The following is a 72,089-nucleotide window of genomic DNA, read 5'->3' as shown; positions in this document are numbered from 1 at the left end:
TCTGCTGCCTAATTGCTGGCCAAGCACTGTTTGAATATTTGTAACCTTACAATATGTTTTAAAATCTGCTGAGTTAAGACTACACTTTTAATCCTACTTTTCCGAAATGTTGTTTGTTACCCTATTGCCTTTATTTTTTTCAGAGTAAGGGAGAGCAACACAGAGAGACAGAAAGAGCAAGAAGGCAAAGAGAACACACTGAAGACAAACTTGGCCATTTAAGTTCCTCCTTAGCCTCATTTTCTCCAGCTGAAGATCTTTAGATTCCATTATCATTTATGGAATGCATTGTAAGTGACCTAAGCACATTCACATAAATTATGTCAGTTTCTTCCCATTTAGTGTCAATATCCAACTTTTAATCAATTACAATTTTTTTACACTTTAATATCCAAAGAGTACAGACAAAGCTTTTATGTGTTCAGAACTACAAAATAAATTTATTAGTGATCATCCTAAGGATTAATATTCCTAGACTTTCCATTCCTTGAGAAGAAAAAAGACTTTAATAAATATCTTATAATCAGGGATTCACATCCAGAAACACACTTTGCTGAAAAGCACCACTTATTTTATGGATATCAAAGTTTTGAAGTTTTATTATGTAATTAAAAATATATATATTTCAAGTAGTAAATCCATTCCCAGAAGAACACAGAAATGCAAATAAATTAAAGTTCTGTAATTCACAGCATTAGGAACAGTTTCTGTGGGGTGGCCAGACGATGGGCTCAAGTATAAAGTAGATGTGTTTTCACAGAAGGGGTAAAGGATATGAAATTTCTCTTTGCTACCTAGATGTAGACTTCCACCTAGATCATTCCAGATAAACCACCTTCCTTCCGCACCCTGGATGATGGTTTCCCTTCCCCACAGCAGCCAAAGAGCAGGCGTTGAACCCAAAAGATCCACCTGCCAAGCTCAGCTCTTCCATTTGCTTTATGACGCTGAGTCAACTGCTTCACTATCTGTGATTCAGTTTCCTTACCTATGAAATCGGTAAAATGATGCCAGGTTTTGGAGTTGTTGTGGGGATTAAAAGAGTAAATGCATGCAAAATGCTCAACATAGAGCATTCACATACTTTTACTGAAGTTTTGAGGTTGTTTTGTTGTTGTTGTTGTTTTAGCTACATCTGCTGGAATAGGACGAGGTTTTGAGTTTTAAAGGAATAATGATTTTTAAATAAATCCTATTTTTAAAAATCATTTTAAGATAATTTTAAAATAAATCATATTTAAAATCAAAGCCCTAGCACATTGTCATCATTGAATAAATGTCAGGCAACAACTTAATAAGGTAATGCCCCTGTGGAGTAAAGAATTTTAAGATTCATGAAAACTTCTAACAATATCAATTCTTAAAAATTCAAACATTTTATATATATACATATACATATATATAAACATATACACATATATATACACATATATATGTGTATATATATATATTTCCCATTCACCAATGTAATGCAAAGGGAAAGAAGCAAAAATAAAAAGTTTCACTTAAAATGGTAAATAAATTTACAATATATGCTTTTCAACCTCAGTTTTGCATTGTACAAGAAATGCTGGCTTGACTATACAACATGTTCTGAAAGATGGGTGTGAATAATACACCACTTTGAACAGACTTCTATTTCCATCCAACTAAAAAGTACTATAAATTCCCAAATGATCCTCATCTTTAATTTTGCCCTTTTCCTTTCTAGTTAACACAAAAGAAGAATTCAACTAGCTTAAACACAGATGGTCCAGCTGAGGTTAAGATTTACCACCTCTTGCCCTATTGTGGTTTCCATCTTTGTCTCAATGGAGTAAAATTTATGAAATAATTATTTCCTATCACTTTAATTTTTCCACCTCCCACTGGTTTTAATAAATATAACCGGCAATATAAAACAGTGATTTTCCAAAGTTTTTAAAGTTGTGGAAATATTTCTTTAAAAAAAAAAATCAGCCGAGCGTGGTGGCTCACGCCTGTAATCCCAGCACTTTGGGAGCCTGAGGGCGGGCGGATCACGAGGTCAGGATATCAAGACCATCCTAGCTAACACGGTGAAACCCCGTCTCTACTAAAAATACAAAAAATTAGCCAGGCGTGGTGGCCGGCGCCTGTAGTCCCAGCTACTGGAGAGGCTGAGGCAGGAGAATCTCTTGAACCCAGGAGGCTGAGGTTGCAGTGAGCCGAGATCGCGCCACTGCACTCCAGCATGGGCGACAGGCGAGACTCCGACTTAAAAAAAAAAAAAAAAAAAAAAAAAAAAAAAAAAAATCCAGAAGCCCAATATGCAAAATAGATCAAGGTGAAGCTGCCCAGATTGAAAGGAGATGGGAAACCTAGAAGCCTTCTAGTAGCAACCAACCCCAGCCCAACAGCTAAGGTCTCTGCCACCACCAAGATCTCTGAAATAAAACAGATCAAATCATGTCACACCTGGCTCAAGACCCTCCAATGGCTTCCCATCACACAGAGATTAAAATCCAAAATCCATGCCTTGCCCAACTTGTTCTGGACTCCTGCTACCTCTCAATCTTTGTTGTCCTAAAGATATTCCTTCCCACCCACTGCCATCCCATTCCTGCCACCATCCTGACACCTCACACTGAGGCAGGAGATAGGGTCTGGAGGCAGGGAACCTAAGGCCATTTCACCCTGACTTTCTAGAACTAAATCAAAAGGAATCCCCCCACCCCCACCAACTTTCCACACGTAAGTAACAAAAGGACCAGAGACTACTCCCTTTGCAAACCTCCTTTTCTGCGTGACACATGGAAAATTGAAAGTACCTCTGATTGGTTGCATAGGAGTGTAACTTTGTAACTTCACTTCAGCCTTTGATTGGTGGCAGACAGCAACCAATCAGACTGATTGCAGGCCAAGTCTTCATCTGCATAAGAGTGCAAGTTTGTAACTTCACTTTAGCATCTGATTGCTTGCTTTCCACAACCAATCAGATGTTTGCATAGGGGTGTAACCTTTGTAACTTCACTTCAACCTCTGATTGGTTGCAAGCAGCAACCAATCAGACTGATTGCAAGCCATCACTTCATTTTCAGGGGATGAACACCAAGTGACCAATGGGAAACTTCTAGGAGGGTATCTGGACCCCAGAAGAATCTGTATCAGGGCCCTTGAGCTGCTGCTCGGCTGGCTCCCACACTATGGAGTGTACTTTAATTTTCAATAAATCTCTGCTTTCATTGCTTCATTCTTTCCTTGCTTTGCTATGCGTTTTGTTCAATTCTTTGAAATGCCAAGAGCCTCAACAACTTGCAGTCAAGACCCTCTACAAGTAACAATACCGCTACTGCTACTGCCCTAATTATACCTTGAACAAGACAAACATTCCTGTTCCTCAGACCCTTTGCATTTGCTGTTACCTCTATCTAACGGCTCTTCCACTGCAAAACCCATGGTTCCTTCCCTTATTTCTTTTATATCTCTAAGAAAATGTTATTTCCTTAGAAAAGTTATCCTGGCTGGCTGCACAGTGCAAAGTAGTACACTCCCATCCCCATTACTCCACCCCTTACCAATTTTTCTTTTTGGCACTATTATTGAAACATTTCTCTATTTACACATACCTACTTTTTCATGGCCTGTTTCTCCCAGTTCCCTGTGAACTCCCTAGGATAGAAAATGTTTGTTCACCACCTACTCAAATACAATACCTGACACATAGTACTGCTCAATAAATAGTGCAGGTTGAATAAACGAATGAGATAGCTATGCATGGTTCTCGAGGCAGTTCTAAATCTCTACAATGAAAACTGTGGTATGTGTGTAAGTGAATGCAGGTACACCTCGTCGCATTGTGATTTGCTTTATTGCACTTTAAAGATAATGCATTTGTTATGAATTGAAGATTTGTGGCAACCCTGCATTAGGCAAGTCTATTAGTCCCATTTTTCCAACGGTTTGTGCTCATTTCATGACTCTGGGTCACATTTTGGTATTCCTGCAATATTTTAAATGTTTTCATTATTATTATATCTATTATAGTGATCTGTGATCAGTGATCTTTGATATTAATATTGTCATTGTTTTGAGGTAACACAAACCATGCCCATATAAGATGACAAACTTAATTGATAAATGTTGTGTTCTGACTGCTCCACTGACTGGCCCATCTCTCTCCCTCTCCTTGGACCTCCCTACTCCCTGAGACACAGTATTTGAAATTAGGCCAATTAATAACCATTCAATGGCCTCTAAGTGCTCAAGTGAAAGGAAGAATCTCATATCTCTCACTTTAAAACAAAAGCTAGAAATGATTAGCTTAATGAGGAAAATATGTCAAAAGCCAAGACAGGCCAAAAGCTAGGCCTCTTGCACCAGTTAGACAAGTTGTGAATGTAAAGAAAAAGTTCTTGAAGGAAATTAAAAGTGCTACTCTAGGGAACACATGATTATAGGGAAGCAAAACAGTCTTATTGCTGCTATGGAGAAAGTTTGAGTTGCCTGGATGGAAGTTCAGACAAGCCACAACATTCTCTAAAGCCAAAGCCTAATCCAGGGCAAGGCCCTAACCCACTTCAATTCCATGAAAGATGAGAGAGGTGAGGAAGCTGCAGAAGAAAAGTGTGAAGCTACCAGAGGTTGGTTTATAAGGTTTAAGAAAAGAAACGATCTCCATAACATAAAAGTACAAGGTAAGGCATTAAGTCCTGATGAAAAAGTTACAGCAAGTTATCCAGAAGATCTAGCGAAGGTCATTGATGAAGGTGGCTGCACTAAACAATGCGTTTTTCAATGTAGATGAAACAGCCTTCTATCAGAAGAAGAAGATACCATCTAGGACTTTCCTAGCTAGAGAGGAGAAGTCAATGACTTCAAAGCTTCAAAGGACAGGCTGACTCTCTGTTAGGGGTGAATTTAAGTTGAAGACAGTGCTCAGTTACTATTGCAAAAATCTTACGGCCCTTAAGAATTACGTTAAATCTACTGTGCCTGTGCTCCAAAAGTGGAACCACAAAGCCTGGATGACAGCACCTCTACTGATAGCTTGGTTTACTAAATATTTTAAGCCCACTGTTGAGACCTACTTCTCAGAAAAAAAAGACTCCTTTCAAAATATTACTGCTCATTGACAATGCACCTAGTTTCCCAAGAGTTCTGATGGAGATGTACAAGGAGATTAATGTTTTCATGCCTGCTAACACAATACCCATTATATAAGCCATGGATCAAGGGGTAATTTTGACTTTTGAGTCTTATTATTTAAGAAACACATTTTGTAAGGCTGTAGCTGCCATAGATAGTGATTCCTCTGATGGATCTTGGCAAACTAAATTGAAAACCTTGTGGAAAGGATTCACCATTCTAGATGCCATTAAGAACATTTGTGATTAATGAAAGGAGGTAAAAATATCAACATTAAGAGAAGTTTGGAAGAAGTTAATTCCAATCCTCAAGGATGACTTTGAGGGGTTCAAGTCTTCAGTGGAGGAAGTTACTGCAAATGTGTAAATAGCAAGAGAACTAGATTTGGAAGACAAGTCTGAAGATGGGACAGAACTGCTGTAATCTCATGATAAAACTGTAAAGCATGAAGTCTTGCTTCTTAAGGAACAGCAAAGAAAGTTTTTTTGTTGTTGTTTTTTTTTTTTTTAGAGACAGGGTCTCGCTATGTTGCTCAGGCTAATCTCAAACTCCTGGGTTCAAGCAGTTCTCCCACCTCGGCCTGCCAAGTAGCTGGGACTACAGGTATGTACCACCATAATCAGCTTGAAAATGGTTTCTTGAGATGGAATCTACTCCTGGTGAAGATACCGTGAACACTGTTGAAATGACAACAAATAATTTAGAATATTATATAAACTTAGTTGAGGCCGGGCGCGGTGGCTCACGCCTGTAATCCCAACACTTTGGGAGGCCGAGGCGGGCGGATCACGAGGTCAGGAGATCGAGACCATCCTGGCTAACACGGTGAAACCTCGTCTCTACTAAAAATACAAAAAATTAGCCGGGCGTGGTAGCGGGCGCCTGTAGTCCCAGCTACTCGGGAGGCTGAGACAGGAGAATGGCGTGAACCCGGGAGGCGGAGCTTGCAGTGAGCCAAGATTGCGCCACTGCACTCCAGCCTGGGCGACACAGCGAGACTCCGTCTCAAAAAAAAAAAAAAAAAAAAAAAAAAAAACTTAGTTGATAAAGCAGTGGCAGGGTTTAAGGGGATTGATTCCACATTTGAAAGAAGCTCTACTGTGGGTAAAATGCTATCAAACAGCATCTCATGCTACAGAGAATCTTTCATGAAAGGAAGAGTCAATTGATGCAGCAAATTTCATTGTCTTACTATAAGATATTACCACAGCCACTCCAACCTTTAGCAACCACCACCCTGATCATTCAGCAGCCATCAACATTGAAGCAAGATCCTCCACCAGCAAAAAGATTATGACTTACTAAAGGCTCAGATGATTGTTAGTATTTTTTAGCAATCAGGTAAAATTTTTTTGAGATGGGGTCTCACTGTGTTGTTCAGGCTGGTCTCAAACTCCTGGGCTCCAGGGATCCTCCTGGTTCAGCTTCCTGAGTAGCTGGGACTACAGACACGTGCCACTGCACCTGGCAGTTTTTTTTTTTTTTTTTTTTTTTTTTTTTTTTTTTTTTGAGACAGAGTCTCACTCTGTTACCCAGGCTGGAGTGCAGTGGCACAATCAGGGCTCACTGCAGCCTCGACCTTCCCAGGTTCAAGTGATTCTCCTGCCTCAGCCTCCCAAGTAGCTGGAACCACAGGTGCACACCACCATGCCCAGCTAATTTTTCTATTTTTGTAGAGATGGGATTTTACCATGTTGCCCAGGCCGTCTCAAACTCCTAGGCTCTTGCAATCCACTCACCTAGGTCTCCCAAAGTACTGGGACTACAGGTGTGAGCCACTGTGTCTGGCCCATATTTTTTAAATTAAGAATGTACATTGCTTTTTTTAGACATAAGGCTATTGCATACTTAATAGACTATAGTGTTAACATGGCTTTTACATGCACTAGGAAACCAAAAAATTCATGTGATTCACTTTATTGCAACATTTGCTTCATTGCAGTGGTCTGAAACTGAACCCAAAATATGAGGTATGCCTGTATTCCATAGACAATTATGGGAACAGTGTCAAAACTGACATAAAAAAGGGTGACTGAAGGTTTCAGATAACACACAAAAGTACAAGTTGTTTGAACATACAAATTTTGTGTCCTAGGCCTAGATTCAGGAGAAGCACAGGTGAGTTTGTGAACGGATTATGAAATTGATCTCATAAATGCAGATTATTTGTAATCACAAGCTTCACAGGGCCTCAAAAAGGACAAAAGAATGACAGATTCGTAGGCTACTGCTAGGTGTGTCTTCCTGGTATCCTCCAAGACTGTGGTCCATGAGGTATGAAAAATCCACCAGGTCCAAAGATCCCCACACAAAGAGGGTCCCTAGCTTCTTGCTTCTACCCCATTCCCTGCCAGATAGGTCATGTGATGCTATGGTCTGCATGGTTGTAATCTCCCAAAATTTATATGTTGAAATCCTAAACCCCAAGGTGATGGCATTAGGAAGTGGGGTCTTGGGGAGGTGATTGGATTATAAGGACAAAGCTCTTATGAATGAGATTAGTGTCATTATAGAAGGAGACCCCAGAGAGCTAGCTAGCCCCTTACACTATATAAGGTCACAGTGAAAAGGCACCATCTATGAACCAGAAAGTGGGCCCTCATCAGACACCAAATTTGCCAGTGCCTTGATCTTGGACTTCCTAGCCTCTAGAGCTATGAGAAATAAACGTTGATTGTTTATAAGCCACCTTGTTTATGGTATTTTGTTATAGCAGCCCAAATAAACTACATGTTAGCTCCCAGAAACAGTTTATATCATGTATAGAACATTAATTATGGTCACCATCAATCTGCATCCCTCAGGCCTGACATACAGAGTCTCCATCCTGAAACTCTTGCTGCATCATTCTCATGCAATATATTTTTTCTTTCCCCTGTGTCTCAGGATCCACGGATCAACCTTATATATACATTTAGGGGCTATCCATTGACTGATCCAGCCCACCAAAGCATGAAGCTGAGGACTACTTTGAAAACACACAGAGATACCAGAAAATGCCATGGCTTAAGCAAAAAACTGCTTCTGGAAATGATTTAAATAAACAAAATTAGATACACAAAAATGGCTCAGCAAAGAAGTCCTGGTGGGCATATTAACATTCACTTAATACAGGTCTTACCAGAGCAGGAATCAGGTCCAAAGAAATGTGGCCAGAGTCACTGGGAATAAGATGGGTTATTTTGGACATTACTACAACTCATGTTTAAATTGAAGTTAACATGCCGGAGTTTACCATTTTGCTATTGATAAATCAAGGTTTTGGGGTTTTTTGGGGACGGAGTCTTGGTCTGTTGCCCAGGCTGGAGTGCACCATCATGAATACTTGTAGAGACCAGCTTTGTTAGAGGAAAAAAAAAAAAAAGAAAGAAACAGGGCCGGGCGCGGTGGCTCACGCCTGTAATCCCAGCACTTTGGGAGGCCGAGGCGGGCAGATCACGAGGTCAGGAGATCGAGACCGTCCTGGTTAACACGATGAAACCCCGTCTCTACTAAAAATACAAAAAATTAGCCTGGCGTGGTGGTGGGCACCTGTAGTCCCAGCTACTCAGAAGAATGGCGTGAACCCGGGAGGTGGAGCAAGCAGAGAGCCAAGATCGCGCCACTGCACTCCAGCCTGGGCGACAGAGCGAGATTCTGACTCACAGAAAAAAAAAAAAAAAAAAGAAAAGAAAAGAAAAAAAAAAAACAGAAACAGAAAAAAACAGTGATCCTTGCAGCAAGATGTGGATCATTTTCTCAAGATTCCCATTCCCAAACCTCCCGCCGGGGAAAATTCCAATCCTTGCAGCAGTAACCCATGGAATCCTCGGCTAGAGTACTAATCAAAACTTGACCTTGAGATTTTTGAAACCTTGGTAGAAATGGTAGAAGTCAACTGTCATTCCAAAGCTTCAGACAGATGATAAACAATCAAAAAGAAAACAAGCAGTGCTGCTCCTCAATGCCCAGAGGACCAAATGCAGCAATGCACTTGGCACTGGGACTTTTGTCCTTCTCTTAGAGTGATGTCTGGAGAACTGGCAGCCTTGGGAGCATCAGGAGATGGCACCCTTAGCCTATACGCTATGGCATGCTCCCAGTAGACAGCCACCACCACTGATAATGATGAGAGCCTTCAGGTGGTGTTTTGGCACTGGGTACCAACTAAGCAGGAGAAAAAGAGCATGGCGGACACCAAATGGTGTCCGTAGGTGACATTCAAGTTGTGGGGCCCTTTGAGGACTCCAAGAAATCTTTGTTAGGTGAGGTATTTTCAGGGCAAGAGATGCTGCAGGGTCTGAGGATAAAACAGGATATCTGCATTTCTAATGTTCTGACTTCATTTGTATTTGTAAGGTGGTGTGCTTTGTAACCTTTTGATAATAGCATTACACATTAGGCACAAGGAGAAGGAAAAGAGAAAGAGGTTCAGAACATTGTTGAGTGTGGAGTAAGGGGATCCTGGCATTTAAAAAAAAAGCCTCCTTGGAAACCAAGATAGGGGCTGCAATGTTACAAAGCAGCAGGAACTGATAGGTGAATGCCAAGGCAGCAAGTATACAGCATGACAATGACGCCCGGAATGTTATAGGTTTGGAAGTTTTCCTAATCCTTGTTTAATCTCCTGGGAGTTTTTTTTTTTTCTTTCACAGAAATGCATCTTTAATTCCATAATGAAAATCAAGAGACAAATAGATTTTATGTTACGGCCAACTTATGAGATATCTATTGCATTAATGAGTGGGCATCTGTACTTAAAAAGAGAAGGAGTTCTAGATGATGATTATTTAGCCTCTGAGGAAATTGCCTTCAATTTATTTATTTGGCAAATATTTATCAAGCCTGGCACTCTTGTCTGCAATGGAGATACTGCAGTGAGCAAAAGTCTCTGCCTCCACAGAATCTACATTCTAGTGAGAGGTAGACAATGAACAAAGGAAACAAGCAGAAGGGATACTGCAAAGTGATGAAGGCTGCAGAAAGTGGAGGGTGTTAGTGAGTGTAAGGGCAGGGCAGGGTAGGAGGGTCTCACTGAGAAGGCAACCTTTGATCTCTCCCTCAGGGCATGCTTGCTCACACTGAGAATTTGATCAGAGACATAAAGGAGCTGAAGGAGCAACCCCATGGATCTGAGGGGAAGAGAGTTCCAGGCAGAGAGAACAGCAAGCTCAGAGACCCTGAAACAAGGCTGCTCCTTAAGGGCTCCAGAAACAGCCAGACTGGTGTGGATGGAGTGGGGTAAGCGCAGGAGGGTGAGGTCACACAGGTGGGGAAAAGAGAGGTGATCATAAGGGCCTCTGCGGTGTGTGTGAGCTTTAGCCTGAGTAAGAGGGGAATCCACTGATGGATTTGAGCAGAGAACTGACAAGAGCTGACTCACTTTTAAAAAGGATCACTCTGGTGGTAGCACTACCAGTGCTGGATATTATTTGACCCGAAGCCACAAAAAAAAAAAAAAAAAAAAAGATTAAGACTTAAACTTCCACAGAGTTCTTATCCATCTACTGACTCACCTTCAACATGGCCACTGAGATTTTCAAAACTGGGCTGAGAGATCATTTTGTGAAAATGCATAAAACAGCATTTCTGTCACTTTAAACATACAACAGAGATGCACAGCAGAGATGCACGAGGAAGTGCGGGATGGGATAAAGTACTGTCTCCCCAAGACAGGTCAGGTTATGCATATTGGCCGAGTCTGCAGCTTCTGGCCCATGCTCCAAACTCAGTTTTCGTCCTATTGGAGGTTTGGGGGTACTGTGGCCAGAGGAACATGAGGGGAGAAGAAAGGAAGAAACAAAAAAACTGTCCTGACCCCAATCCTAAAATTCAGTCTTCATGAAAGAACCTGGAGTTACTGCCCACAGACCCAAGTGTGGGGTCGCCATCAGACATCAGAGTAAGTGTTTAGGTCCTGGTCCAGAGAGGATCTGTCAGGATCTAAACACTTACTCTGATGTCTGATGGTGACCTCTGGCCCTGGAGATTCCAGGACAGTTGTGATTTCATATATTATGTCCCATTGGTCCCACAAACCATCAAAATGTTCATGAAGAACTTCCCATAAGGCTGAAAACAGGAGTCTCTGTCACAGAGAGAAGAAAGAGAAGGGAGGCTGGAAGAAAAGGGTTTCTATCAAGAGGAATCAACCCTCAGGATGATGAGGAGGGGGACAAGAGAAGGTTTGGGTAGTTCCAGGGCATCAAGTTCTGGGCTGGGACCACTATTTCTATGTTTCTGGGTTGGTAATCCTGATTTTAAAAGAGAATTCGTGCACATAATGCTCCCCAGGGCCCAGGCACTCAAAAAGGCCAACTCCCTGGCCTCACCCCTGAGCCATCCATTATCAACTTTTAGGAAGGCAGGAGGAGAAAAGCAGGCTTTAGACAACTCGCATAATATAATTCCATGTTTCAAACACATACAAACATACATGCATATGCTAAACATACACACACACATGCATACACACAAACACACATGCATATACTAAAACACAAACATATACACAAACACACATGCATATACTAAAACACACACACGCATACACACAAACACACATCATGTACTAAAAAAGAACATTAAGAAGAATGTAAGTCAAAGTGTTGACAGTCACTATCTCTGGATATTTTTATTGTTGTTCACCTGTATTTTTTTCCTTTTCAAACAACGAATGTGGATTGCTCGTATTTCTTTCAAGGCAGGGAAGTATGTGTTATATGGTAAAAAGGATATTTGGACCAATATGAATGGTCCAAATGAGAAAGTTTTTCCTGAAAAGCTAATGTTTTGTCACCTAAATGACATGCGTGGAAGCAGTTCTTGAATCTCTAGTCAGACTTGAAGTCTGGTTTCGGTTTTGGAATACATGACCTGCACGGCACCCACCCCTAAACAGACTGGTTTGAGCATGGCATGGGCATCAGGGATGGGAGCATGTCTTCCACATCTTCTTAAGAAAATGTGCTATGTCCGCCCTGTTGTTTCATTATAAGCTTGCCAGTAAAACCACTTCAAATCAAGTGACTAGATTTTTGGAGGAGTTTCACTGCTAGAGAAAGGGCTCTTTGCTATCCCTGTCTAGCAAGATACAGAAAAGTTGATTGCTACATTTTGCTTTCCATCTGCCCCTTTTTCTAACTTTTCTTCCCCCCCGCCCCACCCCGAGACAGGGCCTTGTTCTCTCATCCAGGCTGGAATGCAGTGGTGCAATCACGACTCACTGCCGTCTTGACCTCGTGAGCTCAAGCAATCCTCCCACCTCAGCCTCCTGAGTAGCTGGGATCACAGGCGCATGCCACCACACGTAGCTAAATATTTTGATTTTTAGTAGGTCTCACTATGTTCCCCAGGCATTTAAAAAAAAAAGTGTTTTTTTGAGACAAAGTCTCACTCTGTTGCCCAGGCTGGAGTGCAGTGTGGCGCAATCACTGCCCACTGCAGCCTCGACCTCCTAGGCTCAAGGGATCCTTCCGCTTCATGCTCCCAAGTAGCTAGGACTACAGGCAAGCACCGTCACACTCGGCTATTTTTTGTAGAGATGAGGTCTCACTATGTTGCACAGAGTGGTCTCAAACTCCTGGGCCCAAATGATCCTCCCTCCTCGGCCTCCCAAAGTGCTGGGATTACAGGCATGAGCCACTGCACTGAGGCCTAACTGGGGGATTAATTGCATTTATCCTCCTTTACCTCCATTATTATATGCTGGATATTTTGGAGATAGGTAATTAGGCATAGGTTGGTGGACCATAAAGAGCCACATTTGAACTTGACCAAGAGGAAAAGGCATTGCCCACAAATCCTATCCTTGGAGCTAGATGCAATAACTGGATGTGAAATTAAGTTGTTACTCTGATAGGAAACGGGTGAGTGTGTTTTGGCTGAACATGGGGCAGTTAGAAGAAATGAATCCATTCTTCTGATTGTATGCATATGTGTGTCAGGCAGCCAAGGGATGGACTGCCCTGGTCTCTAATGACAACTATCACATCCCCTCCTTCAGAAATACACCCTCTGCCCTGGCTGTAGTGGTAAACGTTGGACTCAGATCAACCAATCACAATATCCATCCTTTGGCAGCAGAGATTGATTGGTCCCAGGGTAGTCAAATGTCCCAAAGTAAAGCAAATCAGTGTCCTTCCCTAGGATTTATATACAAGCTTGTGATGAAAGAACTCTCTTGTGCTAGGCTACTAAGTTGAAGCTGTGGGCTCTGACGTGTGGACAGGGTCAATCTGCAGTAGGAGAGGCTGAGATGGATTCTCAAAGATAAACTGAGGCAAGCAGGGAGGAAGAGTGGATGCTAGCATCAAGTCTTGGTTCCAGTTGCTACGGCCTTGACTGCTATAGTGATTGTTAGCCACACATTTATCCCAGTTATGTCAGTCAATACATTCCTCTTCTCAAGGTGGTCTGAGTTGGTGTAATGGTTAGTTTTACATGTCGACCTGACTAGGCCACAGGGTGCCCAGATATTTGGTTAAACATTATTCTGGGTGTGTCTGTGAGGATGTTTCTCGCTGAGATTAGCATTTGAGTCAAGAGACTGAGTAAAGCAGGTTGTTCTCCCTAACATGGGTGGGCCCCATCCAATCCATTGGAGGTCTCAATAGAATAAAAATGGGGAGTAAGGAAGAATTCACTCTCTGCCTGTTTTTGGGCTCTGACACTCGTCTTCTTTTGCACTTGAACTGGAACTTACACCATTGGTTTTCCTGGTTCTCAAGCCTATGGACTTATATTGGAACTACACCACCAGCTTTCCTGAGTCTTCAGCTTACAGACAGCAGATCACAAAACTACTCAATTTCATTATCATGTGAGCCCATTGCTTATAATAGATGTATCTATCTAACTATCTATGTTCTATTTCTCTAGAAAGCCTAGAAAGCTCTGACTAATGCAGTTGGGTTCACTGATGACACTTGTACCCAACGATTCAGCTACAATAAACATTACCAAAGAGTCAATGGATCCCAACTCATGTTTCTTTGTCATAAAAGAAGCCTAACAAGTTTATTTTTCATTCAACTCCATGCTGATCTTCCATGGTCGCCTGTTCTTTTTTTTTTTTCTTTTTTTGAGACAGTCTTGCTCTGTCGCCCAGACTGGAGTGCAGTGGCGCTATCTCGGCTCACTGCAAGCTCTGCCTCCCAGGTTCACGCCATTCTCCTGCCTCAGCCTCCTGAGTAGCTGGGACTACAGGTGCCCGCCACCACGCCCGGCTAATTTTTTTGTATTTTTTAGTAGAGACAAGGTTTCGCCATGTTAGCCAGGATGGTCTCCATCTCCTGACCTTGTGATCTGCCCACTTCGGCCTCCCAAAGTGCTGGGATTACAGGCGTGAGCCACCACGCCCGGCCGGCTGCCTGTTCTTAATTTACCTTTGATTGGTGTTGAAAGGCCTCAGGATTACAATGGGGTGTCAAATAAAGAATGTAAACATTTTGCCATTGGGCCCCCCACTTGAACAACATTTCTCAAAGCAACAACTGTTGTTAAGATAGACTCATGTTTCCCCTGTGGAATTCCCTGGCAACTTAACATAAATAAAGAAATCAGCCATAGGAATGGGATGTCCTGGGGCAACTGAGGTGGGGAGAAATGGAATTCAAGGCTCAGATGAGAACGGCATTTCCTGCGCTACCTCAAAGACCCCAGCACCTGAGAGAAGTGCAACCGTGACAAATATGCAGAGTGTAGTCTCTCACCACAGGAATTACCAAAGAAACTAAAAACAGAAACATGCACTGCATAATCTCTAACCTCAGGGGACAACAAAACAGAGAATTGCTGTGTCAATCTCATTTCCTTGTTAGGTGCATTATCATAAGTGGGGAACTTTCGTTTTGAATGCCACACTTCAGTAACATTTACCCGGCTCCGGCTTCTGAAATATTGAATTCCATAGTAATTTTATTTTTTGCTTTTGATCTTTAATGTTTTGCTCATTTATCCATAAACATGAGCTACTGAGCCAACTTCAAATTAAACAGCTAAAGTCTGAGGCCATCCAGCTAGGACTAAACCAGTAGCCCAAGGAGGACCTTACGTTGGTGTGCGTAATAATAAATTTTAAATGTCTATTTTTGGATACCTCCATGTAAGATTCTTCGGTGATGATCCACGTCTTGATTTATCTTTCTGCTCTGGTTTAGGAAGAAAGATGTATACAACATTGGGATCTTCCTGGATATGGATGGTAAAAGTCGTTCTCATAATGTGAATTTTAGAAATCCTCCCATTTTGTCAAAACATTCTATTATAGGACGGTTCTGAGGAGGGGAATTGCTAGAACCACTGTGCAAAGCAGTACTTTGTATCAGTTGATTAATTTTAAAAGTAGCTCATTCAACCAGTTTTGGCAACCAAACTATTTCTGAAATCCAGAATAGCAAAAACCTGAGAATGAGACAGGGAAAAAAACAGGCGAGTTAAGAATAAGTCACAGTGAATTTACTGAATCATTGTCAGCGGGGGGAAAGAGAGACTGGGGTGCATCCGAGCCACTCCTCGGCTAGTTCACCTTCCCTGTGCTTCCCCATCAATGCCAAGCTCGGGCCTGGGGCAGCTGGCAAACCTGGCCTGCCTGATCTGCCCACCTGGCAGAGGAGTGAGTTAGTCGTGATTATCCTGTTTTTACAGCTGGGGAAAATGGGACTCAGAGGTCACAGCTTGCCTAGGGTCTCATACATAACAGTGGAACAAAAATTTGGATCCAGGGAGCTGGGTGCAGTGGCTCACGCCTGTAATCCCAGCACTTTGGGAGGCCGAGGAGGGCAGATCACGAGGTCAGGAGATGGAGACCATCCTGGCTAACACGGTGAAACCCTGTCTCAACTAAAAATACAAAAAATTAGCCGGGCATGGTGGCAGGTGCCTGTAGTCCCAGCTACCCAAGAGGCTGAGGCAGGAGAATGGCGTGAACCCGGGAGGTGGAGCTTGTAGTGAGCCAAGATTGCACCACTGCACTCCAGCCTGGGCAACAGAGTGAGACTCTGTCTCCAAAAAAAAAAAAAAAAAAAATTTGGATCCAGGGTTCCAAGGTCCGTGCTCTTCATGTGGCTTGGGGAGAGGCCAACAGAGAACACTAAGCTCTGAAGATCCCTCTGGTGGGTAGTTGCTAATTTTGGATTAAGATATATACAGAGGGGCCAGGCACGGTGGCTCACGTTTGTAATCCCAGCATTTTGGGAGGCTGAGCTGGGTGAATCACTTGAGGTCAGGAGTTCCAGACCAGCCTGGCCAATGTGGCAAAACCCTGTCTCTACTAAAAATACAAAAATCAGTTGGGCATGATGGTGTGCGTCTGTAATCTCAGCTACTTGGGAGGCTGACACATGAGAATTGCTTGAACCAGGGAGGTGGAGGTTGCAGTGAGCCGAGATCGCACCACTGGACTCCAGCCCGGGTGACACAGCAAGTCTCTCTCTGGAAAAGAAAAAAAAGATATATACAGAGGACTTAATCTGATTCTATCTAATGATGATGGTAAAAGCCAATCTTTACCAAGTGTTTCCTGTGCGCCAGGCATGGTTTGTATACACACATTAATCCTTTTATTTCTCAGAGCAATGCTGCTAAGTGGGCACTATTATTATCCCCATTCTTTAGATGGGGAAGCCCACTTACTGACACAGGGATACACAAATGGTAGGTGAAAGAGTCAACATAAAACCCAACAACTAGGCTATAATTACAGCACTTTGGTTAGAACCGAGGTGGGAAAATCACTTGAGCCTAGGAGTTTGAGACCAGCCTGGGCAACATAGGAGAACCACCATCTCTATAAAAATAAAAAAATTAGCTGGACACAGTGGCATGTGCCTGTGGTCCTAGCTACTCAGGAGGCTGGAGCAGGAGGATTGCTTGAGACCAGGAGGTCAAGGCTGCCGTGAGCTATGATCGCACCACTGCACTCCAGCCTGGGTGACAGAATGAGACTCTGCCTCAAAAAAAAAAAAAAAACCATCAAAAATCCAAGCAACTGGCTCCAGAGCCCATGCCCTTAACCTCTAAGTCTTCCTGTTTCTCAGGCACATCTATAATTAGTAGTTAACACAGTCCACAACCTTGTAATTCTAGATTGCACGACCTGGACTTTCATTCAGAAAAACATTCATGTTGCCCTCCTATTGGCAATAACGAGACACTTGGGACATAAGCAGCTTACAAGTTTCTAAAAAAAAAAAAAAAAAAGGGATCTTTCTCAACTTTACTCAATTGAAAAAAATCTATATTTGAAACCAGATCTGTGTTCTTAGACATCCAGAATAGTTGTGATTATTTCAATAGGCTGAAAATACAAGCCCTCATAGGTTCAAGGAGTGGGCTCCCCATGGAAAGGGTCATACCCATGGGTCTGTCCTTATCTCCCAAATTCATGGATGACCATCCTTGGAAAGCCTGGAGTCCACTTGGGAAAAAAATAAAAACTAGATCTTTCATTAAAGGGAAAGTAACCTAAGTAAAGCTATTGTCATACATATTATAGAAAATACATGACTTGATTCATAGAGCACGGTGTGTCTCAAGTCACTGTTGCAGGTAAGTCTGTCCAGAGCAATCCTTCTAAATTTTGCCAAATAGAAAAGAGAGATAGCAAAGCATAAAGTCATCTATCACTTTTGATATTCAAGATTGTGTGTCTGACTTTGTCCTTTCATTTTTCCCTTCCAATTTCACAGAAGGTTTTATAGTTAACTTAGGAATATTTTTATCCCACAAAAATGGCTTTTATTAAAAGGTTGAAAGAGGAGCTATTAGTTAACTCACTCTTAAAGATGCAAAAGAGAGCAGTTGCTCTTGTCTACTCAGCATCCCTTCCTTAGAGAACCATTTCCTCCTATATGCGGTTCTGGAGGTGTCTTATGGCCCAAGCGTAGCTCATAACAGGACCTACTCTCCCAGGCAATGATGCCTGGTCCAAGGATAGCATGTGAGAGTCATCTTTCTGTTGTGAGTTTTAAGCTGGGAAGATGACACTTTATGGCTGCTGGAGGCCATCTTTTTTGCAACATGGAGAGGTGAGAATTGGATGGAGAGAGAGAAAATTCTGGAATCAGTGAACCCATTTTTCATCCCAAAAACTCTAATTCCTGCAGTCCTCCTTTCCTGTGAGAAACCTTGGCATTCTTCCAAGTTGAATGAGCCAATAAATTTCCCTTTGTACTTAATCTGGTTTGAGTTGGATTTCTGTCTCTTGCAACCAAGAGTCAGAATGTAAAAGACTAAAACTTTAAATCTCTTCCTTAACCTCTCACAGAAGGTGTCTGCATAAGTTAAATGTATTTCCCTCCCTTAAAAAGGACTATTTCTTGTATACCCAGTAAACTTGTCATCTTGCTAGCCTCAGTCCTCTTCACATTAAATCCATTTCTTTCGTTTTCACTTCCCACTTAGCCCAGACTTCAAGCAGATGTGATTGCTTTCTAACTGCAGTAACTTACTTTGTCTTTGGGGAGACAGGAAGATACTCAGTTTGCTCATAAATAGCAAAATGCTCAGGCATCCCAATGTGTACTTGTTTTCCATGTGGTAACCTTCATACCATGATGTGTTTATTCTAGTGACATTGCCAGTGCTTCAAGCAATCGTTTTCAAGATAGTTGTATATTAAAATCACCTGAAGATATATGTTTAAATCACCAACAACAAGGTCTCACCTCAGAAATTCTGTGTTAATTGCTCAAGAGAGGGGACCAAGTATCAGTATTTTTCAAAATTCTTCCAGCCAAGGTTAAGTCAGCCAAGGTTAAGATTGGCTGACTAAAAATATGTTCATATATGTCTTTAAAAATTTTTATGAGTGATTCAACTAGAATAACTTGTTCTCTGTCCATGCTTTTTGTGGTAGTGTCAGAAAAAGCTTGGAGGCATTAGCCCTATGTAACTGTCCTTCACCATTTCCTGGGATGTGCTTGAATTCATTAAGGCATATTGGACATTTCCAGAGATGTGATGGAAATGAGCAAGGGACCCTGTTCTTTTTTTTCTGAGACAGGGTCTCACTCTGTTTCCCAGGCTGGTGTGCAGTGGAGTGATCACAAGTCACTGTAGCCTCGAACTCCTGGGCTCAAGTGATCCTCCCATCTCAGTCTGCGAGTAGCCAGGACCAAGGTGCATGTCACCATGCCCAGCTAACTTTTTTTACTTTTTGTAGAGGCAGTGTTTTGCCATGTTGCCCAGGCTAGCTGAGCTCCTGAGCTCAAGCAATCTGCCCACCTCAGCCTCCCAAAGTGCAGACCCTGTTCTTAATAGCCACACATTGGCCCTTTGTTCTGTGGCCTCCTAAGAACTCACTGTTCATGCCCAAGTGTACATATCTGTTGTGTATATTTAAGTCTTCTGTCAATATGTATGAAATCATACAAGTTCTGATAGACTTGCAAAAAAATCAAATACTTGACCTTTTTGGCATAACTCATTCTGATAGACAGAGATTATCATATAATCTACATATGGTACATGATTATCATATATGTATATATACCATACACCTACATATATGGCATATGTATTAGCTTGCTAATGCCGTAATAAGTACCACGTATATGCATTAGTTTGCTAATGCTGCAATAAGTACCATGTATATGTATTAGTTTGCTAATGCTGCAATAAGTACCACGCTGGGCATGGTGGCTCATGTCCAAAGTCCTATAATCCTAGCACTTTGGGAGGCCGAGGCAGGTGGATCACCTAAAGTCAGGAGTTCGAGGCCAGCCAGGCCAACATGGTGAAACCCCATCTCTACTAAAAATACAAAAATTAGCCAGGAGTGGTGGCGGGCACTTGTAATCCCAGCTACTCGGGAGGCTGAGGCAGAAGAATCACTTGAACCCAGGAGGTGGAGGTTGCAGTGAGATAAGATCATGCCACTGCACTCCAGCCTCGGCAGCAAGAGTGAAACTCCATCTAAAAAAAAAAAAGAAGTACCACAAACTGGGTGGCTGAAACAACAGAAATTTGAACAGAGACAGGGACGTAGGGAGAATGTCATGGAAGATGAAGATGGAGATTGAAGTGGTATTTCTACAAACTGAGGAACACCAGAGATTGCTAGCCAACCAACACCAGAGGGTAAGAAAGAGTCATGGAATGGATTCCTTCTCATGGCCCTCAGAAGGAACCAATCCTGCTGACACCATTTGGTTGAATCTTGGTTGGATCTTGGATTTGTAGCCTCTAGAACTCTGAGGCAATAAATTTCTGGGTAAGCCATTCCGTTTGTGATATGGCAGCCTTTTCTTTTCTCTTATGGAAAAGAAAAATCTGACTTTGCAGTCATTCACTTTTGATGCTGGAGTGGTGGGGAGAAAGACCCACAAGTTTGAATTACCTGAAAACAAAAGTTAAAGGATCACTGTTGGTCTTCACGCAATATATAAAGTCTGTTACCAGCTACTTTTTGGAGACCAAAGAAGAGGTTAAAAAAAAATAAAAGTCCTTGTTCTTTCCTAGCCTAGAAAACAGATCCAAAAAGTCCAGCTGCCTGGACATTTCTTATATAAGTCAGTTAGACACTTATCACAATTTTAGAAGCGAAATCATATTTCTATTGGTTTCCAAAAACTAGTGCTTACAGAAGCTTTGTTAGTAAACCATGAAATACTCCAGACAACCAGAACATCAGACAAATCCAGCTGCTTTCTTGGCTGGGGGCAAATGGCATGCATTAATTTATAAAAATTCTAATAAAGTGTATAATGTGTGACGTTACAAAACTGCAAGTTGCCAATATTTAAGATTATATTTCAGTGGCTCATTTCAAAAGCTTCTCTGTGGAAGTGGCCCTCCTGTGATGGTATGGAATAAAACCTTGACTTAAACACCAATAACCATTATGAACTGATCATTTCCTGTCGTAGCACAGTACCCAGAGAAAGTTAAGAGTGGCCAGGATGGAAATGGATCTTGCTGGAAAAGACTGCAAACTCTTCTTAGAAATTAAATCCCCAACAGTTTGACTTGCTGTTGTCGTATATTCTCAACTTTCTCTTCCTAACTCTTTTCTCCTTTTTTCTTCCTGGCTTTAGTATCCAATTTTATTCTCTTAAATATCTCAAGTGGCTGGGTGCAGTGGCTCATGCCTGTAATTCCAGCACTTTGGGAGGCCAAAGCAGGAAGATCACTTGAGCCCAGGAGTTCAAGACCACGCTGGGCAATGAAGTGAGACCCTCTCTCTCCAAAAACAAACAAACAAACAAACAAGAAAAAAAGCTGAGCATGGTGGCTGAAACCTGTGATCCCAGCTATATGTAAGGCTGAAGCAGGAGGACTGCCTGAGCCCAGGAGGTCAAGGCTTCAGTGAGCCAGGTTTGCACCACTGCACTCCAGCCTGGGTGACAGAGCGAGACCCTGTCTCCAATAATAATAATAATAATGAAATAAAAAAAAATTAAATATCTTAAGCTCATACTTATGTCCATGGTGCTTTCAGCTCTTTGGGAGGAATGTTTCTTTAGGAGTTGGAAGAAAGTGAAGAATAGAGAATAAAAGGTTAAATTTATGAAACTTGACAAGGTACATTTGCTACACTGATAAAGAGAAGAATATTGGGCTAACTTCTTCAATGATTTGCTTGGTGACTTTGGGGAAATTTCTTCAGTTCTCTGAAGGGAAATAGCCACAACGTCATAATATTGGAAGGGTCAATGGACAAATAAACTAATCCATTATCAAGACCCAATTAGCCAATAGTCAATTCTGGAGCTGATGGGAAAGAGATAATCTCTTGCACACAGTTGACAACTGCTGGTGGCCAGATAGACACTGTAAAGGAAAGACCTGCCAGAGAATGAATCAACACAAAGAAAACTGGAGGCAAGAATGGACAGGGGTAGATTACTAATAACACCATGTGAGCACCCATGCCTGCAGATATATCTCTGCATTATTCAAGCTATAAACATATTTGCTTAAGTCCATTTGAGTGGATTTCTGTCACTTGCTACTAAAAGAGTCTTAATGATTCTAGGATTCTATTAGTGAAAAAAAAATAGTAATTAGATCAAAGATGACTGTCCTCTTCTACTCTTTAAAAGGATTCCAAAAACGTCTTAGAAACCATCATAGAAAGGTGTAGTGTTACGATATATATTGGTTTTCATCCACTGTTCCTGGCTCACAACTCTCATAGCCCTTGTTACAATCTTTTGTTACAATGTTGAGTATGTTAGGCCTCAGGTGCAAGCCTGAGGAAACGCAAACTCTGCCCCGCCCTCCTCTCACCTGCCCCAAGGCTGAACTTTAATCTTCCCCCCAGCTTTCTGACTGTGGGTCTTTTTTTTTTTTTTTTTTTCTTTAAAATCTCCTATTCTGAGAAGCAGGACTGTGGGTCTTAATACCCTTGCCAGAGAGGGCCCCACTCTATACACTGGGAGAAGGAATGCTGACATCATGAAGCTTCTATAAAAACCCAAAAGGAACTGGGTTCCAAAGTCTTCTGGATAGCTGAGCACGTGGAGGTTCCTGGAGGGTGGCATGCCCAGGCAGGGCATGGAAGCCCTGAGCCTTTTCCCTTATATCTCACCCTACACGTTTCTTCATCTATACCTTTTGGAATATCCTTTATAGTAAACTGGCAAAGGTAAGTAACTGTTCCCCTGAGTTCTGTGAGCTGCTCCAGCAAATTAATTGAACCCAAAGAGGGGGTCATAGGAACCCCAACGTGAAGCCAGTAGGTCTGAAGTTCCGGAGGCCCGGACTTGCGACTGGTGTCTGTGGAGGGGGCAGTCTTGGGGACTGAGCCTTCATCCTGTGTGATCTGATGCTATCTCCAGGTAGATGGTGTCAGAACTGAAGTGGCACCAGCTGGTGTCCACTGCTTGGTGGTGGAGAAAACCCCCATGTTTGGTCACAGAAGTCTTCTATGTTGATGAGTGTTGTGGTGTGACAGCAGAGGAAAAATGCAGTTAGAGTTTTTCCCAACCCAGAAGGAAAGATAAAACTGTTGTAGATTTCATTCCAAAGAGAGGATGGAGGGGATTAAGCTTCCTCTGAATAGCCGCAAGGGCCAACAGTTCTGAGAAGCAAAGACGTAAATTTGTGTTCAACACAAGGAAAAAATTTCCACTGTTGAGAGCTATATAAAGCAGAACAGGTTGCTTCTTAAATGCATTCCGGATCTGCCCACTTCCTTCCATCGTCACTGCCGCTACACTGGTCCAAGCAGTCTTGGCTCTCATTTAGACTGCTGCCAGGGCTTCATCATGTCACTCAGTCAGCAAATATTTATTGAGCCTCTTTTATGTGCTAAGCATTATTTTAGATGCTGTGGACTCCGTAGAGAACAAAATAGATAAAATCTCTGCCCTGAGGGAGTTTGCATTCTAGTCAATGGAAGCAAATAATAAACAAGTAAATATACAGCATGACAGATGGTGATAGGTGCCAGACAGGAAAGGATATGGGGGGGGGGCAGGGAGGGGCAGGTAAGTCAGCTGTAAATAGGTGATCAATGCAGGCCTCACTGAGAAAGGGATACAAGAGCAAAGACCCAAAGGAGATGAGGGCGAGAGCTATACAGGTATCTGGGGAAACAGTATTTCAAGAAGAAGGAGTACTGACAGCAAGAATCCTGCATGAGACAGGACATTTTTAGCCTGTTCAAGACCAGTAGGGCTGGAGAGGAGTGAGGAGGGAAGGAGTGAGAGACAAGACTAGCTGGATTTCCTAGGCCAACTAAGAATCCCTAAGCCTAGCTGGGAAGGTGACCACTTCCACCTTTAAACATGGGGCTTGCAACTTAGCTCGCACCCGACCAATCAGATAGTAAAGAGAGCTCACTAAAATGCTAATTAGGCAAAAACAGGAGGTAAAGAAATAGCCAATCATCTATTGCCTGAGAGCACAGCTGGAGGGACAACTATCAGGATATAAACCCAGGCATTCGAGCTGGCAATGGCTACCCTCTTTGGGTCCCCTCCCTTTGTACGGGGGCTCTGTTTTCACTCTATTAAATCTTGCAACCGCACTCTCTTCTGGTCCGTGTTTGTTACAGCTCGAGCTGAGCTTTCGCTTGCCGTCCACCACTGCTGTTTGCCGCCGTCGCAGACCTGCCACTGACTTCCATCCCTCTGGATCTGGCAGGGTGTCTACTGTGCTCCTGATCCAGCAAGGCGCCCATTGCCACTCCCGATCGGACTAAAGGCTTGCCATTGTTCCTGCATGGCTAAGTGCCCAGGTTCGTCCTAATCGAGCTGAACGCTAGTCACTGGGTTCCACAGTTCTATTCCGTGACCCACGGCTTCTAATAGAGCTATAACACTCACCACATGGCCCAAGATTCCATTCCTTGGAATCCATGAGGCCAAGAACCCCAGGTCAGAGAATCCAAGGCTTGCTACCATCTTGGAAATGGCCTGCCACCATCTTGGGAGCTCTGGGAGCAAGGACCCAACCACTCCCACCACCTTAACAGGAGTACAAGAAATGAGGTCCCAGAGGCAAGGGGTAGTGACAGATCATGAGAGGCCTTAAGCTGTCAGTTTTAAGGACTGCATTTTACTCTAAGGAGGAAGACAAGAAAAGGCAGAGTGGAGACTACATTTTACACACACACACACACACACACACACATATATATATATATTTTTGAGACGGAATCTCGCTCTGTCACCCAGACTGGAGTGCAATGGTGTGATCTCGGCTCACTGCAAGCTCCGCCTCCCGGGTTCCAGTGATTCTTCTGCCTCAGCCTGCTGAGCAGCTGGGACCACAGGTGCGTGCCACCACACCCGGCTAATTTTTGTATTTTTAGTAGAGATGGGGTTTCACCATATTGGCCAGGCTGGTCTTGAACTCCTGACCTCGTGATCTGCCCGCCTCGGCCTCCCAAAGTGCTGGGATTACAGGCATGAGCCACCACGCCCGGCCCATGATTATATTTTAAAAGGATCTCTCAGCCGCTGTTTTGAAAATAAATTGTCTCCCTGCTGCCAATCTGATCCTCTAAAGTTCATTGTCCACAAAGCAGAATGAATCTTTTAAAATACTATGAAATGACCCAGCAATCCACTCCCAGACATTTATTCCCCCAAAAATAAAACTCATGTCCACATAAAAACCTGTGTTTGTTCAGAGCAGCAAGAGTTGTTAACAGTTCAACACTGAAAGCAACCAAAATGTCTTCCAATAGGTGAATGGTTAAAGAGCCTGTGGTACATCCATACCATGGAATCTACTCAGTAATTAAAAGGAACAAACTACCGATGCACACAACAACACAGGTGGATCTCAAGGGCATTCAATTAAGTGAAAAATTTCAAAGGATCACATAATTGCATGATTCCATTCACATAACTCTAGTGACATAAGATGTACCCAACGGAGGATACAGATGAAGGGTACCTGGGACCTCTCTGCAACTTCCTGTGAATCTGTACTTACTTCAAAATAGAAAGTTGTTTTAAAGAAAGCACTGTAGAAAATAAATTGTGTTTCATTGGAAAACTGCACTGCCTACAAGCAACACACCCTTCCCAGTTATCTGATTCTACTCTTTCATTGTCTTTGAACTATTTTTACAAGTTCTAAACTCTGCAAGTTTAGGCAACTGACAGACATGCAAACTGTCCCATCTGGTATAGGTTCCCTTTCCTCCACCTGCATGCCTCCATGGAAAAACCATTTACACATTCAATTCAACATTCCTTTATTCCATACCAATCTGTGCTTCCCTTTGAACACTGTAAGGGCCCTGAATAATTATGTTTAATACAATCTTTAACACGTGCTCATTTTTATGTCCGTATGAGAGTCATGATTTTACCTTTTCTGAAAACATCATTTTTTAAGAACATGAATCTGGTCATGTTGTTACCTCTGTGTAACTACCTCCAAGACTTCCCGCTGCCTTTAGAATAAATCCCCCAAGTGTCCCGTGATGTACAAGGACCTGCACAGCCTGGGCCCAGCCCGCCTCTCTCCTCTCCTCCTTGCTCTGCCCCTTGCCAGGGCAATTCCCATGGCTTCCCCTCTTTCAGATCCCTGAGAACATCAAGCTTGTTCCCATCTTATGGCTCTTGCACCTATTGTCCCTTAGCCTGGACTGCTCTTCTCATGGGTGGCTTTTTCTCATGAGTGAACTCTCAGCTCTATTGTTCCACCTCAGAGAGATCCTCTCAGTCACATTCTATCAAAAGTAACAGCCTCACCCTATTTTTTTTTTTTTTTTTTTTTTTTGAGAAAGGGTCTCACTCTGTTGCTCAGGCTGAGTGCAGTGGCACGATCTTGGCTCACTGCAGCCTCAACCTCCTAGGCTCAAGTGATCTTCCGGCCTCAGCCTCCTGAGGAGCTGAGACTACAGGTGCTATTAGCCACCATACCTGGCTAATTTTTTATTTTCTGTACAGATAGGGTGTGACTATGCTGCCCAGGCTGGTCTCAAACTCCTGGATGCAAGGAATTCTCCCACCTTGGCCTTCCAAAGTGCTGGGATTACAGGCATGAGCCACTGTGCCCAGTCTCCCACCCTGGTTTTTCATCATAGTTTGTTTAGAGACGGGCCTGGCTCTGTCCTCCAGGTTGGAGTACAATGGCACAGTCACAGTTCACTACAGCCTTGGACTCCTGGGCTCAAGTGATCCTCCTGTCTTAGCCTCCCAAGAAGCTAGAAGCACAGATGCACAACACCATGCTCAGTTATTATTATTTTTTTGTAGAGACGGGCTCTCACTATGTTGCTCAGGCTGGTCTCAAACTCCTGGGCTCAAGTGATCCTCCCCATTCAGCCTCCCAAAGTGCTGAGATTACCAGCATGAACCACTGTGCCTGTCCCTCATCATAGTTATTTCTATTTGAAATAATATTTTTCAGTTAGTTACTGGTTTATTTGTTTACCTGCTCCCCCCAAATCCATAATAGTAGGACCTTGTGATCTGGGTAACATTATATCCCCCAGTGCTTAGAAAGGTACCTAGCACATGGTAGACACTCAATAAATATTTGTGGAATAAATACCTGGGGGAATAAAGTCCCTGAAGGTAGCAAGATCCCCATCAGTGGAGGCATTTAAACATGGTTTGCACAACCACTTGCCAGGGCCATCGAAAACTATGGGCAGAGGCTTAGTCACAAGAATAAAAGACTGCATAGGTCCCTTCTAGTCCTATGTACCTACGATTATATGGCCACCACACTTTTTTGCTATGCAATGGGAAAAGCAAAGGAGTATTCCTCAGTCATTTTGTACCAAATGATAGTATGCATACTCCTGTTCCTGCTGCAATATCATCTTGGCATTAAAATGTTGAAGCTAATCAGACATTTAATTTCAAAGTGGAAGGTCATTATCTTGTCACAAAATTTTATTCCAATTACTTTTTTTTCTATTATACGAAATGAATTAAAAGTAGCACAAAACATTGGGAGATCAAACAGTCAATCAGAAGCTCATTAAATATCATTGAAATTGGTGCAATAAAAAGCACTTCCCATGGCTGAGCTATTATTTAAAAGCTATATTCTGGATGGCTCAAGGAATTGACATGCTGCCAATCAAAAAATCACCCTGTCCATAAATAGCCACTTGGCTTTTGAAAGTTCACTCTCACTCTCTCTCTCTTTTTTTTTTTGAGATAAGAGTAAATATCTAAAAAGATTTAAAGCATGGGTATAATTACTATTCTATCAGCTCCTATGAGACCCCCAAGAGAAGATATCAGCAAAGTCACTATCTGATGATTTAGGCCACAATTTAGAGCAAGATGCTCACAGAGTGCTACCAGTAATTTTATGAACACTTAAATACATTACATCTATGTACAATACTCAGTTAAATACAATCTCAGGCAGGGGTTAGTGGTCAGTTATAATTTTAAAATTGCCTTCAACTCCACACTTAGAGTAAATGCTCATTTTATTTTTAAAAGGGTGATTCTTAAGTACTTCATTTTTCTATGAACTCAGGACGCAGACATAGGTGACTGCCCACATGAAAATCTGAAAGCTGATCATTTAAAACTTTTAAATATTTTTCCTCTGGGCACCTTCCCCTCCCCCCTCCCCCCACTTTCAAAAGCTAAATGACTAATTTGATTATTTCAGTTTTATAGAAATGATCACTTTTTGATGTAAAGGACAGCATGTCCTTTTCAATAGAAAATATACAATAGAAGTATTGTTCCCAGTCTCTTAAGGTGTTTAAGTGGTGAGGAGGACATACATTTAAAACTACATAGAAGAGGAAGCCCCCAGGTACAGGAAATTACTTCTTCAGAAGAACTAAAAGATTTCTCTCCTCTTAACTCCCCACACTGCCACCACCCCAATTTCTTTTCAAAAGCCAGGACTTATTGGCAAATTATCTGGGAGTAAAGTGGGAGGAAAACATTTCAATGCAAAATTCAGAACTGCTTTATAGAAAGGAAAGTGTGGGGAGGTTTGTTATCATTTATTTCCTCCAGTATATCATTCAATTCAGCTGTCTCACGTCTCAGAAGTAGCTCCCCCATTTCTCACTTACGAGCCTAAGAAACATCTCCCTGGCATCTCATTCTCTTTCTCTGTCTTTCACCAGCATTTCATTATTTCTTAACTGTCCCTCTCATGCTTGTCTCCTTTTCCTAGTGATCCACGTGTCCTCATTTAGCAGTTTTCAGAAGCCAGGGAGAAACATTGCAAATAATGTTAAATATGATTAATATCTTGAATTCCTTGAAATATGACATGCATGAGTTACAATGAAACCTCTTTTATTTCCCCATGAAATGCTTTTGCATAATGAGAAAGAAAATGTCCTCTATGCCCTAATCAGCCCTGACAGTTCCTGGACTCCCAAATACTTATATTTATGGCATTATTTATTTCATCTCTAATAAATGGATTGGGGGGGGACACAGCACCATCTGAGGAAGCTGCAGGAGAGAGGGAGACAATCTAGGGTGGAATAATACAGAAGCTGAACCAGCAAGGCAGAGAGAAAAAGCTTCCAAAGGGAAGGAGACCAGGGAAGGAGAGGCCAAAAGATGTGAACCCCCAGAAGAAAATGGGTCACCTTCTTAAGAATAAAAGGAAGGCTCTGAAAAGGAAACAAACTTCAGAGTGCCGAGATGAGGGTCCTACATCAAGGAGCATCCAGAACTCTGACCTGGAGAACGAAAAAGGAAGGCTGAAAAGCAAACCTGGGGCAGGGTATGCTGGTTGGCCTAGAAGAGGAGTGATTTGAGATAGGGCGCAATGGACCCTCTGCCCCAAAAAGTGGCTGGGAGAGACCAGGACATCTGCACCCCATGGAGGATCTTCCTCCCAACCACTGAGATCTCTCATTCAAACGGCTACTGAAATTGGGCACCCTCCAGACCCTCGCCGGATGGCGCCAGTTGCAGTGAGTAAGACAATGCAAGGAGTGAGTTCTCGTGTTTCCCTGGGCTTGCAAGTACATATACATATATTAAAAATGACACTGTTGAAAGTAATCATCACCTCAAAGGGAGGTATCAGGTCATTTCCCCACTCAACTGCACAGAGGATACTGGCTATGGGAAGTGAGGAGTTGACTTCAAATAACCCGGATGCATCAGTGCAACACAGCCGCACACTGCCGAGTGTCTGACTTTGGGCAATTCCGTTCAACCTCTCAGAGCCTCGGTTTTCTCATCTTTATAATGGGGGGGAAATGATGGTGTCATGCACGTTCTCGGGGCCCCTACGGGAAACAAATGAAAACGTGAAAAAGTTCTACGCCTTGCGAGCTTTTATGTTCCGCATGAGCTCAGAGGCCGCGAGGCTCGGGGAAAGCAGGACCCCAAAGCCCCGTAAACACCGCGCGACCACCCGGGACAAGATCTTCAAGAGGTTCTTTTCAGAAGGATCGGAGAGCAATTCCCGATTGGTAGAAGAACTTGCTGTAACACACACGTACTCTGACGACCCCGCCCCAACGACTAGCCCCTCCTCTGTGCAACCCCGAGAGTTTGGGGTCATGCAGGGGGCGCCACGAGCTCGTTTCGGAAGCCGGACCCCGCCCGCAGCCGCAGAAGCCTCGAGTCCACATCTGGGTCTCTAAAGTCTCGCCGTAGCCAGATCCCGGATCCCCACCTTCTTCACCAGTTCCCGGGCGTCCTCCAGGTCCTCGCTTTCCCCCTTCCCCCCCTTCCCCGTCGGAGGCGCGGAGCCGCCAGGCAGACCCCGCGGGCGGCTGCGGCGCCAGGCCCCGCCCCGCCCCCATTATCATTAGCAGATATTACCCTAAACACTTGCTCTTTACCTCCTTTCTCCCTCCAGGCATTGGCGAGGCGGCCTGTCAATCAGGAGCTCGGGCGGCAGCCCCCCGCGCGGGGGCTCGGCGATGCCAGCCTCAGCGACAGGCGGCGGCGGCGGCGGCGGCCACGGCACAGACACACACCCTCCCACACGCGCGCACCAGGGCAGAGCCGGCGGGCAGGCGGCGGAGGCACCCTCGGAGCCCGGCGCCCGGCGGGGAGGGGACGTGCTCCGAGGGACCGGCCCTGAGGCGCCGGATGGAGGAAGAGATGCAGCCGGCAGAGGAGGGGCCCAGCGTCCCCAAAATCTACAAGCAGCGCAGCCCCTACAGCGTCCTCAAGACGTTCCCCAGCAAGAGACCGGCGCTGGCCAAGCGCTACGAGCGACCCACCCTGGTGGAGCTGCCGCACGTGCGGGCGCCCCCGCCGCCCTTCGCGCCGCACGCCGCCGTCTCCATCAGCAGCAGCGAGCCGCCGCCGCAGCAGTTCCAGGCGCAGAGCTCCTACACCCCCGGGCCCGGCCGGGCCGCCGCCGCCGCTTCGTCGTCGTCGCCGTCCTGCACGCCCGCCACATCCCAGGGCCATTTGAGGACTCCGGCGCAGCCGCCGCCCGCGTCCCCCGCCGCCTCCTCGTCGTCTTCGTTCGCCGCTGTCGTCAGGTATGGTCCAGGCGCGGCGGCGGCCGCCGGCACCGGCGGCACGGGTAGCGACAGCGCCAGCCTGGAGCTCAGCGCAGGTACCAACTCTCCGCACAACTTTCCTTCCCGCCACGGCCGGGGGCAGCGGGAGGGGACCCGGGAAAGAGAAGCAGGGGGCCGCCGACACTCTCCCGTGCTGGGCCGAGTCGGGACGTCGGGGCGCACCCTGGGGCCTCCCCGCGCGCCCGGAAATTTCGAGAGGATTCTCCAGCGCCGCCGCGCCTGGGCTTCCGACGGCGCGCGCCTAACAGGTGGCTCCGCGGCTTGGATCCCGCGCCGGGAAGCACGGCTGTGGCGGTCGGCGGCCGGGATCGCTCGGGCGTGGGCCGGAGTGGGGCCAGACGCCCCGGGGGATAGCGGCGGCCGCTCGGGAAGAAGCTGGAGCTTCTCGGGCCGCCCCGCTGGGACGCCCTCGTACTACTTCACTTTTTCCGTCTCCTTTTCCCCTTTCTCCTTCTTCCTCCATTTGTTTCTTCTCTCCACTTCTCCTTTGCCTTCTAGTGCTTTCTTCGCCACCTCTTTGATGCACTCTCACGCTGTCGCAGTCCATGCTGGCTGGCTCTCAGTTCCGTTTTTCCTTCTTTTTCTGTGCGCCTGTGTTTCTCGGGGGCGCTCTGTCTCGCTCTGTCCCTTTTCCCTCCCACCCCTTGGTTGTGAGACTCGGGACTCCTCCGCGTCCGCCACGCCGTGGATTTCGGGCGCGGGGAACCATCCCGCCTCTCCTTCCTGCCTCGGGAGTCGCAGGCACTCTGCTCCCACCGCCCACGTCGTCGTCCCCCCCATCCCCTCGTCCCCGTCCGTGGGACGCTGCCGCGCCGCGGGGTCCTGCCCCTCCCGAGCATCTCGGCCCGAGCCTTACAGAAACGCCTCGTGGGAGGCACCCACTCTGGGGTCCGCGACTCCTCTCCTTTATCTCGAGTCTGCGGGCGCTGCCGGGGCAAAGCAGCCCACTGCCTGCCTGCAGGGAGCGAGATGGGCTGGTTGCGAGGCCACAGCCTGAGGCCTGCGCCCAAGGGACCTCTCCACCAGCTCCCAGTGGGTGCAGCCACGTTTATCCACTCATTAGAACTAAAAGTTCCTGCCAAGGCCTTTTACGGCACTTTGAAGCCCCCCAAATCCTGCATGTCAGTGAATCTTGAGACTTATTTTTTTCCCCTGTGGAAAATAGAAGAGTGTCGTGTCTAAATGAGTTATAGATGCCTCCAGTAATAATTCTGTTGTTTGTCAATATTTTGACACATGAAGGATTGGTTTTGGAAAAGAAAACCTAATTACAGGTTATAGTGAAGACTTGATCTGTCGCATCTCTCACTGATTTGAAGATGTTTGATTGCTTTCAGTGGGGTTCTTAGGTGGACTTCCTTATTGTTTGTGGGGTATGTTTTTTTTTCAGTTGCTCTTGCCCCAATATTCCATTGTGTTTTTATATTCTTTGTTAGGCAGTTGGCTCACTTGATTTTCCTCCTTACTTTTTTTCTTTTTCCCCCCTTCTTAAGGAGGTTCATTTTCTTTCTTTCTGGTTTGGGATCTTATTTTCTCCTAAACTACTTCTTGTTCAGGCATATGTTTATTTCTAGGCTCAGTTTTATCATCCTGTATTTTTATGTTGTTTGCCAGCAATTTGGGTCCTTTTCCCATTTTCTGTGTTTTGATTTTACTCTTTTGCGTAGCCTCAGTTCCATCATTTTCATTGAGGTTTTCCCTTCTTTATCTGCCCGGGTCAGTCTTTGATCTCCTCTTGCTTCTCCTTCCAGCCTTTGTTGACTGTCTTTCCATGTTTTACTTCCTGTTATACACTGTAAATTTACCCCCTTCTCATTTCCATTTTCATCCATAGTTTTAGCCGGCTATATATTTCCTGTATTGCTTCTTTTTTTCTGCACCAGTCACTTGCTGTTCTTTCCTTGGTTACTTCTACCCTGGCAGTTTCCTTGCTGTCCTTCATTCATGTGGGTTTTTTTTTCCTTCCTTTTCTCACCTTGTTCTAAATGTTCTTTTTCAGTGTTCCTTCTAATGTCCTGTTTAGTTTATTTTGTCTCTGTTCCCAGATGGAAATTATAACATCACTAAATCTAAAGGAGTGAAGAGGGGCTTTTTTGATGCCCTTCGAATTTCTCCATATTTCCTTTTATTCTCACGGTTGCTTTTGTTGTTTTTCAGGGAGGTCATAGAGAGGGGTAAGCTTGATAGCACCAAGGGCTGGATCCCTCGTGCTTGTTGGAAAGATGGGAATTGGATGGTAGGCTTCTTCCATGCAGTGAGGAAAATAGTCTGGGGGGAAGAAAGCCATAGAACTAGACATCATGAATTGTGGTCATAATATTAATCTCTGATGGACAAAGCCATCTCTTAACAGGCACAGTGATGTGAGTGGCCATCAGAGAACAGCCACCTGAGGAGCTGATTGGTTCTTTGAGAAACTAGTCGTTCCACTTTGAACCAATAAGCATGTGTGCACAGACCCGTGGCCATTTAAGCATACTGGGTGGGGTGGGGGGTGGGAGTGGCGCTTTGCCTGTTGCACCCTCGCAGAAGTGTAATTGCAGTGTCTCAGGCTACCTAGTAAACTGAAAATAGTCAAAACATTCATGTTACGAAATGAGTCAAGGACAGAAGAAGAGACATAACTGAGTGTCCAGAGTAAATGCAGTGAAAAGATGAAAGGGTTGAAGTGAATCTTATTTGCCATTAAGGGCTATAACTAAGAAGAGAAATATGTGATTAAAAATAGATTTTTTCAACATTCTTATAAAATCTCATGAAGAGTATAATTTTCCTTAAAAGGGGTAATACACCATGGTTTTAAAAGCATATTTTTCCTCTGTGGGAGGCTTAGAGTTAAAACCCACGTAGATCTTGATATGCAGCCTAAATTTGGCATCAGGAAATGGGAAATTGCATCTTTAAGCAGAGTACAATCAAAAATGAATTACAATAAATCCTATATAATTGCATAGGTCATTCTCTTTAATGAGATTTTATTAACCTGACTGTCAAGCTTTTGAGTCAGGCAGATATTTTATCTTCTTCAACTGATAAAAGTGTCAGCTATAAACCACCATATAAATATTCATAAATCTACACATCTGTGGCAGCCTATCAGCATCATTCTTTTGGACATTAAAAGCATTCTAATTACTTTCTGTCTAGCAGAGCTGAAATGCTGCCTGTTATAGTATGTGCTTGGCAGGCATGATTGCTTTTGTTTGCCATCACAAATAGCAGCATCCTATTTTATATACCGATGGTCCAGAAAATATTCAGGGATTGACTGAGCAGGATGAATATTAGGAAGCACCATCTGGTTTTGATAGCACCGAGTATATTAACTCATCTGTTAATTTTTGACACATCATTGATTTATTTATTTAGAAAAATTGCATCCTGTTTTGCTGTGTTGATGTTTGCCATTATGAAAAAAATTGGATGGCATTTTTTAAAAAAGACATAGTTCATTGATTTAAGACAAGGTGGTGCTTCCAAAGATGCTTTCATTTTCTAACTTCTATTTTCTATGCCATGAAGTCCTCTCTTAAAAATAAGTTAAATTAATGTTTTAAGGAAATCATCTATTTTGAACTAGTTAGAAATCCTTGGGTAGATATAACATGAATACATGATAGTAGGTCACTAAAAAAAATTTCTGCTTCTGCATTTTTAATGTTAATATATTTCACCCTTCGCTGGGCTAAAATCAAAAGGTTACCACTAATCTTGACTACTGTGATCTCCTTCATAGAAACAGAATTCTCTTGGGGATCTGCTGTGATGGGCAAATTCCATTCAAGGCTTTACTTACAAAGAGGGGCGGTAAAGTAGGGAGACTATTTGATTGCCTACTTCCCATCCCTCTTCTTATTCACTTATCAGATATAGGATGGATTAAACCTCTTAAATTCAGACGAATTTCCCAAAATGAATTTTTTAATTAAAAAAATAATCATGGGTTCAGATTTTGGAATCGGACAAGGCACAATTTGCAGCATGATATTATCTCCCAGTAGGCTGCACAATAAAGCAAAATAAATTAGAGAGAAGTGGGCATTTTAGAGGGCTTTGTGATTGTGATTTATTAACATTTTATGGTGTTTAATTTTAGGGAAGTTAGGGATAAAGTAGCCGTTCTGTAAACTGTTGACTTTCTTTTTCCCTGCCATCACTTGAGTGGAGCATTCTATGACTTAACAAAACAAACAAACAAAAAAAAGTTAAATCATAATACGTGTTCACAGTTTGCTGAATTAAGAATCATAGATCAGTAGCCATTCAATTGTGTTTGTATGAAAACAGAACTTCATTTCTTAGTGATAATGGGCATCACACAGTACTTGGATTTATAATTATATTCTGTCTAGAAGGCTAAACTATTGCTGCATGCAATGTGTATTAAGTGGAAAGATTTGCTGTTTTCCACCGAATGTAATGGTAATATTTTTCATCACACTCTTCCATGTATCAATGTTAAAATAATATTCAAATAATTCAAGGTAATGAAAAGAGAAAAAATTCTACTCTAAGGGTGACAATAGCCATTTTTGTACATACCATTTCTGAAAGCGAATTCAGAATGAAGCATTTAAAAAACTGCAGGCAGAACTACTTTATGATTGTAACTGTTCTCTCATATTCTGAGTGCACTTTAATAGATTATCTTCATAATGTAGTATATTACATAATGATTTTTTCTCAGCATGTTACAAGTTTATCCTTCAATTAAGAAAACAAATCATGCTTGTCCCTAAGTCGGATTTTTTTCCCTTAAAATCTATACTCTAATGTGATTTATCAATATGATTAAAACTACTGAGTGTGTTGTAGGACACTGAACAAATACATTCAAGCAGTTCTTACTAGCCAGTTCTGTTTTAGACTTTCATATTTTGTCCCTTTCATCAAGGTTATGTTAAAGGTGTATAGGGGAAATCAGTTGGGACTATGCTGATTAAAATGCAAACAGTAAATACAACTTCAGGTCTAGAATGGGATTATAGGATTAAAATGAATGAAAACTGCTGTTGTGCTAGAATTGAAAATTCCCAATCAATATCATCCTTTGATTTTACTAATAAAAGAACAGAAACCAGGAAGTAAAAAAATGAGTGTAGCATCTTAAACCTCATACTTGTATAGTTCAGCTGTTGGCTTTCTTATTATTTGGTTTTGGCCATTGTAAATAAATGGCACCCAAATATTTTTGTGAGACTCCGGATAAGAGTACAAATAGTGCCTCACAGAGCATATATCAGATAATTACAAAGTATAAATCAAGCTAACAAATTGTTTAACAAAATATGTTCTGTCCACCTACCTTGACAAATACACCTTCACAGCAACCAGGTTTGGAATTTACAGCCAACCCATGTCTTTCTCTCTCCACTCCTAGCTTTATCTTCCACTAGGAGGGACCTCACATACACATATGTGGAGGTCCCAGTCCACACTTCCAGGATCTGACACCATGGTCTCTGTCTTTGGAATGATGGCTCAGAGAAGATGGCAGCATAGATCCTAAAAGCAGTTTGAGTGGGGAATTCTTGGATCTTGGGGTACTTGGCCATGTGGACAGGATTGGCTGGAGAAGGAGGGTCAGATGGCGGTCCTGCTGCCAAGGTCTGAGGGTAATACTGCTCCTAAGAGTAAGAAAGTACTATTCTAAGAAGAAAATAGTCCTGTGGACTCTCAACCAGCCTAGGGTGGACTTGCTACCCCTACCTCAGTCAAGTAAATCTGAAAATGCTATAAACTAAGATGCTCTTATGTATGTACAGGAGTACCTGCTGTGTGTTCAGTAACTATTTCTCAAGGTGTTGTGCTGGCCTCTGACACTCCAGTGCAGTTTATGATCCTCTACTGAGTAGAAGAGATCTGGTCTCTGTTCTGACTTGCAGTTTTTCAGCGGGATTCAGGATTTGGGAGATGTAAGGGATGCTTCCTATGTGCCAAACACTGTGCTATATGGGCTTTACATATATATTCTTTTTTTTTTTTTTTTTTTGAGATGGAGTCTTCACTGTCGCCAGGTTGGAGTGCAGCGGCACCATCGTGGCTCACTGCAACCTCCGTCTTCTGGGTTCAAGCGATTCTCCTGCCTCAGCCCCCCGAGTAGCTGGGACTACAGGTGCGCGCCACCATGTCCAGCTAATTTTTGTATTCGTAGTAGAGACGGGGTTTCACCGTGTTGGCCAGGATGGTCTCGATCTCCCACCTCGTGATCTGCCCACCTTGGCCTCCCAAAGTGCTGAGATTACAGGTGTGAGCCACTGCACCCGGCTGTTTTACATGTATATTCTTATTAAAAAGTTGGAAAAGAGCACTTGGACCCCTCTCCTCTGACTATCTTAGTTATTTCATGAAAGAATAATAAGAAAAAAGAACACAGTGGAACGTTGAGCACTGCATGGAGTTCTCCTGTAGTGTGGTTTCCTTGGTCTTACATCCTGGGTGTGTTCTAGGGGATTTCTTATTGAAGCTGTTCTAGCTTATTTTTCCCATAGCAGCCCTTGAACATCTCACCATTTTTTATTCTGAAAGTTTTCTTTCCTCCAGAAAAAAACGCAGCTAGTCAACATTTTCAGAGAGAGCTAGTGCTAGTTGCATTTTTATCTTAAACAATAGTTATAGGCATCTACAATCTAGAATATTTTGTTTATTGCCATTATTCTGGGAAAGGGGAGAGGAAATAAGAGACATCCTCATGCTTCTGTGTCAGCTCTGAAAAGTGCCCCTCTCTGTATTTATAATAGCCCATTCTAGGTGGCAATCAGGAAAGAAGCGAATCTACCCTGTGACATTTATATTTAGGGTAAATTTTCAAGACCCTTCGATATCATTAAATTACATTTTCTTTTTACAGTGGGTTGATTGCTTTTGTTTGCTTTTTGCTTTCAATGGTTGACAATATGCTTTAGAATTCATGTACATGGGCTAACAGGCACCCATGCCTCGTGCCATTTTAGGATATTTGGCAATCTACTGGAAGAGGTTCTAAGAAGTGATACTACTGATTTTCAAATGATACACATCAGCCTAAACATTGGCCTTGACGAGAAGTCCAAGTTAGCAAATAAATGAAAAGAAGGAATAGCGAACACTGATGTTAGAAGACACATACAGTTTTGTGCTCATCCTGTGCCCATAGGCCTACTCTTTGTTTTACCTTAGATTTCTAGTGAGCTCTTCAAAAAGACTTATCTTTCTTCCCCAGTTTGCATCTGGGAGCTATGTACTCTCTGCAGGGATTGTATCAGCTGATTAATAGCAAGGGCATGAGGGCACTCCAGAAATAGAAGTAATGATTGCTTTAAGCCCTCCTATCAATGAGGAATTGAGTCTGCAGTGGCTGGCTCGATTCCTTAGAGTAAGGATATTAATGAAACCAAAGGTGTGAGTTCAGACCTGTGCAGCCAGTTAATGCCACAGAGAGGGAAATCTCTATATGGTGCCCAAAGTCACAGTCCAGCCCTTTCCTAGAGCAAGAGACTGGGTGTGACTCAGCAAGCATCCCGCAGTCGCAGAACAACAGGAAGCTGTGCGTTCTATTCACAGTGGATTTACTGTGTCATCTTGGTTTATGACAGACAGTAGAAATACATATTTTTAACATGTTTGAATGTTAAGCTGAAAATTGAGGACTTTATTTATCTTTTGCCATTGGCTGTTGGTCACTGATGTGTCCTTTCATTTGTTTCAGAGAGTCGAATGATCTTGGATGCCTTTGCCCAGCAGTGCAGTCGAGTTCTTAGCCTCTTAAATTGTGGAGGAAAACTCCTGGACTCCAACCATTCTCAGCCCATGATTTCTTGCGTAAAGCAGGAAGGCTTAAGTTACAACGAAAGACAGGAGCACTGTCACATTGGGAAAGGGGTCCACAGTCAGACCTCAGACAATGTAGACATAGAGATGCAGTATATGCAAAGGAAACAACAAACTTCTGCCTTTTTGAGGGTTTTCACTGACTCTCTACAAAATTACCTGCTCTCGGGAAGCTTTCCGACTCCAAACCCCTCGTCAGCCAGTGAATATGGCCACCTGGCCGACGTGGATCCTCTGTCAACCTCTCCTGTGCATACATTAGGTGGCTGGACTTCCCCAGCAACGTCCGAATCCCATGGCCACCCATCTTCATCTACACTGCCAGAAGAGGAGGAGGAGGAGGAGGAAGAGGAAGGCTATTGTCCTCGATGCCAAGAGCTGGAGCAGGAGGTTATTTCACTGCAACAAGAAAATGAAGAGCTCAGAAGGAAATTAGAGAGCATCCCAGGTATCCTGCCATATTCCTTGCAAGACAACTGCAACCCTTCTTTCTTTCACTTGTCTCATCTGTCTGTGTATTTCTGTACTCATGTTATGTGTATGTGTATATGTATGTGTGGGCTTTTTTTGTTTTTTGGCCAGTGATGTAGAAAAGTTGGAAAAAACAGACATGCTCAAGAGCTTCTTAGCCTGTCCAGTGCCAAACAGAAATTTTAGGAGGAGCCACTAGCCTGTTTACTTCCAGCCACCGTGTTCTTGTGTATAGGCCTGGACACCATAGTCCTATTAAAAGGTGTGTCTATCAATATAAAAATAATTTCTTGATGTGCTGCTTTGACATTGAAATAGGTCAAGTGCTATAAGCCTGTTTTCTTAAAAGGTGGTCCTCTTCCTTTAAAATGGGTTTTGAATTTTTAAAAACTTTGATCCTATGCATTTTATTAGTCAATGATAGAAATTAAAGTGAAATACTTTGAGAGGCAGGACTCAAGTAGTACTGAACAAATGAAATGGTCTCTTCTATTTCATTAATTTTCCCTGCCTTTCCTTTTAAGTTTCAACAAGCATAACGTCTTTAGCATATACACTGTCCTAATAGGTCAAAGATAGACCAGTAATTAAGCCGGCCCCAAACCGTTTCTTGGCCCTGACTAAACATGAGGCATTTCCTGCCTGTTAGAGACACTAGATTTTCAGAGTAGTAAAATCATCTTTCTGGCAAGACATTCTCTGGGTTGAAAAGTCTTTTTTTTTTTTTTTAAACTGGTAAGGTACTGATTTTACTTTTTTTTTTTTTTTTGAGACGGAGTCTCTCTCACTCTTGTCACTGAGTCTGGAGTACAGTGGCACTGTGTTGGCTCACTGCAACCTCCGTCTCCTGGATACAAGCAATTCTTGTGCCTCAGCCTCCCGAGTAGCTGGGATTACAGGCACCCACCACCACGCCTGGCAAGTTTGTATATATATATATATTTTTAGTAGAGATAGGGTTTCACCATGTTGGCCAGACTGGTCTCAAACTCCTGACCTCAGGTGATCCACCCATCTCGGCCTCCCAAAGTGCTGGGATTACAGGCATGAGCCACTGCGCCAGCCCTGATTTTACTTTTATCTTTGAATTCATTCCTGTACGTCTGTAGCTTACAGAAGACATTAAGATCATTAACAGGAACAGTCTCTTCAAACCTTTTTAATTGCGCGGTCATTGCTAAAAAGTGTTTAAGCTTGAGGCCGGGTGCAGTGGCTCACGCCTGTAATCCCAGCACTTTGGGAGGCTGAGGGGGGCGGATCACAAGGTCAGGTGATCGAGACCATCCTGGCTAACATGGTGAAACCCCGTCTCTACTAAAAAAATACACAAAAGTAGCCAGGCATGGTGGCAGGTGCCTGTAGTCCCAGCTACTCGGGAGGCTGAGGCAGGAGAATGACGTGAACCCAGGAGGTGGAGGTTCGGTGAGCTGAGATTGTGCCTCTGCACTCCAGCCTGGGTGACAGAGGGAGACTGGGTCTCAAAAAAAAAAATGTTTAAGCTTGTGCCCACAAATCTACACATTTATTGGCTAACTGCATACATGTACTACTATTCTAATATATCGGGGTTCAAAATAAATCATACATAAGAAATTTTAAAATTTTAATGCGATACATATGCATAAATATAAGTTATATCCTTTTTTTTTGTTTAATTGAGACGGAGTCTTGCTCTGCTGCCCAGGCTGGTGTGCAGTGGTGCCATCTTGGCTCACTGCAGCTTCTGCTGCCTGAGTTCAAGCGATTCTCCTGCCTCAGCCTCCTGAGTAGCTAGGAGTACAGGCATGCACCACCACGCCTGGCTAATTTTTTTTTTTAATTGTATTTTTAGTAGAGACAGCGTTTCGCCACATTGGCCAGGCTGGTCTCGAACTCCTGACTTCAGGTGATCCGCCAGCCTTGGCCCCCCAAAGTGCTGGGACTACAGGCATGAGCCACAGCACCCGGCCAATATAAGCTATATTCTTTGCCTAGTACAGTATCTTTGTATCACTCAATTTGGCAGCTGATCTAGAAAGAAGGAAATGTTAAAGAAAGCTACCCACTTGTTTATTAGTAGACAAAGGAAACAAAAAGAAGGTTTATCATTTAAAATAATTCTCCAAATAGAGCTGAGGCTTGGTTCAGAACATTTTGGAATTAGATTAAGTGCAATTGTCCTGTGGAGGGGAGGGAGTAAGAGGTGCAGCAAATCCGTTTTCTCCTTTTGCATTGGAGCCCTGGGGTTAGATGCAGACGAGTAGTGTTTTCCCATGCCAGGCAGGCACCGACTACAAGACAGACACTGGGTAGAACCCAGAAGAATGTAATGGAACCAGATCATTCCTGGTTTCCCCAAGTCCGAGACATGGTTGCAGCTAGCACACTGTGGGATTTTACAAGTCTCACAGCTGTGTAACCAGTGCTTAGTTCACTGTGGGTTTATCTCATAGGGGTATTTCTGTTGTCACCCCCACTGCCCTCTTTAGCTGGGGCAGAAAATCGTGTCGTAGAGATCATCCAGCTACAGAGACTTTCATCAGCCACTCAGAACCATAACCAAAGGAGCCTTCCTAGCTTCTGAAGTGCTTAGTGACACTCCTTGATCTCATCTTGGGAAAGAGTTTCAGAGTGCAAGGACAGGTGACACAAATGTCCCAAGTATTATTGTCTAATTCCTGATCCTAAATATTTGGCAAGCTGTATGTCCTTGATGTGCCCTAAGCAAACTTGGGGTTCAATCTGCCTCTCACTCACCGAACCCATAGCAGGTCAGGTTCCTGTGGTAGGAGTTAACTCAGTGTTGGCCTGCCACTAATCATTGTCTTTTGTACTTCCCAGAAAGTTGGAGATGCTGCCATTTCTTGAGCCTTCTTGACGATCAAACATTGAATTGACACTGGTTGAAATTAGGCTAATCATCAGTTCTATTACTGTAAACATTCAACCCTGTTGACAATCCCCTCCCCGAACTTGAACCAGCAACCATTTCACATGGATAACCATGATTATGTTAAGAAATACATCCAACAATATGGATGAAAAGCCAGTTTATTAATTATGCATTGTAAAAATAGTATACAATGAAGAAAATATTAGCTTATTTGTGATTACTTATTACGTGTTCATGACCTAGGGACACCTTAATATTGGAAAACAGGTTAAAGTGTCACTTGGAGATGAAAACTTGATCAAAGGAAAATATTAGCTTATTTGTGATTACTTACCATGTGTTCATGACCTAGGGACACCTTAATATTGGAAAACAGGTTAAAGTGTCACTTGGAGATGAAAACTTGATCAAAGGGAGAAGCCACTGCCCTCTTACCCTTACCTCTCAATGCCCATTTTTACCTAAACAATAAACTAGCCTGTGAGTGACACCCAAGAATCCACTTTTTACTTGATTAGCTGTGCATTTTGGGTGGAGGGGTATCTGTTATCATTTGAAGAAAAGTGCAGTACATGGTACACTGGTTTTGCATAGAATAAAAATGTTTTGTCATACTGTAATCCTCCTACATAATTTGGGATGGATTTTCCCTAAGCAGTGGTCTCAACAGGACCCCATCGTTCTAGAGGCTAGTACATTTCTGTGGAAGGACCTGGGGCTTTCTTCTAGTAGAATCTACCTGTGTTGTGGGAGTCACTTTTTTACAGCCAAGCAGGATGGATGAATACAAAGGAGAATAATAGCTCAGCAGTTAGCACAGAAAATAAGGTTGAAAAGGAGATGGGTCAGCTACTGCAGGTCCGAGCCCAGGCAGCGTTCCTCGGTCATTTGTCTGCCTTTCCGGAGGAGTGCTGTTGAGGATTTTTTTTCTTTTTTTCTGAAATAAAGCCTTTATACCTGGGAGCAGTTCTTGAAATGAGAGTTAAAAATAAACAAGCCTATCAGTCTACAAGAAAAAATGATTTCACTTGGGCACCTGTCAAGGAAAAAGGTGAAAGACCATACCAAAAAAAAAAGAAGTTGTGGGCAGGCACTATTTCTGGCACTACTCTGAGAGGGGCAGTGTTATGGTATTATTCATAAAATATCCAACACGGTCTTTTGATGATCAGCTACATGCAAGGCAGGGGCTTCTGGAAAATTCTAACTTTTCAGAGTCAGTTGCAGGTGTAGGGAATTCAAATTTTATCCCAATGAAATAGCATTAGCACATTTTCTTTTGTATTAGATCACCACACTAGAAAATTAGAAAGTCTGTTTAGAAGTTAAATTTTTTGAAAAGAGTGAAATTTTATAAGAAAAAAACCACAAAAGCAGAAGACTTTTGGATCAGGAATGTGAAGGTATGAGAGGTTTTTAAAAGAAGGAAAATAGTGCATAGAACTTCTCATTGGAGAGAGTGTCAGCTTAGAGTAGTCACATTTACTTAGGAAGCTTAGTCAACACTAAGGAGAACTCATAAAAGAGGGCAAATATAAAATACCATATTTCATCTAATCTAAGACACCGGTGGATGTAAGCTACACCAATCTTTATGTTCCACTAAGAAGAAATCATAATTGTACATAATAATTATCTTTGAACACAAAGTCCATAGATACTAAATGTGAAAAACTCTGGGTCTTAGAATCATAAAATATAGTAATTTTTGCTAAGAAAAGTCCAAAGTAAAATAATTATAACACATTAAAAATACCTTGAAATTTTCTAAGTGTCAAATATAGGGAGGATCTGTTTATTGTTGATATTTTAAATAAACTTTGTTTTGTAAAGTTTAAGTATACAAAATGAAGTTAGAGAATATATAGTTAAAAGGTTACTGTAGTGAAGCTGTATCTATCATCTCACATAGTTACACATTTTTTTGTTGTTGTTCTTGTGGCAAGAGCTGCTAAAATCTGCTCGATAGCCTTAATCTCAAGTACGGTACAAATTTGTCACGTGTATTCCTCATGTTGTGTTGAATCTCTAGACCTATTCATCCTACATAGTGCTACTTCATAACCTCTGAGCTATATCCCTCCATTTCCACTCCCACTCCCCACCCCTTGTAGCTACTATTTTGTTCTCTAGCTCTGTATATTTGAATTTTTCTTTATTTTAGGTTACACATGTAGGTGAGACCTTACAATATTTTTCTTTCTGTGTCTGGCTTAACATAATGCCTTCTGGACTCACCCAAGTTGCGACAGTGGCAAAATCTTGTTCTTTTTTAGGTCAGGATAATACTCTATCCAATAATATACCACAGTTTCTTTATCCACTTGTCTGTTGACAGACAAGGTCGTTTCCATGTCTTGGCTATTGGGAATAATGCTGCAATGAACGTGGAAGTGCAGACATCTTTACAAGATGTTGATTTCATTTCCTTTGGGTATATGTCCAGGAGAAGGTTTGCTGGGTCATATTTTTAACTTTCTAGGAAAATTCCAGTACTGTTTTCCATAATGTCTGTACCATTCTACGTTCCCACCAATGGTGTACAAGGGTTTCCTTTTTCCCGTACACTCACCAACACTTGTTATTTTTTGATCTTTTGCTAACAGCCATCCTAACTGGTGTCAAGTGGTGTCTTATAGTGGTTTTGATTTGCATTTCCCTGATGATTAATGATGTTGAGTACATTTTTATATACGTGTTGGTATTCTTTGGAGAAGTATCTTTTCAGGTCTTTTGCGCATTTTGTAATTGGGTTATTTGTTTTTCCACTGTGGAGGAGTATGAGTTCTTAGATATTAACCCCATGGTTTGCAAAATTTTTTTTTCAGACCATAGATTGCTGTTTCATTTTGTTGATTGCTATGCAGAGACTTTTTAGTGTGATGCAGTTCCATGTTTAAAATTTTTGCTTTTGTGGCCTGAAAATTTTGTGGTGGTTCTTGTAGTACGAGCTGCTAAAATCGACTCAATATCCTTAATCTAAAGAACAGTACAAATTTGTTACATTGAGTTATTTGTTTTTGCTTTTGTGGCGTGAGCTTTTATGATACCTAAAAAATTATTTCCAAGGCCAGTGTCCAGGAGCATTCCCCTGTATTCTTTGTCTTCCAGGACTTTTATAGTTTCTGGTCTTGTATTTGGGTCTTTTATCCATTCTGAGTTTATTTTTGTGTATGCTGTAAGGCAAGGGTCTAATTTCATTCTTTTGCATGTAGAAATCCAGTTTATCCACACCCTTAGTTGAAGAGTATTGTTAATATTTTTGTAGGACCCTCTACTTTCTAAAAAGTGCATTTTTTTATTATCTCATTTTATCCTCATAACTCCATGGGGCCACAGCAAATATTAATATCATTCCTATTTTATAGATAAGGAGGTTGAGACCTGGACAGTGAGGTCAGTTGGAAACTTAGGATTATAATCCAAGCCTCTGACTCCAGATCTAGTTTGTTACCCCTCGCCACCCTCAAAACAGCTGATTCTCATTATTCACCATCGTTATGTTCTATAAAGTCACTGTGAGTACCACATAGAGAATATTAAAGCATTCCTCCTAGGGGAAATACAGAGCTAGGTTCCTAAGAGCCTCTGCTCACAACAGTTTCATCAGCTGATCAATATATAACTTGTTTTATGTGCATGTTTATTTAAAGAGATCTTATTTAATAATTAACGCTGGTTGAGTAACAGCACTACAACTCATGCCCGAATGAGGCGTATCTAACATGCTTGTTTTCTCTATAAGGCACATCACAGTCTTCTTGTGCTTAGGAACAGTAGACAGCACTTCAGTGCTACAGCTGGGGCCATTTGAAACAGTGAGATCACCAACAAAAGTCACAAAAATACAAAAACTGTAGCACTAAATAATAGACCATGGTGAGGACACTTGTTTACAGTTACGAGAGCTGAAACAAGAATGCAAAGCATCCCGTTGTTAAGCTTCAGCTGGGAATGTATGCATGTCAGGATTTCAGTGCTCTGCATATGTCTGTGAATGACTGCAAAAGCACCACAAGTTCTGATTTGGGGGTTACAAATACATTTTGGTAAGTAAAGCAAATTTGCAAATACCGAATCCATGAATGATGAGGACCCACTGTACCAACTCCAGAGGCTACAAACTAGAGAACTAACCTTGGATTCTGCAGTTCTGATCATGTTAGTCCACTGTTGACATTTTCTAATTAAGAAGGTTTTAAAATGATCAATCATGTCAGTTTTTGGATAACAGGAATTTTGCAAGAACAAAACGCCCTTAGAGTAGATGCAGTGTAGACGTGTGCTAGTATGCTCCAGTGCCCTCACCAACCTCCAAACTTGAAAATACCTACAAGGGCCTGTGGGAGGGAAAATGCTTAGGTCGGTTTCTGATCCTGAGAAGCTCACGGATCATATGTAAAGTGGGGGCTCTGAGGTGGATGAAAAGACCTTAATACATTCTGAGTATTACAGCGAATGATAGGGACAGAGGAATAAAGAACTGAGTTCTTTCACTGAGAATTTGGTGAACATCATCATGGCTCTTGGTTACAACTATCAGTGACACTGAGGGAGACAGAGCAACAGAAGGTAAAGAGAATGGATTCGGAGTCAAAGCCATGTTTGAATCTCTTCTCCTGCTACTTGGTATCTGTGATTGTTTTGGCAAATCGCTTTAATCATGCCAAATCTGTTTCCCTTTCTCTAAAGTGAGGTTAATAATACTCTAGGAATGTTTTTTTGTATGTTTGTTTGGTTGGTTTTTTTAGACGGAGTCTTGCTCTGTCGCCCAGGCTGGAGTGCAGTGGCACAATCTCGGCTCACTGCAAGCTCTGCCTCCCGGGTTCACGCCATTCTCCTGCCTCAGCCTCCCAAGTAGCTGGGGGTACAGGCGCCCCTCACCATGCCCAGCTAATTTTTTGTATTTTTTTTTAGTAGAGACGGGGTTTCACTGTGTTAGCCAGGATGGTCTCGATCTCCTGACCTCATGATCTGCCTGCCTCGGCCTCCCAAAGTCATGGGATTACAGGTGTGAGCCACCGTGCCCAGCCATAATACTGTAGGAATGTTGAAAGTACCAAATACAATAAGGCATGGTTGGGATACCTACTGATCTTCCAGTAAGCACTCAATAAGTGGAAACTTTAAGAAAAAGAGGAAATTATTCTGTGCCTAGTGCTCCAGAAATCATAAGTTGTTTTCCTTATGATAAGTGGTATTCTTATCTTACAAAGGTGTCACCATTCAATTAGTTGGCCAGGTGGGGGACCTCAGATCCATCCAGAGCTCATCTCTCCTTCCGACTCCCAGTCAGCCTCTGTTCTTCTGGGTGCCACCTCTTACACACCCATCAGTGGGACCTCTGCTTTCTCTCCACTGGTGTCAGCCAGGCTCATCTCATAACTGGAGCTGCTGCAAGCGTCACTAAGCTTCCCTCCCAGACTCCAGTCCCTCCCATACCAGACTCTGGTCTCTCCCCCAAACAGCCCCAGGTCACCCATTGCCAAAGAGCCTCTAAGGGCTTCAAATAGTCTATGGAGTAAATTCTAGCATCCTCAGTGTGACACACAAGGTTCTTCAATTCCTGGATCTTTTCCTGTCTGTCTGTGGAGACTGAGCCCTCAGTGCCCACCAGACACCAAGTGTTCCAACCCCGTTGGACAGTTTGTGAATCCCTGAACAGTCAAACACTTCCATACTTCTGGCCTTCCTTTACTCCAGCTATTCCTTTCAACCTAAGAACATACTCCTTTTCTCTCCACTTGAGAAACTCCTATTCATCCTTTAGTACCCAGCTCAGGTGACACTGTAACAAATGCTTCCCACAGTTCGCAAGCAAGCACTTTTCATAGCACGTCATGCAGATTCTGTTATCGTTACCGTGGGAAATTGTTACTCTATATGCGTCTGTGTCTCCTGATGTCCTGATATGAAGAGAGGCCATGGAGGTCTTTGAGGACAGAGACGCAAAGTCATCTTTGTGTCCCCTCTTTCCTAGCCCACTGTTAGGCATGTTGTAATATCTGCATGTCAATTGAATTGAATTAATGGAATGAGGATATTGACATGAACAAAAATATAACAATGCATCTGTAGGCTGACTAATACTTAAAGCTCATTGTTTATTTGTAGATATTTACAATTCAGGAGCTTATACTTTACAGAGATGATGTGAATAGGGCACGTAAAGATGATTAAACACACAGATGGCCATGGTTGTCAGAGGACAGTAAATAATTCAGTTGCCCTATGAAAGTGTATGTGGAGTATTTTGAGATGTTTTAAGTCCTTGAAAACAACTACATAGCAAGATAGATTAAGTAGTGCTTGAAGGGTGAAGAGAGAAACTCTCATCAAGATTTTAATGCAATGAAAATTACGAACTAGAGACCCAAGCACCCTTAAGATGGGCAAAACCAGAATCTGAGCAGTTTCCCCCAAGGAAAACTATTTACAAAGACCATTTCAGTAGTCTTATTTACCAGCTGCTCATACAAGACAGCACAGTCAACAGAGTCAATTAAGTGGCCTCAATGAAAAATTCACTAGACTCCCAATCTTAAAATGACAGTAGCTTACAATAGGCAATATTTATTGGATGCCCGTTGCTTTACATGTATTATTTTAAGTAATCCTCACAATAACTGTATACAGTAGGTCATTTTCCCAGTTTGTTTGTTTGTTTGTTTTTTGAGACGAAGTCTCGCTCTGTTGCCCAGGCTGGAGTGCAGTGGCACTATCTCGGCTCACTGTAAGCTCCGCCTCCCGGGTCATGCCATTCTCCTGCCTCAGCCTCCCAAGTAGCTGGGACTACAGGCGCCCGCCACCACACCCAGCTAATTTTTTGTATTTTTAGTAGAGACGGGGTTTCACCATGTTAGCCCAGGATGGTCTCTATCTCCTGACCTCGTGATCTACCCGCCTCAGCATCCCAAAGTGCTGGGATTACGGGCATGAGCCACGGCGCCTGGCCCATTTTCCCAGTTGTACAGGTGAGATCATAGAGGCTGGGAGAGGTTAAGTAACCTGCCCAGGATCACATGGTTAATAAGTGTCAGAGTCAGTACACTGAAAAATAATAGTATCCAAGAGTTACTTTAGGACTAATATCCAAGGCTTTTTTGTCAGTTAATTGGTGTCTACTAGTGTTACCATAGAATGTCTTAAAGACCCTATGTGTGTGGCTTTAAATAACATCCCTGGGGGTTTCGTTTTCTTGAGCAGGACATCCATCTAGATATCCTGCATACCCAGTGGAACATTTGTAACCCATCCCTCTCCATGTTTACTTTGCTTAGACAATATTGTCTATTGCTGCTTAGACAGTACAGCTGCCAAGGTGGCACAGTCAACAGAATCATGTAAGTGGCCTCTGTGGATAATTCATAGACAGCCAATCTTAAAATGACAATAGTTTACACTAGGCAGTATTATTGGGTGCCTTTGGCTTTACATGTATTATTTACACAAAAGACCTTTCTTCCTCTTAAGTATTTTACTGTTTCCAGGATTATACAAGATGCATTTTGAAATTTTGTTACATAGAGGAGAAAAAAATTATAAATATCAATATCAGGATAGGTAGTAGGTACGTTTTAGCTGCCTTTATAGCCATTCTTCCTTGTAATAGAAGTTTCATTTTTGGTTCCTCATGTATTTTCTCATTACACCTACTAGATTCATCAGACTTTGTTCTGTAGAATGGACAAATCAATGAGTAAAACATGCCCAATGGGTCTGAAGTAGTAGTTTCACCGTGAGAGTGACTTGTTTAAAATTCCTAATTTAGGCTGGGTGCGGTGGCTCATACCTGTAATCCTAGCACTTTGGGAGGCTGAGGCGGGTGGATCACTCAGGTAAGGAGTTCCAGACCCCCCTGGTCAACATGGTAAAACTCCCTCTCTACTAAAATAGAAAAAATTAGTGGGGCATGGTGGCGGATGCCTGTAATCCCAGCTACTTGGGAAGCTGAGGCAAGAGAATCTCTTGAACCTGGGAGGCGGAGGTTGCAGTGAGCCGAGGTCACACCATTGCACTCCAGCTTTGGCAACAGCACTGAAACTCCATCTCAATAAATAAATAAATAATAAAATAAAAAATTTCTAATTTGCACGAGGAGGCAGTTGGCTGTGAAGGCCTCTGGGGGCATCAGCAGCTCCTCAACGATCCCCTGACCTCTTGCTGCTGAAAGCCAAGACTCACTCTCTTCCCTTGGGGGCCAAGGGAGTGGTGTGGTGGCCTGGACTCCACACAGCTACACCTGCAGTACTGGCTGCTTACCCCACCTGTGAAGGCCAGTCCTCACTCGGAAACTCCACAGTCCCCCACAGAACCTTAGGTTAACAGAACCGAGGGACATGAGGACAGGAGGTTTTCCACAATTTTCTTTTCAGTGCCCATGCACCTCCAGGCAGGCAGTGTGGTGTAGCTGTGGGTCAGGATCATAAATTTCACTCCCACTTTTCTAGACGCACCTATCTCCGTTTTCCAGATTGACTTTTTTTTTTCACGGAAAATATTTCACTTGATTCCACAGCTTCCCTGTGTAAATCTAGGCATCTGTCCAGAGAGCCCCCAGTCAAGAGTGATTTTCCAAATCCTTTGCAGCAGGCCTTGGCTGGGGGTGCTTCAAGGTCCCTGCCTTGTAGGACCAGGAGTGGGAGGATGGGAGGACATTTCGTGAAGGGAGGCACTCAGAACACCTGGGGCAGTTTTGGTTTTTTTTTTTTTTTTTAACAATTGACCAAATATGAGCCTTGTCTTCAGTCTTACTGGTCCTTAGCCTGTGCCCAGGTATCAGTGTACAGGACCCATTTGCCTTAAATAGAGCCACCTGTGGCCAGTAAATACGCATAACACTGCATTTCCTTCCAACCTGTGTGCATCCACCGGCTTGGGTCATAGCTTAGCACTGCTGCCTAAATGTTGTGCATGGAAAGAAAGAAAGAGCCAGCCTGTAAGCCCTTCCAGGACTGTCCCCTCCACACTGAAGTAATAGCAAGGAAGGGGAGACGACGGTGATGTAGACATTTTTCAAACAACTTTTAAATTAGTATAAAACTATTATACCCACTGTAAACACTTTTTACAATTGAGTTTTTAAAAGGTCTTAACTACCCTAATCCCACAATTAAAATGTAATCATTGTTAACTATTATCGTTAACACTTTGGCTTATATTCTTTCCTATCTCTTTTCTATGCATATAATTATATTTAACATGGTCAAGGTCATGGTGAACAGTTTTATATGCTGCCTTGTAAACATTTTGGGACTTAATGTAAATTTATTTTATTTTATATATTTTAAGTTCCGGGATACATGTGCAGGATGTGCAGGTTTGTTACATAGGTAAACATGTGCCATTGTGGTTTGCTGCACCTGTCAACCCATCACCTACGCAATAAGCTCAGCCTGCATTAGCTGTTTTCCCTGATGCTCTCACCCACTGCCCCCCCCAAATAGGCCCCAGTGTGTATTGTTTCCCTCCATGTGTCCACGTATTCTCATTGTTTAGCTCACACTTATGAGTGAGAACATGCAGTGTTTGGTTTTCTGTTCCTGCATTAGTTTGCTGAGGATAATGGCTTCCAGCTCCATCCATGTCCCTGCAAAGGCCATGATCTCGTTTCCTTTTTGTGGCTGCATAGTATTCTATGGTGTTTGTGCACCACATTTTCTTTATCCAGTCTATCATTGATGGGCATTTGGGTTGATTCCATGTCTTTGCTATTGTGAATAGTGCTGCAGTGAACATACACGTGCATGTATCTTTGTAATAGAATGATTTATATTCCTTTGCATATATACCCAGTAATGGGATTGCTGGGTCAAATGGTATTTCTCGTTCTAGGTCTTTGAGGAGTTGCCAGATTGTCTTCCATAATGGTTGAACTAATTTGCATTCCCACCAACAGTGTAAAAACGTTTCTGTTTCTCCACAGCCTCGCCAGCATCTGTTGTTTCTTGACTTTTTAATAATTGCCATTCTGATTATCATGAGATGGTATCTCATTGTGGTATTTTTTTTTTTTTTTTTTTGAGACGGAGTCTTGCTCTGTCGCCCAGACTGGAGTGCAGTGGCGTGATCTCGGCTCACTGCAAGCTCCGCCTCCCAGGTTCATGCCATTTTCTTGCCTCAGCCTCCCGAGTAGCTGGGACCATAGGTGTCCGCCACCACACCTGGCTAATTTTTTGTATTTTTAGTAGAGATGGGGTTTCACCGTGTTAGCTGGGATGGTCTCGATCTCCTGACCTTGTGATCCACCCGCCTCGGCCTCCCAAAGTGCTGGGATTACAGGCGTGAACCACTGCGCCCGGCCTCATCGTGGTTTTGATTTGCATTTCTCTAATGATCAGTGTTGTTGAACTTTTTTTCATATGTTTGTTGGCCACATAAATGTCTTCTTTTGAGAAGTGTCTGTTCATGTCCTTTGCCCACTTTTTAATGGGGTTGTTTGTTTTTCTCTTATGAATTTGTTTAAGTTCCTTGTAGATTCTGGATATTAGACCTTTGTCAGATGGATAGATTGCAGAAATTTTCTCCCATTCTGTAGATTGTCTGTTGACTCTGATAATAGTTTCTTTTGCTGTGCAGAAGCTTTTACTTGGATCCTATTTGTCAATTTTTGCTTTTGTGGCAATTGCTTTTGACATTTTCATCATGAAATCTTTGCTTGTGCCTATGTCCTGAATGGTATTGCCTAGATTTTCTTCTAGGATTTTCATAGTTTTGGGTTTTACATTTAAGTCTTTCATCCATCCTGAGTTAATTTAAGTCTTTAATCCACCTTGAGTTACTTTTTGTATAAGGTATAAGGAAGGGGTATAGTTTCAATTTTCTGCATATGGCTAGCCAGTTCTCCCAGGATTCCCTATTCTTTCCCCATTGCTTGTTCTTGTCAGGCTTTTTTAAGATCAGATGGTTGTAGATGTGCACTCTTATTTGAGTTCTCTGTTCTGTTCCATTGGTCTGTGTGTCTGTTTTTGTACCAGTAGCATGCTGTTTTGCCTACTGTAGCCTCCAGTTGTGTTCTTTTTGCTTAGATTGTCATGGCTATATGGGCTTTTTTTTTTTGTTCCATAAGAATTTGAAAGTAGTTTTTTCTAATTCTGTGAAGAATGTCAATGGTAGGTTAATGGGAATAGTATTGAATCTGTAAATTACTTTGGGCAGTATGGCCATTCTCATGATATTGATTCTTCCTATCCATGAGCATGGAATAGTTTTTCCATTTGTTTGTGTCCTCTCTGATTTTCTTAAGCAGTGGTTTGTAGTTCTCCTTGAAGAGGTCCTTCACTTCCCTTGTTAGTTGTTTTCCTCGGTATTTTATTCTCTTTGTGGCAGTTGTGAATGGGAGTTCACTCATGATTTGGCTGTCTATTATTGGTGTATAGGAATGCTTGTTTGATTTTTGCACATTGATTTTGTGTCCTGAGACTTTGCTGAAGTTTCTTATCAGCTTAAGAAGCTTTTGGGCTGAGACAATGGGATTTTCTAAATACAGGATCATGTTATCTGCAGAGACAGTTTGGCTTCCTCTCTTCCTATTTGAATAAGCTTTTTTTTTTCTTTTTTTTGGGAGATGGAGTCTCATTCTGTCGCCCAAGCTGGAGTGCGGTGGTACAATCTCGGCTCACTGCAAGCTCCGCCTCCCGAGTTCACGCCGTTTTCCTGTCTCAGCCTCCCGAGTAGCTGGGACTACAGGCGCCCACCACCACGCCCGGCTGATTTTTTTTTTTTTTTTGTATTTTTAGTAGAGACAGGGTTTCATCCCAAAGTGCTGGGATTACGGGCATGAGCCACCACACCCGGCCTTGAATACCCATTATTTCTTTCTCTTGCTTGATCGCCCTGGCCAGAACTTTCTTTTTTTTCTTTTCTTTTTTTTTTGAGACGGAGTCTTGCTCTGTCGCCCAGGCTGGAGTGCAGTGGTGCGATCTTGGCTCACTGCAAGCTCCGCCTCCCGGGTTCACGCCATTCTTCTGCCTCAGCCTCCTGAGTAGCTGGGACTACAGGCGCCTGCCACCACACCTGGCTAATTTTTTGTGTTTTTAAATAGAAATGGGGTTTCACTGTGTTAGCCAGGATGGTCTTGATCTCCTGACCTCGTGATCGGCCTGCCTTGGGCTCCCAGAGTGCTGGGATAACAGGCGTGAGCCACTGTGCCTGGCCCAGAACTTTCAATACTGTGTTGAATAGGAGTGGTGAGAGAGGACATCCTTGTTTCGTGCCAGTTTTCAAGGGGAACGCTTCCAGCTTTTGCACATTCAGTATGATATTGGCTGTGGATTTGTCGTGAATGACTCTTAATTATAAAAATTTTTTCATATGCATCTTTTTGTTTGTTTGTTTTAGAGAGCGAGTGTTGCTTTGTTGCCCAGGCTTGAGTGCAGTGGCACAGTCATGGCTTGTTGCAGCCCTGAAATGCTGGACTCAAGTGATCCTCCCAGCTTATTCTGGGTAGCTGGGATTACAGGCACAGGTCACCGCACCCAGCTAATGGTTTGATTTTTTTGTAAAGATATGTTCTTGCTATGTTTCCGAGGCTAGTCTCAATCTCCTGGGCTCAGGCGATCCTCCCACCTTTGCCTCTCAAATTTTGGGATTAGAGGCATGAGCCACCATGCCTGGCAACATCTTAATGACTCTAAAATATGGGTGAGGGATCAAAAAAAAGTTCATTCAAATCCTGGTCAATGAGTCTTTACAATTTCTCTAAAACTTCCAAGCAAAATCCAAGGTAGTACCTTGCACATGTCACTTGACAAAGCAGTGACATATGTACCCTTGCATTTTATTCTAACCATAAACTGTGAAGAACAGAATGCTGCTTTGGAGCCTCATACTCAGCACTGTGTAGAAGGGATCCATACGTAGAAAGTAAATGAAGTCCCCAAGGTCACACAATCAGTGAAAAACCCGGAACTAAAATGCAGACCTGTTTCCTGTCTCCATTTGTTTCTCGAGACTTAGGGTTTTTTCCAGCAATTAATGCTCAGTGTCAGGAGACACATTCTTCCTCACTGTGGCATCAGTAAAAAGGGTTGGACTTTTAAGAAGCTGGTGAAATTAGGGCCATTTGACAGGTTTATTGAACTTTGGTTTAATAACAGGCCTACTTCTGATACACGTGACTTATTTTGGTTGACCTCTTATTGTTCAGCAAGTGCTTCGTCAATTTGGAGAATATGTCCATATAACTGTTCACAAGTGGCCACAGCCCAGGTCTGTAAGGATGATGACTGTTTAAGAAAATACTTCTTTGGCAAGAAGAAAAATTTTCTAACCTTCTCCTACTTCCTGTTATTCAAATTCTTCAAAAGGATGTTGAAGTAGTTTTTGATCTATTATGTTACATTGTGATGTCACCTAAAAAATCCAAAGCTATTATATTAGCATTGCGTAAAATGATAATTCCTGTTTGCTATCTTAAAAAAATGAGTGAGAAAAACGAAATTTAGAAAGCTTGGTGGTGATACTTTAAAATTAGGGCTTAGGTTAAATATTTATTATTTTCTTGAACGTGACAAGAACATCTTAAGAAAACACACAGCTAAGAAATACAGTGGAAACAATTCATATAAATTAGGTTATTAACTAAGCTACCAAGACCTTTATCTTTTGTTTTTTTTTGTTTTTGTTTTGTTTTGTTTTGTTTTTCCTTTTTCTGGAGAACAGGGTCTCGCTATATTGCCCAGGCAGGTCTCGAACTCCTGGGCTTAAGCTATCCTCCCGCCTTTTGCCTCCCTGAGCTGGGATTACAGGTGTGAGCCACCGCGCCCGGCCTAAGCTACCAAGACCTTTAAAGGCAATTAGTTACTACTCCTGAAAGGACTGTAATGTAAATCTTCAGATGTAGGCATTATTTATGTAGTGGTACGAAAAAATGTCATGCTCTATGTTAGGTTAGTATCTATTCACTTTTTTTGTGATTATTCAATGAGTCTATAAGACTAAGCCTCAAAAAATAGTGTAATAGTTAGTGAAATGTATAACCAAAGGGATCAAATCAATTGAGCTGCTTTTTGGGACACTTAGGGAAGAACTGTGTGGCCAAGTGTGTATGCATTGAGAAGCAAGTCTAATTGTATGGAATTCTGCTTACTGAAGAACTAGGAATGAATCCATCATTAGAAACACTTATATTATTGATTAATAATTAGCAAAACCTTACTTTTCAGTACCTTAATTTTTAAAAGCATCATTGGGTGCTACTGCTGCAACCTGAGTCAAATAAGTCAAGACATGTCTCTTCTGTGAGTTCTTTGTGATCATGATTGTTGACCCAAATTCATCTTGGAGTAAGTTTGACTTGAAAGTTCTCAGTGAATTGTGCTGAGCCTAAAAATTCTTTCCAAACTATAGCATCTGTTCTGTATTTACAAACTGAAATAACTACGGATGTCAAATGAAAGAAGATTCTATTTCCTTTAGAAAATATTTTTTTTTTTGGAAGTTTGCATCAAAAATCTTTTTAGAGGCCGGGTGCGGTGGCTTGCGCCTGTGAACCCAGCACTTTGGGAGGCCAAAGCAGGAGGATCACTTGAGGCCAGGAGCTCAAGACCATCCTGGGCAACATAGCAAGACCCTATCTCTGCAAAAAAATTAACATAATTAGCTGGGTGCAGTGGTGCGCACCTGTAGTCCCAGCTACTGGGGAGGCTGAAGTGAGAGAATCACTTGATCCCAGGAGTTCAAGGTTGCAGTGAGCTGAGATCACCATACTACACTCCAGTATGGGTGCCAGTAAGACCTCTGTTTAAAAAAAAAAAAACTTTAAAAAATTTATTTATTTTCATGTTACGGGATAGCCAATGTGTAATTGTTGCCATTTCTTCCACCCAGTGCCCTGCCAGACCGTTTTAGATTACTTGAAGACGGTTCTGCAGCACCACAACCAACTCCTGATACCACAGCCAGCTGACCAGCCGACAGAGGTAGGTCTCTGGTAAAAAGGTGAATGTTCCATTTGGAATTCTCTTAAGATTAAGTATCTTGATTAACTTATCAATGTATACCAGAACAGACTGGCTAGCAAAATAGTTTTTGACTGAGGTTTATGGGTCTGTTGTCTGTAAGTATGTAATTTGTGGAGAAAGATCACGCATGTATTTAACTACAGAGATTCAGCTGCATGTACTGAGTGGGGAAAGACAGAGCTAATGACAATTTAAATAGCATGGGCAATTTTTCCACCATTCTGTTTGCACAGAGATGCCTGAAATGAGAGACACCAACTTGTCATTCCCTCAGACAGAGCCTGTGTTCCACATGCCCCTCACTCTGGGCACCTCACACACTGGGCATGATTCTCCGGTGTGCAGATAGGCATTTTCCAGATGTCAGGGCCCCTGGACATGGGTTATTTTTTTCACCTGGACTTAAATGGAAGAAACCACAGTCTCTCCCAATCTGTAGAAGAAATGGTGTGTTTTAATAGTAATAAAGATGGTACATACTTATAAGATGTTCAAGACTCAGTTTTGAATATATGACTTTCATACGAGACTTGAGAACCATGGACAATCCCCATGAGAATCCCCTGGGGAAGCTGTCAGGTTTCCCCCAGCCTAAAAGTAAGCCTTCCTTGGATTCTCCTTCTCTTCTGCTGTCATTGCCCTCCTTTCTACTTCCATCTCCTTCCAGGCTCCCAAAGTATCCTGGGTCAGCACCTTCATTCTACACTACAGCACATCTTGCTTCTTGAAAGTTGGGCCCGGGTCTCATCTCTAGTGTCATAGAAGACACTCAATTCATGATTGCTGAATGGTGACCTTATTTTTTTCTAATGATTAAACATTTGAAAAGCTGGTCTATATTCGTTATCTTCTCTCTTTTAATTTCCATTTGCTCTTCCACCCTGTAATCTGGCTTCACTTCCACCGCTACCAGAGTTTTCTGCAAGAGGCCCCTGGTGACTCTCCAGTTGTCTTGTCCAGTGACCCTTTTTCCACTCTGGTCACCCCAGGCCCTCACCTGTCCTCCTCCGTGCTCTCTCTTGTCCTTAGCCTTAGTGTCAGTACTTTCTCCTGGTTCCTTGCCCCTCTTCCTATGACGCCTTCATGAGTTTTTCCATCTACTGTTCTCCAGAGTTCATGCTTTGTCTTTTTCTCTCACTCTCTACTGCCTTTTCTCATCAGTTATGTTTCCTATTTATTTGTTTACTTATTTTTGAGACAGGGTCTCGCTTTCTTGCCCAGGCTTGAGTATAGTGGCATGATCATGGCTCACTGCATCTTCGACCTCCCAGGCTCAGGTGATATCCTCCCACCTCAGCCCCGCAAATAGCCGAGACTACAGGTGTGCACCACCACGCCCAGCTAACTTTTAGTTTTTATAGAGACGGGGTGTCACTATGTTGCCCAGGCTGGTCTTGAACTCCTGAGCTCAAGTGATTGTCCTGCCTCAGCCTCCCAAAGTGTTGGGATTACAGGCATGAGCCTGTGCCCAGTTATGTTTCTTATAACATTGACTACATGTGTGTTAACAAGTCCCACATGCATACCTAGAGCATCAGTCCCTGTGGCTTCATTGTAGACCACCGTGCCAAATGCCTGGCCCACAGTGGTTTGCCCATACATTGCTTGATCTCACCACACCTATTCTGAATACCCATCTGCAATTCCTCCTGTTTTCAGTAAAGGCCACACCAACCCCAGGTAGAAGTTTCTGACATATCACTGACCCCCTTACTTCGTACGTCTAAGAATTCTACAGCCATGTTGAACTGCCTCTCTTTTCCTAGGTTGACTCTCTCACCTGACTATTGCAGCAGCTTCTTTCTTCTCTATTCTCCACACTGGAAAGTTGGGTTTTTTTGGGGGTGTTTTTTTTTTGGGTTTTTTTTTTTTTTTTTCTGAATTACAGATCCAAAGTAAATGTATGCTGAAAATCCTTTGCTCCCTAGAATTAAATCCATATTTCCTAACTTGACATTACTGTGATACAAAAAGCACAGCTGAAAAGCCCACTTCTTCCAGGAAGCTCTCCCTGACTGCCACACCCCTGCTTTGTGCCTGTGTGGCACAAAGCAGTCTAATTCAGAACTAGTTACCTTGCTTAATAGTAAATGTACACCTATGTCTTCCATTTGATGATGACTCTTAAGTAACCCATTAATTAAGGGTGATTTGTTCTGTTTTTTTTTTCAGTGACTCAACAATAGGTCAAAGTTTAATAACCTGTGGGTGGCTAATTGAAAATATACAACCAGAATTCTACAAAAATGAAAAAATAGGGGAAATATCTACATAAGACTACTTAAACTTTATGACTCATCATCATTATGACTCTTCATATTGTCATTTCAGGCACATGAGCATTTTCTCGTTTTTATCATTTATCATATTTTACTTATTAACTATGCTAAAACAGGTTTATAAATCTCATCCATAACCCGGAGAGCATTCTGAATTGTGCTTTGGGCTATAAATTGCTTTCTTTTTCTTTCCCTTTTTCTTGATGAAAATTACCTCCAAATGGTATTCCTACATTTTATGAGACCAACATTTTATGTGGAGCTGCTGCATTCAGTGGATTTTTTCAAAGGTTTTGAGAAAGCTCTTTTCCTGGATTGTCAGCTGCCAGATCACTAGTCCATCCCATCTTGAAATAGACCATTTTCGGGGGCACAGCAAAGCATCGCTTACAGGGTGAACTCTGAACTTGAGGATGGCATCCCCAGCCCCATCCCTTTGAGTTGTGAGGCCTTGGAAATGGATTTGACCTCCTTGGTAAGATAAAGCTGTAATCCTGGCTTACCAGGTAAGCTCACTCTCCTGAGCAAAACAGCTTTTAAAAATTATATGGTGTTAAATAAACAGCTTAAAAAGCAGCTAGACAGTCTTTTTTAAGGCTGACGAATATTTACAGGGACCATAACTAAGAGGATGGTGGACGTCTCATTTTTTAAATTAAGGATGGTAGAAGTCTCCTTTTTAGTGGCTCCTCATCTGTGTTGCTCTCCTTAAAGTTCTTTAACTTTGCGAATTTATATTCAGTGGTTAAAAAAAAGTAAGAATTCTTCATTGTAGCCACCATTACTGGGTGTCTGCTGTGTGCCAGCCACAGAGGCCCGTGCTCTACTGCGTCAGCCATTCAGCAAATGTTTATTGCACCTGCATTGTGTGAGGAGCTGTACTCCACCCTGAGAGTCTGGCATTGAATAAACAGGTAACAGTCCCAGCCCTCATAAGCTTTTTTTCTGGTGGGAGACGGCTGGTCTCCTCACCACAAACCACCAAGCTGGGATTATCATCTGTATTTTAACACAAAGGAGCAAAGTTTAGAAAAGTCACCTGCCCAAGGCTGAACCCAGAGCCCAGCTGTGGAATAGACCTAGTACCTCCACCTGTGAGGAGAAAGGAGGGAAGTGTGCAAAGTGCTTGGGGCAGGTGCTTCGGGCTGGTCATCAGTTGCTCAATAAATGGTGACAGTTACTAAGCTTAAGCTTCCTCCGCAAAAGTACTGGTGACACAGTGAGTGGTTTTGAGTTAGCCAGCCCCCCGATTTCACCCCCGCTCCCGGCCCACCCCGCCTCCCTGAGGGCTGGGGGTCAACCATTCAGAGCCCGTAGGAGCCTATTCCTCTCAGTGCTTGGGAAGCAATGGATTTATTTTCCCTGCTGCTGCTTTCCTCCCAGCCGTAGCCTCTGTTCCTCATTTTTGTGAAAGACACCACTGTTTGACCTGGGGATCATCTTGCTTCCTCAGTGTCCCATACATACCCTGGCCCATGGAATTGGTTGCCTAGCCCTCTCAGTTCGACAGCTTTCACTCCCACCTCTCTCTGTCCTGCACAGACTTGATTCAGACCTCCGTCTCTCATCTCCTGCCATGAAACAGCAACTGGGGCTGAAGGACTTTTTGGGAGCTCTGGGCCCCTGCCCATCTTTTGATTGTCTCTTATACACAGGGTCCACCACTGTACCCAGCCAAGGCTTGGCTCATGCTCCCAAATAGTCACATCTTGTACTCATGATAATTCAGTTCTTTTCAATTGTAAAGATGGGGAAACTTTGGTCCAACAACTTGAAGTAACTAGCTCGTTAGTCTAATAAGACACAGAACCAAGATTCAATTCAAACCCAGCCTGACTAAATTCAGAGCACAAACTAGGTGCCTCAGTTGCCTTCCTTAGGAAAGGAAACCACATCACGCCGTTGCTTGTTGAGGAGAGTATGAATGCTGCCGTGATGAGTCTCCACGCGCAGAACTCAGTGCCGGTTTCCTAGCTGCATCGGGCTGCCTCCCTCTTGTTGGTTCCTATGCCATTTCCCCTTCTCAGTGTTTAACTCAACAGAGCACTTTTTGAAATAAAACCCTATCAGATCCAAATGGTGCCAAATTTATAACCTGTAGTAAATTTGCCGAGTTGTAAAATGAATGAGTTTTCCCTTCTTTGTTTTGTACACCTTAATTACTGGGGAAGGAGTATATTAAAACTAAGATCATGGGTTAATTAATTTGTCCTGGACTGTAGAATTTTATGGACAACCAGAACTAAAGTAATGGTTTTGTAGGTGCAATTGATTAAACATGGCTTATAAATGTTACGGAAATTCCCGTAATTAGTCCCACTGCAGCTATTTAGCCCGGGAATTTTATAGCAGACGTAAATTATGAAGGTGAAAAGTAAGAAAAATTTTGAGTTGACATAGTGGCATTTGCAGAAGCTATAATTTGAGGAAACCTGTTTTGCATGATTATTAGTGATTTTTTTTTCAGTTTCCACAATTCTCCCTTCTTAAAATTTGCTTTTTAATGTTTCTGTTGTAATGCAGTGACTACCAGGTGTTGGGTGCGTTAAACAGAAGTAAAATCTTATTAAAATAGATCACCAGCATCATTTCTAAAAGTACTTAAAAGTAACCAAAGAATAAAGAGACCTGTTTGATCACACTCTTCAAAGTTTTGCATATTTTAGTAGATTGAAAAGGAAAGTTACAGGTTAGATTTAAATAGTGTTCCCTGTCATTGGATCTTGACACATTTTAACCTACCTGTTAAAATGTAAGTTATAAATAGCTCCCCTTTCAAAGGTGTTCATTATACCTCATTGGCTCTTGTTATAGAAAATGCAAATGTAATTTGAAAAGTGCCCCTTCTAAGTCTGAGCAATTACTTGCGCACTTCAATACCTGGTTCATTGTCAGCATAGCCACTTGGTTAAAAAGCATGTTTGCCTTTGAAATGGAGATCACTTCTGCTTCTGGCTGGCTGGCTCAGTGGGTAATGAGAAAATATTTCGCTTTTCCAGGGAAGCAAGCAGCTGTTGAACAACTATCCTGTCTACATAACAAGCAAACAGTGGGATGAGGCTGTAAATTCTTCAAAGAAAGATGGGAGACGGCTCCTTCGATACCTCATCAGATTTGTTTTCACAACCGATGAGCTTAAGTACTCATGCGGCCTTGGGAAAAGGAAAAGGTCAGTGCAGTCAGGAGAGACAGGTCCCGAAAGACGCCCTCTGGATCCAGTTAAAGTAACATGCCTCCGAGGTACTGCATCCTTCCGCTCAGTGTCACCATCTGTGATCTCATTTCACCGCATTGGCTGTGGCTCTCCCCGTACAAGTGTTCAGCCTTCTGTATTTTGATTTCTTTCTGCTGAGAACGTCTAGGCTTCATGTGGCCCATCTACTCAGTCTTGAGAAGCTCTTTTAAAAACCTCCGTTTGCCTTAGCATTGTTGTTCTCACTTAGTGGTACATAAGCATCGCATAGCACCTCATGTTTCACGCTTCAAATTCAGATTTTCTTTGCTGCCAGAGAAGGCCACCTCCAGCAAAACTGGAGCATAAGGGAACACACAGAAGAAGGGAAGGTGTGGAAAATTTTTTTAATGGGTACAATGTTACCTCATTTCCAGTTCTAGTTTGTGTCCCCTTCTAATACCTTCTCAAGAATACTTGGCCCAACTCCTTAAATTTGTTTAGGATTAATTCTCCTTAATGCTAAAATACACCTTGCCCAGTAGAACATTTCTCTTTTGGTTAAAAAAAAAAAAGTTTCTATTAAATGTACTGCAGAGATAATACGACTTCAGCAGTATTAATAGCTGATTACTTTGCAGTTGATCTGCACTATTGTAGGCCAGGCAGAGGGGTGGGAAGGAGGAATCAGGAGGTATCCAGTTGATTCAGCAAGTGCAAATACAGACCTAGACAAATAGAAGTGTTATAGTGCCAACAAAACATTGTTCACACCTGAAAAATCCATATCAAAAAGCTCAATATTAACCTATACAGTTCAGTGGCAGTTTTATTGGCTGGAAAGACTTAATATTGATTTACTGAAATAGGGATAAAAATTTTTCCTGGAGAGGAAATCACAGTAAAAAAAAAAAGCCGGATTATCACTGCTAAGGCCCTGGTTATTGGAAAGAATACTCTACTTCTGCACTCCCTCCTGAGATGCCCACAGTGATTCTGGACATTATGTGCCTAGGATGCATATGTAGTTTTTGTTAGCAGCTGAGATTCCCTAGGCCTCCCCCCAGACATTCTGATTCAGAAGGGATGGGGCAGGCATGCGTGGTTCCTAGATCAAGACAACCTTAGGGGCGTATGCACACATGGCCCACGATTCAGGAAGCCACCTGAGACGAAAATGCCTGTATTTACTAGGCACAAGTGCTCCAGCACACCTCCTATTAGTTGGTCTGAATATTCCACTTACTCAGAGTGACTAAGTGGCAGAAATTTCCAGGGTCTGTCCTGCCAAACTAGCCATAGTTTTCTGTATTCCCTGACATCATCAGAGATGATGGAGTTACTCTCCAAGGGGCAGTGTTGAGCTTGGGGGCTTGACTGAGTGCCCTGTCTGTGTGTACTCAAGGGAGTTGCCTTTGGGTTTATAAAGGAGCCAAATAAGGGGTCTCATCGCTGTATCATTTTCCAGAAATTCTTACTCAACATTTTACATTTCTATAGCAAGTCAGTAGAACTGATGGATTAAAATACATCCCAGAGAACTAGTGCTGCTGCTCTGGAAACACTGCAGGAGCCACTGTCACACTGATGCCTGATGCAGTCCAGGCTGCCTAACCAGAGACTGCTGTCTCCAGCTTATTTTTCACTTAGGGCCACAATGCGTGGACCTCCATCCCGCTTTTGGTTGGGAAATACGTAGGCAAGATATGGTGATTATCTGTGTTGGAGGCAGCTGCGACAGTTCACTCTTCTGGGCATGTTAATTGCTTTTTGGTAAAATTAAATATTTAGAGGAGATAACATGTAAAAAATATTTGTCAGCCCATGTATAGAAATGACATTTTCAGAAATAAGTATAGCTAATCACACAACATTCTAAGAACATGGGTACCTTTTCTGAACTAACACTTAGGCACCTCCTCAGTCATTAAGACTGTTATTTTATTGTACTGTATCTTCAAATTAGTAGCTGGTTAAAGAATACCATGCTAATGGTATTTGCTGTGCTTCTGGAGATAGTAACATTCTCAAAATGTGAGCAGGTAACAACTTGGGTTTTGAAATCTATCTCCTTGACTTATACCAGACATGGTGCATCCCCTGCCTTACAAATCAAATTTACCTTTTATTTCAACAGCAAATGTTCCTTAGAGGGATTACCCTCTATATCTATGCAATTTTTTTTTTTACTTTTGCACATGAGAAGAAAATTTGTATGGAATAAATTGGGTCTAATGAGTGGCATCATCATGGCATTGCATTGGATTTCCCATAAAGCTTTTCTTATAGAGCTTCTGTTAAAGTTTAAGCAGCCTGCCCTGTCATCTTCTGCAAAAACCAGCTGTTTTTTTCTCTCTCTCTTTTTGATGTTGTATATATTCCTGCAGAATTCATTAGGATGCATTGTACCTCCAACCCCGATTGGTGGATGCCCTCGGAGGAGCAGATAAACAAAGTGTTCAGCGACGCTGTCGGTCACGCCCGACAGGGGCGGGCGGTGGGGACTTTCCTGCACAACGGTGGCTCATTTTATGAAGGGATCGATCATCAGGCTTCTCAGGATGAAGTCTTCAATAAAAGTTCCCAGGATGGATCTGGGGATTAGTGGACAGAATCTTCCTGTTGTAGCAGCTGGTCCTCTCAAGAGTTCCAATTGTGAATGTCCTGTTCCTGTCACCTGAGAGTCCAGAGCCTGTCATTCTGCCATACTCTACACATTCTCAGCTGCCACAGTACCCAAATAGAAATCCATTTTAGGGTTGTTTGGGAAGTCTGTGGCACCTACAACAGACATTTGGAATATTATATTATAAAAAGAAAAAACTACATCTGATTTTTAAATTACTAGCTAGATGATGAGGGTGAAAAAATAGGTGAGCTCCTAGTTACCTTTCTGAAATCTTCAAACTCTGCTACCTGGGCAGAGATAGTCCCCAAGGTAGGCTGGGGTAGTGTTTCTGCCCATGGGAGAAGGTGGAGAGTTGTGTTAAGGGACAAGAAGCAAACATTCTCTTAATTCAAATAAGTTGTCTTTATGTTTTCCAAAGACTTGACTTCATATTTCTCGGCAAAGACATAGGATAGATGACATCATATACCATTTTGACATTAATAATGTCTATTACTAAAAGGAAACCAGAGAACAGAGGCAACATCTGCAGACAGTGATTAATTACAGGTCAACTGTTTTTCTGTTGTTTAAAAACCACTGTGTTGATCAAGAAGGCACTATTTGATCTCTGGAGTTTACAAACAGTAGTCATTTTTCATTGTTAGTCAAGAAACATCCAAAGATCCAAAACCATTTTCAAATGCTCAGTTTTGTAGGTTAATAAATCCGTAGTTTCCATAGCCTTAAATCAGGCTTTGTTGACACAATGCCAAAGTGATGGGTAAAACAATGAAAATTTAAAGCAATTAGTTGTTTGGTGCACTGAAGACCAAACAAGTGTTGTGACTGATGGTATTCGCTGAATTGACTAGATGTTCTGGCATTGTATACACACAGCTTCAAGGCCATTCTGACAACTATGCAATGGGCTTGTCAGTAATTGCTCTGAAATTTGAGGGTCTTTCTCTGCTGAGGTGATCTTTAGAATTTGTATGAAACTTGTTTCTCATTGTCCTTGATGAAAACGTTTCATCCCCTCCGTGCCTCCTTTACCCCAATGTTCCCCTTAGCTATGGCTAAGTCAGCACTGTGCCGCTATCCCCTGGTTAATTTGTTGAGTTCCATATGTGAAATTAGTGGTATCTTTGGAAACTTTCCATATTGGCAAATGCTATAGAGGTGCTAGAGTCATCATTTCTGAGGGCTTCCTGTTTGGACTCAGGAGAGGCTTTCTTTACCAAACTAGTCCAGATTACTACATTCTTTGTAGAGCAAAGGGCTAAATGGACAGCGTTTATTGAAGGCTACTAATGTCATCTACAGACATGACCAAGGGTTTTGAAAATTGGTTGGAGATTCAGGTTAATGAGCATCCATTGATAAAGGGGTTTTGGGCTATTTTTGTCAACATAAACTCATAAATTGTCCTTTAGATTTAATATTTAGTTTGTATTCACTATATACAAAGTCCTAGAAACAGGTCTTTCTGTAGCTTTTGTTTATTAGCTTTTTTGTATTACTAGAATTCATCCATTGAAAAGTTTAATGTTTATGGAGGTGGTCATCTGTCAGATCTGCTCAATGATGTAGTGGGCACTAATATTTCAATCCTGTTTTGAGAAAATTAACTAAAATTTGTCATATTTATTCAATGGAATAGGGAGAACCAATATTCAATTCTATTTGGGGCAAATTAGCTAAAATTTGGAAGTAAAAGAAATGATATGGGCAAATGCCATGTTCTTACGGCAGCCATGAGACCAGTATCTTTGGCTGTCCAAGGAAGAAAGATACCTCTTAAAGCATTTTTAGAGGTCCGAGAAGTCAGTGTCTGTCTTACAAGATTCTTTGACGTGACATCTTTGCTAGAAGAAAAACACCACCATAGCCTCATCTGTTTTTCCATCTTACCTTAATTTTTCATTGGCCTTAAGTTGTCCTTACTGCTGAATACATTGTTCTGTTTTTCTAAAGCAACAATATTTGATCGCTGCTTTTAAGAAAAACAGACTAGCCCTTCTTGTTTTTCTGGAAGTTTGAGGGTCCTGAATATTTCTTCATATCCAAATATCATCTTGGAGCCCTATCGTGCTGGTCTTCGCTGAGGCTGATGAGAGCACTTTCTGCACCCCTGCTCCATGGCCGTACATGACAACGCACCTGCACCACTGCTGCAAGGGCGGGGGACAGCAGCCTGTGTTTTGGCTGTCACTGTTACCTCCTGAGAAGGCTGCTGTCCCAGGTTTGCACACCACTTTTGTTCCAAAGTTACACATGGTCTCTTCCTCCCTCGCACCCATTCCAGGTTAATATTTCTCTATCAGCTGTTTCTCCATCAACAAATTCTGAATGTTGAGACTAATTGTTGGTCATCTCTTTTGCACAAGGCTGACAGACTCCATACTCAGCATCACACAGCCAGTTCTAACTCCTCTCCTGGGTCTAGGACCTACAGCTTTTGCCTGAGTGAAATGTTCCTACGACTTTTGCCCCTGAGTGAGATATTCCATTGTACTTCTACTGTTTGTGTATCTGCTGGGTTCCTTTAGCCAAGCCTAGCGTCTGACGCAGGCACTAGCAGCCACTGAGGCCGTGATACAGCATCATTGTGGACACTGCTGGCTCCTCTCCTTGGGACATATCCACACTGCCACTTGAGCTTCACCTTTAAGGCTAGTATGTACGTAAGTTCACGGTGGTTGTTTGCATGGTCTCCTCTTCTTTAAATCAGGACCAACAAAGGATGTTCATTTGTATTTTGGCAAGGCCCATTGGGCCTCTGTGTAGCCAGGTTAAAAGCTCACTCACTAAGATCGGATGCTGTCATTGCTCTGTGAGCCTTTCAGTTGAAATCCTTGGAGACTTGAAGGTGTTGCTTATTATTTTGATTTGATTTTCTGCATCTTTATCTGGCAAATGGACAGATTGCTCTCACAAGAAACTTAGTCATGTCAGCTTTTAGAGTCCTTCTTGAGTCATGTTAGCATTGGTAGTGTAAAATAGATTGAGTTAAAACAGCTCGGGATGCAGCTGTGCCCCCACTTAATTGGTGAGAGGAGGAGGTCACGGGGCTGGCTTGACAACAAAGACTAAATGTGGCTTTTTTGTCAATGACTAGGTGTGGTCCATAAGCAGAAGAGCCATACCTACAAAAAGCGACAACTGTCCTGTGTTTTCCAAATTAAAATCTTGTTACAAAGATCATGCCGGCTTTTCACAGTGAGTTGAAGCCCCAAGCTCAGTTCCAGCCAGGCTCAGGATGACCCTCAAATGATATGTATTGGATAGTGTAGGTCAGGACCCTGTGGAGGGGACCAGTATTTTGCAAGCAGTTACTAAAGTCACATTTCTCACTGACTCTTGACGGTGCATTCTTCAAAATCTCATGGCTTAACCTTAGTGTTAAATGCTTTCAAGAAAAACTGTAACCATTTCAATTTTACAAGTACTTTCCCATTTTACTTGAACATTTTACAAGTACTTTCTGTATTTACTTGAAAATATTTCCTCTAGCCCTTGAACCCGGGCATCACTTTTTTGGTTTTCCTCATTCCACCACAGCATTTAGGTGACCGTTACCATTTATGTTTCATTAAGCTTCACTAGGAATGTAAGGATAATATTAGAGCATTTGCAGAAAATTGTTATCATCTCCTTTTGTAGGGGATTCGAGACATATTTGTAGCTACTTCACAGCTGTAGAGATAGTGGGTGATCGGGTATTCTGCATTGTTCCTTATCCCTTTGTCAGTGACAGGCACATTGACATAAGAGATTCCTTCAGGATTGTGAGGAGAGATAAATTACTAACCATTTTTTTATTTGATCCAACTACTCCATGTCCTATCAACTAGTGGTAACTGATGTTGATAGGATTTTTTTTAAGTCCAGTAACTATTCTTGCAGTATCAGATGTTTACCCCAAATTAGGCAATAACCCAGACTTCGAATCTGTAGGTTTATGATTCCTACATTCCCCTGCCGCTCTCAATGGCTTGTTGCCTCCCTTCTGTTGCTCTCAGAAAACAGATGGAGATCAGGTAAAGATGAAACATGCGCTATATGTTCAGAAAAGCAAACATCCATTGTCCTCATTTAGATTCCATCCTTCAATTTATGCTCTAGAACCTAAACCTAATACCCATTGACTACCTCCTGAGTTTCTTAGGTTTCAATTATTTTTAAAAATGTCATCCATGGATAATAGCTTCAATTTTAGAAAAGATTTAAATGTATAACTTTCCTCATTCAGTGCTGTGTCATTTCACAGTACAGATCTGCGTTAATTTTTGACAGCTCATATATACAGATTTTTAGAAATGTAATAGAAAATGATTTTGCACATATGGTGCAAGTCTTGCTGGTGTATGTTTAATGTGGCAACACGTGCCAGAACTGTTTGGCAAAACATGTCAAATGGAGTGCTTGAGTCAGAACTCTAATGTAAATGTGTCTAAACAGCAGTATGTATCATTATGATGTATTTTTGTAAACATAGTGATGGCTTCTTTCAGTCATGTAAGTACTGGATAAAAATAACCACTTCAGTTGGAGTAATGTAGGAAAATGTCACCCAGCGGATGGATAGTCCTCTGCAAAGTTACACTGTCAGCCAGTGGCACTGGTTCTTTTATTTATGTTGGGTTTTTTTTTTTTTTTTTAGAGGAGAGTGAAGAATTGACATCAGACAACATGGAGTGCAAAAATAATAACCCATCAGTATTTGCCTTCTAAATGTAAAATGTAAAAGTTTAACTGATCTGTGTACACATCAGAGACCACTTTCATACTCCACAATATGTTCAGTTGCAGGTTAACACTGAGAGGTTGAGACTTCCCTCATCTGATGACCAGCTTGGTTAATTTGACTTCTGAAGGCACTAAATTACCAAGTCTTTGCAGTAATGGGGACCGGATTAATTTTCCTCACAATTCTTTATAGCTGTCTGATATAAGGGCTGTGTTTTTATTGAATCACAGATCCTCAAATTACAGTGAAAGCATGTCTGCTAGTAAGACTCATTTGAAAACCTGTTTATTCTTGGAATAATTGGGCCAGTACAAGTGGCCAGATGTATCCTGGCCACATTGGAAAACTATTTGGGCCCGTTCAGAACCACTTAACTGCAACAACAGTAGTAACTATAGTTAATATCTATCTATTGAGTTATTGTGTGACAGTTACTTGGATAAGTACTTTAATGCATTCTCATTTTAATCCTCACAGCTACCCTATGAGGCTGTTACTGTTCTTATCCCCATTGTATCGATAAGGGAACTGCCCAGGGTACTCAGCTAAGAAGAGGATTGCTTTGGGCATAGGAAGCAGAATGACGAGTTCAGTCTTCCTCAGTAGTTGGAGCACAGTTCTCAAAGCCCATCAACACTTTGGAATGGATTTGTTGTTTTATTTATGCCATCAAGGGAGAGTTGATATTTGTGTATTGCTAAAAACTACTAAAGTATGTCGATGCTTAGGTAGGAACATACAAACCATATATCCTCTGGGATCTGCCCAGGTTTCTGTATAAGGCTTGACCTACGTAAGATCCTATGATGAAGACCAGAAAACTTTTTTAAAAAGTAGGTAAATTTAAATTAAAATCACGAGTTTGTTCACATTTGTCCCATAGGTTCCTAGTGCAAAAATGCAGGGAGATAAAAGCAAACATTTGAACTCAGTGAAGTGAGAGTCTTTGGGAACTCCTAGACGTTAGAAATAGCACCGGGGCATCAGGTAGCCAACGTTCAATTCATTTTTCACGTTTGTGTCTTTGTAGCTTTAGAGCTGATGAGTCTGATTGGTTTGGAAGAGAGAGTTTTAATTTATGATGTCACTGTGAGAACTGTTGTGAAAATTTTGTAAGAAAATACAGTAATCTATTGATTTTTTCCTGTAGTTTTGGCTTTCACATCCCTTTGGCTGTGTTTAAGTTCAAGAGCATGCCAAGGCCATGAAGGTCCTGGCTTGCGCTTCTTGGGAACAGGGCATGCTAGAGGTGGGTCATGAAGCTTTCAAGGTCACTGTTCCAGCCCGACCCTGCGCAATTTAAGCATTGCCTTTATGTCTCTCCTCTCTGGAACTTCATGTAGCAGCCTAACACCGGGGCCGAGTTGCCTTTACTCTATTTTCTATGATGAATACTTGTGGAGAAACTGTGACAAATCCATTGATCCTGATATTTTTATTGTTGGAGTCTTGTTGATTCTCTATGAATAATTTCTATTTGATTGTACTGTGTAGAGTTAATACCCACTAGGGATATGTTAATAAAACTACAAATGCATAGTGTAATATAGAATAGCAAGATTTTTTTGTGAACAATTTATATAGAAGAGTAAGTTGTTTTTTAAGTGTTAGGCTCATTTCTTTTAGAAACTTAAAATGTTATAAAAGTTTTTTAAACATTCAATATTTTTAATTATAAGAGACATTTGTTACTAGAGCCAATTATTTCAGGTGTTCTAATTGGAGTGTTGATTTTATTACCTCATATACCTCTAGAATGCCACGTGTTCTGTTGGGGATAAAATTGCACAATAAATGTCAAGTCTCTGTTAAGTGTTTTAACTTGGTTTTTCATCTTTCTAATTCATTGTAAATACTTTTCTGTTTCTTTGAATACATAACTTTTCTCTCCCTGAAGCTAAGAGTTTTGCTTGTCTCTGAACATCAGGAAAATGTTACATGCTTAATATCCAAATACAAGATGCTCAGTTTTGTCAGGAAAGTGACCAGAAATCATCCAGAAATTCATTTGATCTAATGAATGAAAGGGACAGCCAGTGACGAGCTCAGAGTGATATGTAGTCCAAGAGGATTTTCATACGGTATTTTATACATTCACACATAAAGCACACATGCTTGCTATTCATGGTACCATTCCATCAGGAAGAAGAAAAAAACCTATAGCTGCTACC

General features: G+C 42.3%; 1 protein-coding gene across 3 annotated transcripts; it reads left to right on the top strand.

Annotated features, from left to right (window-relative positions):
* The first annotated feature begins 30,032 nt into the window (after positions 1-30,032).
* BEND4 (BEN domain containing 4) lies at positions 30,033-71,730 on the top strand. 3 transcript variants are annotated; one of them, XM_001150318.6, is made up of 6 exons: positions 30,033-30,156; positions 30,313-31,026; positions 38,679-39,248; positions 56,973-57,064; positions 62,385-62,554; positions 64,945-71,730. In XM_001150318.6, the coding sequence occupies exons 2-6, from the start codon at positions 30,549-30,551 to the stop codon at positions 64,952-64,954; spliced, it is 1,320 nt and encodes a 439-aa protein (XP_001150318.2). In that variant the 5' UTR covers positions 30,033-30,156; positions 30,313-30,548; the 3' UTR covers positions 64,955-71,730. The 3 variants fall into 3 exon arrangements, with proteins under 3 accessions (XP_001150318.2, XP_001150241.2, XP_009445867.1); XM_001150241.6 differs by having other exon boundaries at positions 62,385-62,625; XM_009447592.4 differs by lacking the exon at positions 30,033-30,156 and having other exon boundaries at positions 30,408-31,026; positions 69,832-71,730.
* The last annotated feature ends 359 nt before the right edge of the window (positions 71,731-72,089 follow it).

This window comes from Pan troglodytes, chromosome 3 (assembly GCF_028858775.2).
Source record: "Pan troglodytes isolate AG18354 chromosome 3, NHGRI_mPanTro3-v2.0_pri, whole genome shotgun sequence".
Taxonomy (NCBI): Eukaryota; Metazoa; Chordata; class Mammalia; order Primates; family Hominidae; genus Pan; species Pan troglodytes.
This window is presented reverse-complemented; position numbering and strand designations above follow the sequence as displayed.

Coding starts and splice junctions, on each gene's coding strand:
- BEND4 (XM_001150241.6), top strand. CDS start 30,549: ATGGAGGAAGAGATGCAGCCGGCAGAGGAGGGGCCCAGCGTCCCCAAA. Junction 39,249..56,972: donor GAAATTAGAGAGCATCCCAG/GTATCCTGCCAT, acceptor TCTTCCACCCAG/TGCCCTGCCAGACCGTTTTA. Junction 62,626..64,944: donor TAAAGTAACATGCCTCCGAG/GTACTGCATCCT, acceptor ATATTCCTGCAG/AATTCATTAGGATGCATTGT.